Raw genomic sequence first — 72089 nt, forward strand, 5'->3', positions numbered from 1 at the left:
AAGAATGTTCTACTCTTGAATGTTCTTTTTGTTCTAAAGTAAAACATCACAACTTGACAAAAAAAGTAGGTGCCCTGAATGACGGTTCAACATACTGAACGCGTCGACAAGCACTGGGCGTCACAGCGGTAGATCACCGGAATCATAATGTAGCCAATTTATTCTTTTGATTATAAATCTTGCTGGAAATAGTCTTCATTACGCTCACAGCTTCATATTAATGAACGATTTACTTTGATTAATAAACAGGCGTAATTCAGTGAATATGCCATTCGTTCTAATGAATTAGAATTTACTTTTTCATATCCGGGAATGTTGGTACTTTTTCTGTTTCCTTAATGACAATGAAAAAGTGAATAAGCATTTCATCAGGATATACTTGATAAATTAATGGATTTTATGCCTGAAGCGATGGGAGCCTGTTCCAATTATCAGTTCTAGCAAAAGTGGAAGCAGTTGAATAAAGTGCAAAGTCTGCAAGTCTGCGCCTGCCTTAATATTGAACTATCTATTGTCAATATGTAAACGAAATATTTATTGAACAATCATTGCTTTCTCTATCTTTCGTTTATCACGCAAAGGCATTTGGAGCGAGAAATTTAATGCCCAGACCCGAAGGTACCCGAAGGTAAGTAGAAAGTTAAAGTGAGGATAAGGGACTAACCCTAAAGCAGAGCTAAACCTCTCTTAAAAGTGGGAGAGTTGATGAACTGGGAAAACAAAGCCAGGAGGAAGTTCAGAAGCCAAGGAGTGGAACGAAAGAATGATTTACGGAGCCAAATAATTAGGGCTCTCGTTGAGGCTTCTCGTTCTGCAGCCGCCATTTGAGCACTTCGAAACCAGCCGTAATTTTACTAATAGATGTACAAAGTTGACTTTGACCTGAATTAAGTTTAGAGGATCCATAATAATATTGCAGCTGATTTTTCTATTCCATTTGTATTTACCAATCTTGAAGTCAGTTACCTGGTTTCAAGAACTGCAGATTATTGTAGGACAATAAATATGCAATTTGGAATACTCTTACAGCCTCAATCTTCCGTAAAACTAAACTAAACGCACACTAGCAGTCCACACTGCTGATAATTTAAAGTAATGTGTACCTCTCCCATTTTGCATGAGTATCATACTGCTGATACTCGTATGTAGGACTTCAACAATTTAATTACATTTCACAAGACAACAAAAATGGCCCAAATTCATTGCTTGAAAATATTTTAAAAATCTTTTAAAAGAATATTTGAACAAATAGCATACATGCTAAACAATTTCCACTAAATTCATTTAAAGACAATCTACCTAAGGAAAATAATGGTCAAAGAAAGATATGGGGGAGATTATCCATCAGAGCCTCAGCTTTTCATTAGACATTTTACGGGCAACTTAATTCCCATTCAGATAATCCTCTCTCAACTTCCTTTTATTTATAAAAGGTTGCCTTTTGTTTCATCTTCACTTCCATAAAATGTTGGTGGTAGGTATCTGCACCGTCCTTTAGGAAGAAATTGAAGGCTGGCCCCTCTAAGGAAATATCTTAAAGATGCATTGTGGTGGCCGGGCCAAGAGTCGCATGGAAATGACTGTCTAATTCATGACTTTCTTTTCATTTTCATTTCCATTTCTGTCTTCTGTGTTTTATGCCGATAGCATTTTCTTTCACTGACTTTACGTACGTAGACGTCACTGGTAGTTTGTTTTCATTCTGGTTTTAAACAGAAAATTTTTCTCAGTTTAATTTTACGTAAATGCTATGTAACTTTTATGTAAATTTAAATGTTGTAGTCCAATTTTACGAATGCATAATTATTGTTTTCCGTTTTAGTATGGTTAATTAAGGATAATTTACAAACAAAAACACATACACAAGCACGCACGCACATGCATATGTAAATACAGAGAGAGAGAGAGAGAGAGAGAGAAGGTGCGCCACGGTTCTACAATTTCAACCAATTCAAGAAAGAAATAAGAATAAATCCTTCAGCCGAATTGGGAGAGGGAGGCATTTAGTAGCTGGAACGAGAAACTACATTCTGGAACCACTGACAAGAAGGGGAACATAAGAGTGCTCCTGCTTTCTTTTTTTTTTTTCTTTTTTGCATGCACAGAACAGCCCGGATTCAGAAAAGTGCCTTTAACGAAGGAAGAGAAATGCAGAGATTTTTAAGATGTAAATTCGCCACAAAAGACTTACTCTTTCCCCTGGGATTTCATTCGGACAGCGATTATTTTAGACTGAAACTTCAGTTCTTGGTCATTATGAAACCGGGTATCTACAAACGGTTGCACGCTATAAACCAGACTTGCACGGATATTCACGTATATCTTTCACACAGTATGATATGTATACATTAATGTGTATATTTATTGTCTATTTAGATTTTTCATTGTAAACATTTCAATGTTTCAGCAAGTCTTTGAGAATGAAGCTGCAGGGCACACACCCATTTTTCTTGACTCCAGCAGGAGCTGGTAACTATTGAAAGCTAGGTGGACTGGTGGGTGGTAGATCGGGATCGAAACACAGTCTTAGCATACACAAGCCGAGATCTGTACCACTCAGCCACAGCACTCACCCTACCACATGTGTGTGTGTGTGTGTGTGTGTTTGTGTGTGTTGTCCCTCATTACGTTTAGGTTGAGATTTCATCTTTTAACCAGAACTTAATTCTCGTAGAGGGGAGGTAAAAATAAACAAAGATATACAGAATTTTTTTTTGCGAAGCTTGGGCTTAAAACTAAAGTCTAATCATCGTCAGGTATATTTAGAAGACATTATTAAAATGTTAATGTTGAAGATTTATAAACATGGTTAATAATAATGTGCCTTATCTGTGGGATTTCACATATTTTTATCTGTCATCTGCGCTTTAAATCCTTTCGCAACTTTGGAATACGTGGAAAGCCATTTATTATCCCAACTAAAAGGATTAATTTTATATCTAGAGACAAATCTGAGGGAAAATGAAAAATGTTGAACATAAAATTATAAAGACCTCACACCTTAATGATTACTGGATAAAGGGGAAAGACCTGTACAGAAATTTCACATATGTATTTATATATGTATACATATATATATATATATATATATATATATATATATATATATATATATATATATCGAATTTTCTCAATTACAAGCGTGACTTTTTCACATTCAAAAATATTAACCCACAAGTATCATTTTCTACCGAATGGTACCTTGGAAAAACTTACAATTAGGATATATATATATATATAAGTGTGTGTGTATATATATATATATATATATATTATATATATATATATATGTTGTGTGTGCACTTATTTATATATGTATATATGTATGTACAAGGATTAAAATGGAAAACTACCCCTTCATCACAGTGCAATAGCTACTGCCAAATTTCCAACACACGCTTTGAAGATCCACTATTGTAATTTCTGTTGAAGCTTAACGCCTAAGGGTCAACACAACAAGCAAACAAAACGACGAAATGAAATATCCAGTTCATTATGCAAACACTGATGTGTTCGAAAAGTCCAGGCGTGTACATCTGAACCAATTAACTTTATTACATTTTACTAGCACACAATCAAACTTATCGATTTAAAATAATTTGTGAACAGCCGTACTGAGATTTTCTTAGTGGGGTCGACGTACTATTATGTGTACTGAGCTAATGTTTGGTTCATGACTTCTAGGGTATGACGACTAGGACAAGTAGTATATCATCTTTTCATGTAATTATTTTATTACGATAAAGAGGGTCTCCTTAGCAGGAACCTCTGCGTTTTTAAATGTGAAGATCCCCTGTTATCTCGCCATTTAAACAGCGTTAACTGTAGGATTTGTATATACGTACATCAAATTATAGGAAACGATGTATTAAAAATAATCAAGCACGTTTAAAACCCGCAAAATGTAATTTCTTAATACAAACAGCATTTGTTATCTGGCTAGATAAGTCATCAATGAAAATACAGCTAAAATATTAAAAGAACATCAATAGAAACAACAACTAAATCCAGCTTAGTACTCCTGAGAAGTCTACTGCTACAAATATCTAGGCTTTCTTGACAGAATTGAAAGCACGGAAGCATCGAGGTTTTGAAACACTCTCTACTCTGTCATCGCCATGGACTTGGAATTCTTACTAAGGCTGGGTTCTCTGGTTATGTGAGGACCTTGCCACTTTGAACTATAATCAGTTTCCGGGCAAGCAATGGAAACTGGTTTTCCACAGCTGAAAAAATTAAAGCAAATGGTTTTTGTTAGCTAAGTGATGTTATAGTATGTTCTTTATAAACTGCTTGAGAGAATCTTGCATCATAAATATGAGGTGAAAAAGAAATGGAGATGAAATTCAGAGAAGAGGGGAACGGGTATTCTAAGGCTTCAGGACAATGTCCTTGACCACAAAGCGCATGTGGCAGCGGCTGAGGACGCCAGTGGCTTGGAATCGTTGGTGAAAGCCACTATTCACTAGACCTGACACCCTCTGACATCTACCTGCTTCCTGAACTTGAATCAAACATGCTTGGGTCATCATGTTGGAATCAATAGAGAAGTCAGCCTCACTGGAAGTGAGTATTCGGAGGTGCAGGAGAAAAGAATGAGAGAAGTGTCCTCATGCAACGCTTCCAAGGAGAGGCTCAACATTGCTTGAATGACTCTTACATCTTCATTTTCAAGCAACAAAAGCTCAGTGATAATGATGATGATGATGATGATAATAATAATAATAAATTTTTACTGACATCTTTTGTAAAGGATCACATTGCACTTTACAAAAGTTAGAAAAATAAGGTCATTTTTCATTAAAAGTTAAACGTGATTTCAGGACTCAGTCCGTCAGGAATCTGGAGCATAAATAGAAGCGGAGCTGAGCGAACGACCAGTAAGCTCAGTTCAACGGAACAGATCTGTTTATGTCAGTATAACAGAAATAATGTTTACGATGGCTTGTGCATTATAATTCTGTCTATTTTCGCTCATCCACCGAAAGCGAACCAATTCTCAGCCCAACAGAACGACGGACCATACAGTACCTTTCAATGATAAAGACAAACACTGATATTTAAGTCTGGCCGACACAAAACTCAAAACTTTTCTCTAATTTTCATGTTACAGGATCTCCCCTTTTTTCCCTAAAGCACTGCAGCGTATATTTCAGATTGCACGATCTGTTAATTAACTGCCTTGCTAATTAAGGCTGATTGTTTGAGAGGAAAAAGTATCGCTCAAAACACAATAAATTGTAAATTGAGTTAGAGGAACAAACCTGAGTTTTAGCGCTGCCATCATAAAGTATTTTTTCTCTGCAATTGAGAAATATTTCCGCTTCTGCATCGTCTTTCATCCTGCTGGGTGCTCTTTCCATTTACTTTATAATTTAGAGCTCACAAATATAAATATAATTACCCTTATTATCATTTCGCAAGTAATGGTTAATCGAATGAACAAAAATAAAAAGATAGAAAGTCGCTCATTTCTGATTCCCTCCTTTTTGAAAGGGCTCTCTCATGATTCAACAAAGGAGACAGGAAGCGGTCGAATATATATTTCAGAACGATCCGTGAACACAAAAACAAGAGATTCAATTTACACAGTATTGAAAAAGTGTGTTTTCATGTGTATGTGCGAGGTTCCAGTGCCATTTACAAATAAATGGAAAAGCTAGATTCTATTCCCAATATAGAGAGGAATTGTCCATTACAGAAAAAACAACGAGTCCATCCGCCTGGGCTGCTCCACACGCGAGAAATGCTCACTTCGAAATTGATTGTTCGAAGTGTGGGCAACTCTAGTTATGCTAAAATTTCAAGTCCTTTCATAAATACGACTCCTCTCATCTTCCCCCCCCCCCCCCACCCACCCACCCACCCTTCCTTAGACATCAAGTTCATTCCTTTTGCTGTACCTCCGTTCATATACTCTTTTTTCCATTTTAGTTTTCACCCTCTCCTAACAGTAGACTTTTAAAACTTCTTTTCATACTTTCCCTTTCAGCGCTGAATGACCTCATAGGTCTCACCGGTTAGCTTAAATTTTATATTCCATTTCATTCCCTGATATCTACCTTTGAAACATTAGGTCATCTTCCATTTACTTGTCTTACATTTTTCTTTTTCTACATTTGATATACCTTTGATCAATGTCTGTTTTTCTTATCTTTTCCAATTTACGGCACCTTATCTCTCTCTAGCTGTGATACACAGGACTCCTCGCCTCCTTCCCTTCCTCTTTGACGAGTAAGAATCCGTTTCTTTTCTTCGCCTTTGGTACACAACCTTTCTCTTATCTCTACTTTTGTTACACAGGATTCCTACTCTTATCTCACCTTCTGATACATAGGATTCCCCCTCCTCTCCATCTGTGACACTCAGGCAAAATTCCCCCTCTTCCCTCCTCCGCCTTTGGTACATAACTCTTCTTATCTCCTCCTCTGATACATAAGAACCCCATCTTATCTCTGGTAGTCGTTTTAACCCTCCACATTCCCAAAAGGAAAAAACATAAATAAGAAGGAGAAGAAGACGACGAGAAGGCTACATCACAATGGCGTCATGTAGGCCTAACACGTCTCTTGGAGTCCTGCCTAACATGAAGAGACTGGAGATATTGCATCTCCCGATAGGGCGGAAGGAGAGAGACAGTTGATGTTCTCCGGTTATGTCAGTGTCACCAGCACCTAAGGAGGCGTTCCTCATCTTTAATATGGTTACTTCAATCTCCCAGAAGAGCCAGACGATTTTATGGAACTGACAATTTCACCGAGGAAGTGGGCTGTGCGAGAATAAGTAGATTCCGGGCTTCGGTGATAAAAGAGGCTCCGTTGTTCTTTCGGCTGAATGGGGCTGAGATGTCCGTTAGTCAGCCCTCACTTACATTCAAGTCTACCTCTTCTGAGCTGGAGTTGGTAAGTCATGATCTGAATGACCGCGGATACCTGTTTTGGAGAATGACCCACATGCATGACGATGTAAGAACACGCATCATGCAAATAAAATGAAAATCATCAGTTCCTGGAAAAATAAACCCCGATAACGAAAAGAATCTTTTCATTAACTGTCTTCTCCTGTCCATTGCCTTCCCAGAGAACATAAAGTGTCCTTTATAAACCGTGAAAAAAAAAAAAAAAAAAAAAAACTTTCAGCTATGCAGAACCTCTCTGTCATCCTTCCTTGTTAGGTACGTGGTGAGCTTGTTGGGTTCTGCCGCCGCGTGGCAGCGATATTAAAAGTTTTATATCAACGTCAGAGACGCCTTGCCACTGCGAAGCTAATATCGCCGGCGTTACACGCGTTATCCCATATAGCCCTCCTACTAAACTGTCGTGGTGCGGAAGGTATTTGGCCTTGTTACCGAGGTGATGAAGTCTTGCGACGCGCAGGAAAGCGACACTCCGGATTAGCTTCTGGACAAAGACACTGTATTGATCGAGTGCTTTTGCTTGCGTTGGTGGTCATCTTCTCTCTTATGGATGTCTGAGAGAGAGAGAGAGAGAGAGAGAGAGAGAGAGAGAGAGACTCTCTTGCTCCATCTAGAGGGTTGGCGGCTTTTTCTCTTGCCATCTGAATTCATGAGTGGATTGCGCTTCATTTTTTTTCTTGAAACAGACACAGACAATATACTTTAATTCCTTTTCTCTCTGCAAAGACCGATCTATTGATTTCTATGATGATGGACCATGATCTTTTTTTGTTTATTTTCACTCACTCTCGCCTTTCTTGTTAAATTTTTTTCTTCGTTTTTTTATTTCAATTTTTATCATCCCGCTTCTATTGTTTTCTTTTCTAGAGTATACAATAACAGTGAATTTATTTCGACGAACTCAGAAACATATTTGATGGAATGAGAAGAGAGAGAGAGAGAGAGAGAGAGAGAGAGAGAGAGAGAGAGAGAGGGGGGGGGGGGGGGGGGAGGGGGGGGGGGGTGGGGATGGGGTTGTTGGGCATCCATGTAGCACAACATTATTCGCAGACCTCAAGTTTTAATTCGAGTCCCAACAGGGAGACTTCGGGGTCGATTGGAGGAGAACCCGGCAGCGCCGTACTTTTCGTTCCTGATACATGACCTCGCTCTCCACAAGAATGGCCCAGTTGACACATGGCTAATTTATATGCAAAACCAAGTTCGGATGCTCAGGGCTATGCAAAGTAAGGTTTATTTGCATACAAAATACTTAACATAATGCACGCATAAGCTCGGTTACATTACTCAGGCTTATACGGTCGTGTAGATACATTCTATGCAAATACTGCTTTTGTCGGACGCGGGCAAGAGAGAGCTGCATACACAACTCAAACACAAAGGCACAAACAACCTCACCCCCCGTACGTATGTATGTAGTATATATGCAGGCAATTAAAAAATTTTCATATATATAGTATATATGTAAATAATGTACATTAAATACATTATATACAAATATATATCTATATATACATACATATATATATGTATATATATATCATATATTTATATATGCAAATATGTATATACATATATATATATATATATATATATTTATATATATATATATATATATATATATATATATGTATGTATATATAGTATATATATATATATATATATATATATATATAGAGAGAGAGAGAGAGAGAGAGAGAGAGAGAGAGAGAGAGAGAGAGAGAGGAATCAGCTAACCAACCTATGTTTCTCTTTAATATGAAAAACAGGCGTGTAAACATAAAGCCGTAGCAGATAAGCTTCAGTATAAACAGCGCTCTCAAATATACCCATGCCATTCAATTTGCATACGTGTGCAGATGACTCGGAGCGCTCGCAGTCACAAGCATACTTGTAAAACCTCCCCTGGAATTCAAATACTGTCTACTTTAGTGGCCCCGAAGCTCATATATTCCGCGAAAATGGCGGGCTTAGTTTCCCGGATATCGTTGACTCCGATGCTTTTTGTTGCGACCCCCGAGTGACACGCGAATTCTTGGTATAATTGTTTTCCTTTTTTATTCTATAGCTTATCTCATACTGAATATGAGTACGCTTATGAAAGGACACCTAAATCAAAATGGATACCATATCGGCCTAGAAAATGGATGTATAATTTTCTTCTTTAAAATATTTTCAACCTGGGATCTGGAACACTGACCTGTGATTCCCCTACAATGAGGATGTTTACCAATCACAATGGTCACGGGAGCTCCAGTCTCACTTGGAATTCACAGTGTGGTGGGTCCGAGTTCAAGTCCAGCTCACAGCCCGATAGATTTCACTAACAACCCCATAAAACTAGCTGGGTAGAGATATCTGCAAATGTTCGGTCTCTGGGACACTCTTGTGTAATAGCCTGTCCCTTGCCTGTGCCACATATGAGCGATCTCTAAACTTCTGAATGACTGAAATAATCTCCATAACTACCGTTTATAAACGTAACGTTATTGCTGTAACTGCAGGAATTTGACTTGTCAAAATGCGCAATTTGAAAGGTGAGCTTAACATTAAATGATGTGGTCAATTACTCGTATTTTGTGAATAAAATGCCATAAGAAGTCGTGTTTTCATAAAGGAGAATGCCCTTGGAGTAATTTTAGAGGAAGTGCTTACCGGATAAACGACTACTGTCAGCTTATTCACTAAATTCAGGTTTGCTACGGCATCATTAGTTCCACAAAAATGCAGTTTAAAGATTTAGTTTTAAAAAGAATACCTGAATTCATACCATAATATTTGACATTTTCGTATGAGGTAGCTAGCTCCGTGTAACATACATATATGGCTGTGGGCTAAAAAAACAATCCATTCAAATCAGCCTGTTAACTAGTCTTTCTGTGCTTGAGAAAACATTCAAGAGTTGGGAACATGCAACTTCAGTGTATTTTTCTGTCCCACTTGATAACATGCATATACAAAATTAAATTCAAAACAGCTAGAGCGAGCTCTTCTCCTGAACTTTTTTTTTTACCTTGACTTTCCACTGCAAAGGTCTTGCACTTGCAAGACCTTGACGAATAAGTTCAGGTGAAGATTGAACACCAAAGGCCTCTCAGAACTCGGAATTTTTAACATATTGAAATAGTCTCTCCGAAAAACGTTCAAAAAAGAAAGAAGGAAAGTTCAATTTTCAGAAAGATAAATTTTTTTTAGCCGAAGGCATCCAACTGTAGATATCAATCATCCTAAGAGTGGATTCACTGAGCAAAATGTTTTTATGAAGCCTTAGAAATTTGTTTAGAAAGCTGTTTTACTCTTAAAAACAGACACTAGAAATGATTCTGTATGCCACAAGGAATACAATAAACGCAAACACACACACACACACATACACACACACACACACACACACACACACATATATATATATATATATATATATATAGAATAATACATACATACATACGTACATACATACATACGCATACTACTTACACCGACAATTTCATTTCTCATGTGAAATATACAAAATTTGCATTTAAAACGAGATTGAAAGATAAATCATATAAATTGTTATTACAAATCACTCGGCGTAAGGCAATAGCAGTTATTTCTTAACTCAAAATCACTCTCATATCCTCTCTTACACCAAAAACATGGAGCCCTCCTGTCTGTTCACAGATATATTCACCAAAATTTGATGTGTAAAACGTACATGTAAAATAGCACTGGGGATTCTTGGGGAAGGTGGCATGGATGGAGGAATGAGAAGACGTAATCTTTTTAAAAACAGATTTCTAAACTGCTATCTGTTAAGCTTCTGATACCATAAAAGAGGGAAGTAAATGAATAAGCTCACAGAGGAGTCTTTCATCCGGCTGGCTTTCTCTCCGAAATGATTCCGCGTTACCAGAAACAAATGTACCTTAATAGCCACAATGCCCCTCTTATCTCTAGGCCTCCCTTGCACTTTCTGGCTTCGCGTGTCATCAAAGGTCCTGATTTCGGGTGCGCATCAAATGAAGAAGCTTCCACGCTCCGTTGTAGGATTCGAACCAATGCACGTGAGGTTCAGGCATAGCCGCTCTCACAAGCCATGCTACGAAGAGGGATATGAGTCTAGTTTCGTTCATGCACATATTCATTCATCTGTTAAATGCAGAATACATTTTACTAGAACTGAAACAGACCATGCCCACCACTGTACCATAACGTCTATGTGGTTTTTGCCTTTTTGGCCGAGATACACACACATGAACATTTATCTTTAACAGCCGCTATATACGCACATACATACATATTTATGTATATGAAAAACTTGTATATACAATATATGTACGTATATGTGTGTGTATGTTGGTGTGTGTAAGTGTGATGATAAGGAAAGAAGGTTAAATCAATGATGCTTTAAAAACGGAACAGACCAACGTTGGGTTTAGTCGGGACGTGAATGGGATACCATCAGAGCCCGTCGGAACCGTCGAAACATCAGCATTTGTGTCCATCCAAAGTATACACTACTATTCCTTCTGAGGCAACACATGAAATGAAGAAATGGAATGAAATGGGGAAAAGGAATTGACAGTTATTTTACTGTAATGCATTGCAGTGATGGACTTGCATCAAAACAATTTTGAATTTAATTTCTCATCTGAAGGTTCAAGTCACTGTAAAATGATTATTGTAAAATGATTATTTTGCAGAGATACCAAATCTCAAACAATTTTGTAAAGTGGAAGTAAAGTAAAAAACAAACGTTTCGCAAAGCAAAGGCTTTGCTAAATATAGCAAGCTACTGCTCAAACAAAAGAAGAATCAGTTAACCAACAAGAAATTCTTTAATAATCTCTAGCACGCCACCCAAAACGATGAAAAAGTTTATGAAGATAAAACAGGTATAGATATTGATGAACAAATAAGACAGATAGACACAGACAAACAGACCGAAACAGAGAAATTCGCGGCATATTTCGGTAAATGTCATAACTTCTACTATCGAGAAGAGAGAAGCGAAAGATCTCTCTTGTATATAATGCATATATATCATGTTCATGAATATGAGTATAAACCTCAAACCCCCACGCACGCATAAATACATACATATACATACACACACAAACACACACACCAATTCGGCGAGAGCTTTTGTATCGAGGCCTCCCATCAAAGCGGACCATAAATAGGACCGGCCGTCTGGGAGGCATAATGGAGCCGACTAATGTCCTTTGGGAAGCAATACGTCCGGTAAGCACAAAACAGCCACTGGAATACAAACCATAAATACGAGAAGAAGAGTTGCCTTTTCGGAATTACTGAGATTTTTAAGGGACTACGGAGAGCGTCTGGGAAATTTTACAAGAAATTCTGATATATATCGCTGGCTCCCGAGCGGTGTGTGAGTGCGTGCGTGCGTGCGCTGGAAAGTGAGAGAGATATGACTGAAGGCTCTTTTGTTGAACTGTTCCCTAGTGTAAATTGATGGGTGGGATTTTATATCATCATCTTACATAAAGGAGGCTACAATGGCCTTTTTATTTTCTGCCCCGCTTTCGTTTGCGCGCGCGCGCGCACGTGCTGGGCTCGGGAAGGAGGGGGGGAAGGAAGATGTTGTCCTCACTTAAGAATAATTATTTTGGAGATTAATGTTGGCCTCGCTTTCTTCAGTGAAATGAAGGAGACAACAACTCGGAGAGAGAAGAAATTGAAGCCATGATTCCAGAGCCGTGCGGAGGCATTTTGTATTCTCGTTCCCCTTCTATCCGCTACGGCTGGGCTCTCCTTATAAACTGCTCTGGTAATGCAGCAAAAAAGGAACCCATCTTTAATGATCCGGAAAACATTCCTCTTTCATTTTCTTGATGTCATCTTGAGAAATCATAATTCGGGGAAAACTTGCGTTTTTGGGGGGAAGGTAAATTTCAACCTCACTTCACCACTGTAGCTCGAGAAAATCAATTTAAACTTTCCTCTGAAACGGCCTCCTAAAAGGATTAAGTTTACAGCAGGGGAGGAAAAAATAATCTTATGGGAAAACATACATTGTCCTCTTTCCCGGGAGATAAAAACAAAATCCACTTTTTAAGGAGCGTCTATGATGATGCCTTCTCGAGCCATTTTTCTAAACTATATTTTCTCTCTCTCTCTCTCTCTCTCTCTCTCTCTCTCTCTCTCTATTGGTGCATCGCCAAGATTCTCCTTGGGTGGGGTGAATATCTGCTGGGAAGGGACAAGTAGAAGGCTCCATTTGGAGGTTCCTCCTCTCCTTCACCCGAGCTCTTTTCGAAGCCCCGATGCTCAGGCGTGCGTGACGGATCAGATATGGAAATGAACAGAGTACTACTCAATGACCACAATTAAACTAGTTTTCAATTAACCTAATCATACTGCATCCTTAGTCATTCCAGTTATAATAAATGACAACAATCTGAATTAACCCAATTCTCTAATGATTTTACCATAATATCCTCAGCTCTCAATCCCTTCAATCGTAACCGACTCATTCCTGAGTTATTATAATCGAAATTACCACGTATCTCAATGATCTGATTATGAAACCAACGTGGTTAACAAATACCTTCGTAAGCAGTTTATTATAAAACTATGAATATGGATTAGGTATTGATTTATTTTTCAACCAAGAGAAAAAAAAACAACTACCGTCCCACTCACTGTAAAAGTCATGGAGAGAGAGAGAGAGAGAGAGAGAGAGAGAGAGAGAGAGAGAGAGAGAGAGAGAGAGAGAGAGAGAGAGAGAGAGAGAGTTGAAAAGTATCCAAGATCCACCCCGCCTATATCATTTACATCAGCGTCTCTCCTACATCACTATTTTCTCATCCGATATTCATACCAACTTTCCGTTAGGAGGAAATAATCGCGGATTAACAAAAAAAGGAATCATAAATTTCCAGAAAGTTTCTATGAAGCCTCTTATTTATTATATCTGCATAAAACTCTCTTCGATGATGACACTACTGGTTCTCTTTGCAAAGCTTAGTTTTTGCTAAGTGTAATCTTCGTCTTCATAAGTTTTTACAAGAAAACCGTTGCAATTCAAAATGGATTTTACTGCTACTACTACTATAGTAGATTCACATTAACCGTGCATTTGATGTTAGGCCAGTCCCGGCTGGAAACTCTCAGTCTCTCTTGAGAGTCCACATAGGAAGGACGTATGTTCCACCTCTACTGAAAGACGTATACCTCGGGAGAGGTGGAACATAGATACTACCCATGTGAACTCTCGAGAGAGACTGAGAGTTCCCAGCCCCGTGATTGGCTTATCAACAATCAATCAGAAGCGTCGTAAGGGACTGGCCTAGACATCAAATGCACGGTTGATGTGAATCTACTATAGTAAAAATGATGATGAAATTATGTCACGCAGCAAATAACGAAATCCCTAAATAATTTTCATGCATGATTATATCAACATTCATACAGAGCTTTCGAGAGCCAGCTTAACTGGCACTATCAATATCCTGATACTGGAAGCGGCGCATGCTCTCTGTAGCTCCTTGTATAGATGCCAACTTTGTACTCTATTTCGCTGTTCAGTACTAAATAATAATTATGAAACAAACAAGAATGATAAATTTCCACCTGACAAAAACAAACTCAGGATTCCTGAGCGACAGGGAAAGGCGTTACCAAATGATCGGCAAGACAGAAATCTGTTTTTATTCAATAGCAACTGATTTATATTGCATGCGCATTGCTTTCCAATAATGATAATAATAATAATAATAATTAAAAAATCCTCATAGTAGCACGAGTATTCAAATGGAGAAACAAATCCACAGTTATGAAAATTTTAAATCTAAATTTAGATATATGTACATTTACATAAATGTGGATTTGATTCTCTAATAATAATTATGATAATCACTATCACCATTCGAAGACGACCATAAGTACCTTGACAGGAGGAGGACGCAAATCGTCATCATTGCTACGACTGCTGCAATTTCCGCCTCTGAATCAGGAGGAGCACGAAGGCAATCATTCCGCTGCAACAGCCGCCCGTAAGACCATTCCATCACGGATACTACAAGACAACTGCATTAACACATCCCATTAAGTCCGATGGCTGTAAGAACTGCACCAGCCAAGCCCTGAACTCTTATCATACATTTTGAATGAATGATAATCATGGGTCTGGAACATTACTGGGTAAATATGAACAGATTCAATTAAGCCCTGCCATTAGGGCAACGCGCATGCAATGAAAGGTCTGGAAGATGTGCCCGTTTGGCAACTTCGAACTCTTCTTCTGCTTGGAAGATGTAAGTGAGTTCTATTTCATCTACTGGAAAGTAGGAGAGTTCACCCTGTCAAAGAGGTTTAAGGTCGATGAATTCTTCTAACTCGACCGTCAAGAAAGTGTAAAAGGAGAACCTCATCTATTTCACATTCTGTAATAGGAAGAGGTGAGCGATTTCCAACCATACTTCTGAAATTCGTAAAATATATATATATATATATATATATATATATATATATATATATTATATATATATATAATATATATATATATATAGGAAAATTCATTTTAAAGCCCTTGGTTTGTTACCTTCGCAGTACCATTCATTTTTAAAGCCCTCAAGTAAATGACCTACTTAATAACATTCATTAGCCTACAGGATTGTAAATCTTGTCCCATCAGTGTACATCAAAAAGAATAAAAAACTCTACTAAAATAGGTGGGCCGACAAAACCCCCACACGACAAAACCCCCACATGACGAAAACGAAAGCACCCACATATCTTTCAGAAGAAACTTATCGAAATGACTATACTCTGTTTTTTTTTTCATCTGTCCATCCGCCTGTGGTGTTTTTGTATGGTAACACTGCGTCCCGGCCTTTAGATAGTTACATTCAGCTAACATTCAACGATTATAATAATAGCCTGTTTCGAATATTAACAGTGTAATTCGCATACAGTAAATTATTAAAACACTTTTCAGTTGCAAATGTACACCCAGATATCCTTTTATTTACCTAAAACTTACACATAGCGTAACTATCTAAAGCCCGGGACGCAGTGTTACCATACAAAAACACCACAGGCGGATGGACAGATGAAAAAAAAACAGAGTATAGTTTTATATATATTAAGGAATTTTATCGAAGAAAACTTATTGAATCTTAAATCTTTTTTTATTAAAAACAAAAGTTAGCAAAGTTTATAGTTTTAAAATCCTTTATGAAAGAATAAGATTATAAAGTAAAAATTCATTGATTTTCATTTTAATTAAAAGCAATAGTTATCAAAATTTACAGATTTTTTAAATCCTTCGATCAAAAAAAATTTGATTATAAAACTGTTGTAAGAAATTCTTCATCGATTTCCCGGGATTTGCCGGAAAGAAAACCATACACACAGCTTATTAATAAATCACCGAGTGGGGCCTTTGTAGCAAGTATAATTATTCGATTATTGGCTTCAGCACCATTATCATGAAGAAGAAAAAAGGCACAGAATTTTCTCTTCAAGTCCCTGATCCTTTGGGCGTCCTTCTTGGCGTTTTCTTTGAACATATCTTTTAACTGTGCTTTCATTTCCCATGGCAAGTCTTCCTTCTTGAGTCATACTCTCCACTGATCCTTCATCTCGCTCATGATTATGTTCAATACTTGAAATGACGTCCGATATTTCTAATTTTTTTTTTATTTTTCCTTTACATCCAAACACTGATCTTCAAGAGCATTCTCATCTCTTCGTAGTAGCACTGGTGGATTTTTTAGTATACACAGAATCTTTATAGCTCAGTTTCTCTCCACCTTTATTATTACGGATGACTTCCATGATGGGCAAACAAATAAAAAAGTTTATCTACCTCAAACTAAAGCTACGTTTTAAGAGAAGGATCTTCTTGTAATCATTGTAAATAACTACCAAAAGAGAATTATCAATACGAATATTTATAGATAGTTTGCTAGCAAGCAGTTACTAATAAAATAACATCGTTTCCGTGTAACAACTGTAAATAACTATCAAATAACGATAGGTAATTTGTTAGTGGGGGTTTTGTCGTGTGGGGTTATATATATATATATATATATATATATATATATATATATATATATATATATATATATAGATGTGCGTATCTGTGTAAATTCTACCTGATATATATATATATATATATATATATATATATATATAGATGTGTGTGTGTGTAAATTCTACCTGATGTACTTCCTGGAATGTGTAAATAGGTATTCGGTGATTTCTACATATTATTATTTCTGAAAGATGTAGTTCTTGAATGACATAAATATAAGCGGAGGATAAATTTGACAATTTCAAATCAATGTGGCGCCGACATCGCGTGAATTCTACCTATTCTAATTCCGGGATGATATAAGTGACGGTTACACTCCAAAAGGCATTTTACGAGCATCCCCCTTTTTTAAGTGAAGTTTTTTTTTTTATGTACACTGATGGACAAGATTTACAATCCTGTACGCTAATGAATGTTATTAAGTAGGTCATTTACTTGGGGGCTTTAAAATGAATGGTACTGCGAAGGTAATAAACCAAGGGCTTTGAAATGAATTTTACTATGCAGGTCATAAACTTTGGGATTAGAAATGAACGTTATTATGTAGGACAATAAACACGGGTCTTATGAATTAGTGTTACGATGTAGATAATAAAGTCTGGGCTCTCAAATGAACGTTACTATGCAATTTAAACAAGGTAACATATATACGAATTGTACGTATGCACAAGTCCACAAAAAATCCCACCCCCACGACCTCTAAATACAACAAACAAACCACACACACAACACACACACAATATATATATATATAATATATACTATATATATTATATATATATATATACATACACACACACACACACACACACACACACACACACACACATATATATATATATATATATAATATATATATATATATATATATATATATATATATATATAAACGCTACGCTGCCGAGCCCTGGCCAGAAAGGTTGATTTTACACACACACACATATGTGCATATATTAATATATATATATACATATATATATATATATATATATATATATGTATATATATATATATTATTATATATATATATATATATATATATATATATATATTCATGTAAAATCATCCTTTCTGGCCAGGACTCGGAAGCGTAGCGACTGAAGCTGAATGACATTCTTTTGTTATTAAACCGGCGGAATCAAAGCCGCTCCACAAACTCCAAATAATGTTCCCCAACAACAATGGAAATATTCTCAACAATATACATATACCCTTATTTTCTCTATGCCACACTCCTCCCGTTGAATTTTTTTCAAGTCCATGCATGCATATTTTCCCTATTTTTCTTCCCTAACTAGAATGGAAAAGGGAAATTTTCTATTTTTGATCCCAAAACTAATCTGTTCTTACCACCCCAACGCATTTTAGATTAAAACTAACTCTCTTAATTCAGCCTTCATCCTGACTCTCTTTACTCTTTACACATAATTTCCATTAATTTTCCTGGAACTTAAGTCTTCTGATTGTTCGCTAGTCAAATGAGAAAACAAGTAGAAAATGTGCCAAAGTTTCTTCGGCTCAATCGAGTTTTCTGTATCTCGTATAATGCTGTATGAGCCGCGGCCAATGAAACTTTCAGCCAAGGTCCGGTGGTGGCCTGTCCTATAGCGTTGCCAGAGGCATGATTATTGCGAACTTTAACCTTATATGAAATAAAAACTACTAATGTTAGAGGGCTGCAATTTGGTTAAATCTGATGAATGGAGGGTGGATGATCAACGTAGCAATTTGCAGTTCTCTAGCCTCAGTATTTTTAAAGATCAGAGGGTGGACAGAAAAAGTGCGAACGGACAGTTAAAGCCATCTCATAGTTTTGTTTTACAGAATACTAAAACTGAGACAGATTAATAGTTTTTCTTTGTATTTTATCACATGAAACTCAGTTTTACTACTCCCTCATCGGATCACAAGCATAAAAAATAAATGACCAAACATACAAGTACATCAGCTGTTTCTCAAATACCATGTTCAAATTACTTTCCGAAGGATGTTTTTATTTCTAATAGATATATCTCGGTATACTGTCGACGCCGCCACTACCTTTTAGTGTGATTTTCCATATTATTATTATTATTATTATTATTATTATTATTATTATTATTATTCACTGATCCCACTGTACTTATGTTTTGTCATTCATGTAGCTGATGTGTGTATGTTTTCACTGTGTTATATTCATATTATTTCTATTTTTTGCGAACATATCGAAGCGACTTTCAGCGCTGATTTATTTCTATGTTTCTCGTACTATTTACCAAGCGATCTCTGAGATTCCATCCGTATTCGTAAGATCATCTCAACCTTCGTGTGCAGTATATAGTATAACACAGGTAAGACCGTTTATGCGGGTACTCGTATTACTCATAAGCGATCAGCTTTATTTAGGCATTTAGTTAAGCTACTGGAATGACAGGTATTGCGAGTGCAGGAAAGGAAGCATTAGAATGGTGCTGGGGATGCAGTTGATATGACTGACTGATTATGTAGCCACTAAAACTGGCATCACAACACCTAGGTTAATGACGCCGTAGTAAATTAAAAATGGAAACTAAAAAATTAGTAAATAGAGAACTTTAAAAGTAGTTTCATAAGACAATTACTTATATATATATATATATATATATATACTATATATATATATATATATATATATATATATATATATATTAGCTGAAGCACTAGGAAAGTTAAAAAATTAATAGACAGAGTGCCAAGTACTTTCGTGTATTTAACACAACACACACACACACACACACACACATATACATATCTATATTATTATATATACTTATATATATATATATAGATATATTTATATAATAGTATATATATATATAATATATAATAATCTATATATTAACTGAAGCACTAGGAAAGTTAAAAATGAAAAGACAGAGTGCCCAGTACTTTCGTGTATTTAACACATCTTCGGGCACAAGATGTGTTAAACACACATAAGAACTTGGCACTCTGTCTTTTCATTTTTCTTCCTAGTGGCTTCAGCTAATACACAAAATCACGTGCTTACTTTTGTGATTTCTTAGTATGTATATATAATGAATAATCATATCTGTTCACATATGCTATCCATACATACATTCATAGTATATTGCATAGGTGTACAATTTAAAATCTATTGAGGAGGACCACCTCCCTCACAAAGATCCACATATTACAATCCTCACCGAGATGCGGTTGATTCACCCGAGTGTTCAGTAACTTATTCGTAAAGCTTGTGGATGAATCACGAAGAGTTTTGTACGGTAACACTCATGAGGAATAAAAGGAAAAGCTATACAATTTTTCCAAAATGCTTCCCATATAATGCTAGCAAATAATGACAGGAATTCGGTAAAAGGAAAGTAATAAAAATGCTAAAAAGCTAAAAAGGCTTATGTGAGAAAAGTAAAAAGAACCGAGGATTAAAGTTAAATAGGAAGAGTCAGTGAAGCCTTAATCGTCATTACTAAGGCTGCCTAAGGAATCGTTGTTATAGTACAATAGACGGGCCAAAGAACATGATCAAATTTTGTATCTTCCTTTGTTGTTTAACCTAAACCTTCAAACACTAAGAGAATTTATACGCCCACTGTTCTCATAATCGAATGAAGTTCCGTTTATAATTGTTATTTTCCTGTAATCCTTCATTACCTTTAGCCTGCAACAAATTCCCAATTACATCCGCTAATTATTATTATTATTATTCAACGTGAACAAATATTCATTCGGAACAAGACTGAAAGGCCATTAACTTACGAAATAAAGTATATAAGAAATAGAAAGCAGAGCTAATTATACATACGTACATACATACATACATACATATATATATGTGCGTGTATATATATACACACACACATCTATATATACACACACACACACATATATATATATATATATATATATATATATATATATATATATATATATAATATATATATATATATATATATATAATATATATGTAAATTATCGTGCGTCCACCACCTACAAAAAAGGAATAAAAAAGCAAAGTTCCCAGTGAACATAATGAAGGAAGGGAGGTTCATCAACTGGCGTGTCTCCCCATATAATATAAATAGGATTCCTTCATCCCCACAGAGCAGTGAATCCTCCGTTTTAAAAACACAATAACGACCCCGCGCCCCTCCCCTCCCTCCCACCCCGCTCCCCACCGATTCCCCTTCACTAACGATACATTCCCTTCAACGGTTAAATCCAGTATTCATTAGTAGCCCCAGCGCGTCGTTACGGACTCCAGTTCGGAGATGAACATAAAATGAGGATTATTAAAAGCCATTCCTACTCGCCGAATGATGACGGGATGCCGGGCGGTCGGGCGGCGAGCTGAGGCAGCAGCTGTTATCGAGGATTTCAAGTGAAAAATGGAAAGGTATGAATGCTTGTCACGGTTTTCATATTAACATATGACTACTACTACCGCCACCATTAACACTTATAATAACAAAATCCACAATCGCTACGTTGAGCTAGATGAAATACTGTGAAACTTAACTCTGCGTTTCATTGTACCTGGCATACGGAGTGAATTACAAAAGTATGAATAACAATCAGAATAAAACTACAGGCTTCATACACGTCAAACAATATCGTAAGAATATGGACGAGGACTCGCCTCATACCAAATTTTACATTTCTATAATAAGATTTTATTTTCTAGAGCCGCCTTACATCTACCCAAACTGAGCAATAAATCGAAATTGGCTCCCAGCAATCACTTCTATTAAACCTTTATATTGCCTCATTTTCAAACTGAAATTCCAGCGAAGCATCGTGATATCGATATACAGTACTCTGAAAGAGAACGTAATACTATTTTCGTAACCACCTCTAGGCGCAATGTTTATAAACATTAAAGAAAGACTTATCTATAATCCTAAAGTTTATTTACTTCGCAGTAAGATTTATTCGTAGGTCCCATATCTACTGAAAATAATTTAAATTCCTAAGCCCAAATGACTATTATATACCTTCTTAAGAGCAGGCAAGGCTTAGCCCACAGTTTTTAGAAATAATATTAACATCAATTTCTGACGCTAAAGGTGGCAGTGTTCATAGTAACATTCATCATTAAGCCAAAAAGGTGATATTGATCAGAGTATCATTCATTTTTTAGTCCAAAATTCAGCATGTTCGCAGGAAAATTAATTTTTAAGACCAAAGTTTATGATAATGGTAACCTTCATTTGTAAGGCTAAATAAAGATTATCACTTTTACAGACATATTAACTTATAAGTCAAAAGTTTTCTTAATTCCATACTAGTATTCATTTCTAAGTCCAATGATCACGATCTAGTAACTAGTAACATGCATTTAAAAGCTGCAGGTTTTTACCTACAAAGTATTATCTGTTTCTTTAACAAAGGTTGACTGCCTACAGAGTAAAATTCACTCCAAAAACTCCCACGGGATATTACTCCATGTTTCTTTAGCATCTAAACCCATAGTTTATTATATGCATAACAGCAATCATTTCAAAGCTCAAATTTTATTGCTAAAAAAATAACAGTCATTTCTATGACAAAGGTAACCGCTTAAATTCTCTCATTCACTTTATGGCCCGAATTTATTACAACATGCATAACAAAATTCAGTTCTATGAGGAAAACTACATAATCGCATTCATTTATATGCCTAATCAAAAGCCTGTAGTTTATTACCTACATAGTTCCATGTATTTCTAAGCCCCCGAGTTAATAACAGCATAACATTAATTTTTAAGCCAATGTTCATTACATGAAGTAACACATACTTAAAAAACCAGTATTTTTTTATTGCCATCATGACATTCATTTCAAAGTCTGATGTTTATGATCTACAAGGTTACGTTTATTCAAGAGCCCCAAAATGTATAAACTTCATAGTACCATTCATTTCGAAACACGGAATCATAATTTGTACTGCAACACTCACCGAAGCAAAGCGTTTTATGCAAACATTGAAATATCACACGGTATTGAGAGAATGATGTTATCTTTACGACACGCGTGAAGCCCACTGGGGTTAGTGCATAATGTAAGAGCGCTCTTTTGAGAAGTACTGTGCATATTTACCCGTCCCCGTTCTTTTGCAAGGAGAACATGATCCTTTTTCGAGGCTTTTTCACATACTATTTATATTTTTGTATCCGATTCATTGCTATGTATTACTACCCGGTAGAGGTACTACTATATCGAGGCAATCTGTATGTGATGTGTGTGCATATACATACATACAAACATACATATAGTTATATATATATACGTACACACACATATATATACATATATATACTATATACATATGTATGTGTCGGTATGTGCCTTTTTTGTGTGAGTGCGCGCGCGCGTGCATGAATGTCTGGAAGTCTTTTCCTCTTTTACTGAAGATGCTAATGCAGATGTTGGCTCCAGCGCTTTTCCAGTCTTCAAGCACAATGAACAATATATTCATTCATTTCAAGTAGAAAACTATTTCAGCCATCAAACTACGGATTTCTTCAGGGCTACTCTAGATTCACAATGGAACTGATTCTAATATGTACAGAATACAGAAAATCATTACTAAAGCACAAGAATTAAAAATGAAAAAGCAGATACTTAGAACCTTAACAAAAACTTTGTACTTCGTAAAAATGATTAACACATTTCTCAGGCAAGGACGCCTCTCCATGAACACCCCACTTCCAAAGAGACCCCCAAAAAGTCCTCAACCACCCTACATCCAACACAACTTACACTAAAAGGCTTCCAAGTTTCCTCCGAAAGTAAGTCCCATAGTCTATGGATCCCCCAAGGACGACAATGTTCCCCGTCAAGATATATTCAGCCCAAAGAACGAGAAAAGTACGTTACACGCACTCTAGTGATTTGGAGCAACATGTATGCCATATATACATACATACATACCTACATACATAACATTACCATACTTATATAATATATAGGAATATATATTGCAGCTATATACATATATTCATACTACATACATCATACTACATACATACATCATACTATATATAATATAATATATATATGATTATATACATATCATAAGCCACGAAAGATCTTGCAGCTAGCTACCCCAGTGTATCACTTTCCTTTGTGGCTTATACCTTTATTAATGTATCTATCACGTTCCAAACTTTCGTGATTCAGTTATACATACTACTTATATACATATACTATATATATTTAATATATATATAATGTATGTATGTTATATATTATATAATATACATATATATATATTATTATAATATACATTATATATATATTATATATTAGATATATATAGAAATTATATATATATATACATACACACACAAACATATATATATATATATATATATATATATATAATATATATATATGTAGACATAGGGTTTTGATTAATGATATATTGTTCGTGCATTCTCTGTAACCTGTGGAATGTGGAGGACAGGGCAGAGTAACGACCTGAGGGTAGCTGATGAATGAGTTTCTAGGGGATGGCGTGAGATAAAAATGCTTAGTTCGTCGAGTCAATGTACGACAGTTTATGAACTCTTCCCAAAGTGCCTTTGTGAAACTAGATGCAGCTAGAACCGTGAGGCGCTAGCGAACTGTGTGTTCGTATGTGCGTGCGCCTCTTTCGTTAAAAGCGTTCATACCCCAAACCTATGGGAGGGATTTGACAGAGGGCTTCGAGTCATAGGCAAAGATGCCGTGGCATTCGCCGGGGGAGTTTTTTGACATAGTGTTTAGTGTCCGGTTGGGAATGGGTAAGTGTTACCTTTACTTTAGCCAAAGGGGTGGCTTGTTTGATATCTTGTAAGATGTTCCATTTTATTAACTTTGTCTTTAAACTTGTGTGTGTACTTACCAGAATGTGTTCTGTATCTTTGACAGATGGTTCTGGATTTCTGTGGGACAGAGTTCCCAGGGAAAGGTGTGACCTTTTGGGTGACTTGACAATGAGTAGTTTTAAGTTAGTCTGTGAGACTGGATTACTTAGTTATCGACTTAGTTATTGTAAATAAACGTTATGTTATGATGCAACTCTCTCATTTTCATTACCTGTTAGAATAGAGAGAGAGAGAGAGAGAGAGAGAGAGAGAGAGAGAGAGAGAGAGAGAGAGAGATGTGAGGTGATTGCCGGGAGAGAGAGAGAGAGAGAGCCTGTGTATGAAATGGGTGTGGAGGTCTGCCTTCCGTTTCGTGTCCACGCTTACCGTATGAAATACATGGAGGTTTTCCCATGTAATAGTGGTGGCAGACGGTTAAAGAGGGGATATAAAAAGTTTTCTTGCTTTTCTATGCCTAGGAACGCCAATGTAGAGATGGTTGGCCAGTTAGGAAATAAAAGGGGTAGAGAAAATGTCCGTCCGTGGGATGGGGGGATGAGGAAAGATTTTCTATTAGGGTCATCAAATTTGCTCGTACCGAGATGGGTGGGAGTCGTGAGACAAGCAACTCAGTCTAGTTTGTAAGTGAGTGTTGCTAGTGGTCATCTCACCGGTCGCGTTTGTATTGTGCCGACGAGATTTACGCGTTTTTACGAAGAATTTCGAGTTCCTTTTGCTCCCATTATGGAGTGGTGAGTGTTAAACTATTGTTTATCAAAAAGGAGTGGGTTTTTGTTTAAATATTTCAGGGTTATGGGATTGGTTCAAGAGGTCAATAATTTTTCTTGTCTTTGCTCCATAGTGACGTGTTTTCTTTATTTGCACGTGTTTATAATAGACGTATGCATTCGTCTTTGTTTAAAACATAGGAGTGTATTTTTCTATGCATGGGAACTGTGCTTATATAAGCAGATTTGGCTTAGAGACACAGAGCGGCCACAATTTTAAGGGCTCAGCATATTTCTGCAGAGAGGCGCCTTGCATTGCGATGGTGTACGGGCATCCCTTGGGAGGGTAGTTGCATGGGTACCACTAGCCTCACTCGTGAGATAGTGCAGGGGAGGGTATTGCGAGATGGGTACTTGTGTATGCCTCGGAGTGTTCTGCCGCTTGACTGAGGGGTTGTTCTCAGGGGGGGAGGAATTTTTTTGTCTCAGTGTGGGTGAACTTCCCCTTTTCCTTTTTTTTTCTTAGTGTTGGGGATGGATTTGGCCTTGACATTGGATGCTAAGATATCAGCTGATTGATTAGTTGATGAAGTGAAATGCCCGTAGAGTCTTTTTTTTAGAAAAGAGATTTTTTTTTTCTCTCCCTTGGATGAAGAGAAAAGGAAATAAAAAGAGATTTTTCTTTTCCGAAAATGAGGGGAAAAGTAGTTAACATGCACGGGATGTGTTATATGTTTCTTTGTGCCTTGAAAGACACAAATATAAGGGGGATACACAGATTATTTTTTTTATCGTGTTGGAGAAATTACTTTGAAATGCCGATGATTGGTGTTGTATCTGTGTTGTGTGGCAATGGTGTTATGTCATGGTGTTGCATGCTGGAGAAATTGTATGTCATAAGATTCAGCATTACTGTTGTATGCTATTTTATTGCTTTGGAGAGTTATTATTATTATTATTATTAATAATTATTATACTTGAGATGTGTCACGGGAGGTTTGCTTAAGTATAATTATCATTACGGGAGAATTGTTTTACGAGAGATTTGAGATATTTCATGGGAGATTATTCAATAATTATTACAGATAATTATTCAGGGATAATTATTACAATGAATTAATGGGAGAAGTCTTGTGTTAATTATTTGTTCAGTTTTTGTAACTTTGGAGAATATTTCAGTGATTCACGGGGATGAGTTTTGCTGAATCTTGATGAATCTGGCTGAATCATGGTGAATTGTGTGAGTTTTGCTGAATTTTGTGCTGAATTTTTGGAGAATGGACAAGCATTAACATTGGTGATGTTTTTTGTACTGATACTGATGATTTTGATGATAGCAATTTTTTTTGGTGATTTTGTGATAATGATATTTCTGATACTGATTTTTTTTTATATACTAATACGTGGGTATTTTAATGCTGTCAAGGGAGGTGAAATCTTTTGTGATTATGGGAGGAACTAACAACACATTTAGTTTTTTTTTTCTTTTTTTTTGATGAGTTCAGCAGATAATTGCTTGACATCTAGTGAGTTACGGGAGATAGTTAATGGTGCCGTTGATTTTTCTTTTCTCCTTTTTTGGAAGTTAGCCATCGCTGACACAAGTTTTTTTTTACCATGGGTGAATTTGAATTTGTTTTTTCTCTCCAGTTAGTGTGAATATTATCTCAGTTCATGACTTAGAGTCATTTAAGAGAACGTGTTCGTGTTTTAGCTATTTGATGCTATAGAGTAATATATGGGAGAATTTTTTGCACGTTTTGAATGCATACATAATGGCACTACATTTTTTCTCTGGATATTTGTGTTCCAGAAATTGTGAGTTTTCTTGCACAATACATTAGTTGTATTTGTGACAACTTTGTGAGAGATAGGAACTTGGTTAAGTTTTCTAGTGACTTATGTCGTAGTGCATATGGGGAAGTCTTTGCTTAGACACTGTGAATTTGGAATTCTGTTATAATGACTTGTGGCACAGTGGTGGTTTTTTCTAGAACTTTCTAGACAGTTTTATTTGCCGAGTTTTTGCCCTTTTTTAGCAGTTATGCTAAATGGAGTGAGTTTTTATAGTTTTTGACTATAACATTGAGTTATTCTCTGGAGAATTGGAGTTATAATTGAGATATAATTGAGATATATTATTTTGGGGAGATAATTGGAGGTATATATTATTTTGGAGTTATATTTTGAGATATAATATATGGGAGATATATATTTTTGGCCATTTTTGATATTTGCCAATGTGGTATGAGCTATGTTTAGTTCAATTATTTTGCAGCCATCTTTGTTGCAAATGGAAACACATATTTGGAGATTATGGGGCAATATTTGTGAGTATGTGAGTTAGATGCCTTGAGTGCACATTTTTTGGAGATATATTTTTTGGAGCCTTGTTTTGTTCCACATGGAGTTAATTCTTGGAGAAATATAATTTGGGAAAGGTCATGTTGAGAGAATAAGTCTTCGAGACAAATTTTTGAACACATTAGTCATATCCTGGAGTTAATTCTGTGAAATGTAACAGTTAGACCTTTTTTTCTTGAGAATCATGAGTTTCCAAACTTATGTGTCTTACTAGACAATTTTTGTGCTGTTGTTTGAGCATGCGTCCGCAGGTGATTTTTCTGCTGACAGGCGATGTGATGAGCCGTGTGCTGAGCGTGTGCTGATTCTTTTCTTCTGATGGTGACAGATCAGAATTTTTGCAATATCTGGAAATGTGGCTATAGCATTTCACGAAAGCGCATGTATGAGAGTTTGCTTTCTGGCAAATTCCGTGGTTTTACATGGAGCATTTCTTGGGAAAACGCGGGAGTTATGCATATTATACATGTATTATGTATTTTGTGATTGGGGAAATCTGCTTGTGATTATTCTTTTTTTTTTTATTATTTTTCTTCCTTTTCCTATGAGAGATATGATTTGGGGATTGAGTTTAAATAACATTTCTTTTTTGGACGGGAGATTTGATTTTACCGGGAGGTGTAATTTTTCGAGGGTTGCTATTTACGTAAAAGGGAGTTTGACATTAAGTCTCATTGTGATTAATTATTGAGCAGTAAAGGGGTTTTTGCTGTTAAAAGTTGGAGATTTTTACTGATTTTGTGGGTTGTCAGAACTAGAGAACATTTTTGGGTCTGGGTGTTACGTGATTCTTTTCTTTTTTTCTTTCTTTTTTTTTTCTTGTGAGCACATTCGAGTTCGAAATGTGAGTGCAGAATTCCGTGGAGTTGCTGTGATTTCTGAGTTGTGTGTGTGCTGATGTGCGAGTTTGGAGAATTGAATTGGAGAACTTGATGTTTCTTTTTCTTAGAGAGTTGTGATAATGACTTATCATTTTAGTAGTCATATTTAAGGGAGTTAATTGGGAGACGTTCAGTTAGTATTTCTGACCTTTTTGAGATCGTTGTTTGATAGAAGTAGTATGTTTGGGTTAATTTTCTTAGATTGACCAAAGACCTGACTGACATACTAACGCCCAAAAGTTCCCGACGCCAGCAAGACGTCCACCAGCCGTGAAGAGAGGTTGCTGCCATGTTGTCCATCGTGATTACAAGTATTTCCATGATGGGTGATCGAGAGAATTCTACAGCGTGTTTTTTGGGGATCTACAAGAAGCCGTGAGAGTCTTCTACGATGAGGGAGGCATTCCGTCTTCCTACAGTTGCTACAGCCTGCTATAGCCTGTTGCTGTCTGTGCAGCTACTTGCAGACAAGCGAAGAGGGATATTCAAGAATCCTTATGCAGAAAATATGAGAGAAAATGCGTCTTGTGTTATTGGGAGATTAAAGCGTGATAAGACTTTATTTTATAATGCCAGAGACGTGCGGTTTTTCTTATTTTATTTTAAGCCGGCCAATGTTTTATATCGTATAAGCAATTTTGCTAGGCGGGAGCTAGCATATAGGTGCGAGGCCGAGCAATCTGTAAGACATAGGGTTTTGATTAATGATATATTGTTCGTGCATTCTCTGTAACCTGTGGAATGTGGAGGACAGGGCAGAGTAACGACCTGAGGGTAGCTGATGAATGAGTTTCTAGGGGATGGCGTGAGATAAAAATGCTTAGTTCGTCGAGTCAATGTACGACAGTTTATGAACTCTTCCCAAAGTGCCTTTGTGAAACTAGATGCAGCTAGAACCGTGAGGCGCTAGCGAACTGTGTGTTCGTATGTGCGTGTGCGCCTCTTTCTGTTAAAAGCGTTCATACCCAAACCTATGGGAGGGATTTTGACAGAGGGCTTCGAGTCATAGGCAAAGATGCCGTGGCATTCGCCGGGGGAGTTTTTTGACATAGTGTTTAGTGTCCGGTTGGGAATGGGTAAGTGTTACCTTTACTTTAGCCAAAGGGGTGGCTTGTTTGATATCTTGTAAGATGTTCCATTTTATTAACTTTGTCTTTAAACTTGTGTGTGTACTTACCAGAATGTGTTCTGTATCTTTGACAGATGGTTCTGGATTTCTGTGGGACAGAGTTCCCAGGGAAAGGTGTGACCTTTTGGGTGACTTGACAATGAGTAGTTTTAAGTTAGTCTGTGAGACTGGATTACTTAGTTATCGACTTAGTTATTGTAAATAAACGTTATGTTATGATGCAACTCTCTCATTTTCATTACCTGTTAGAATAGAGAGAGAGAGAGAGAGAGAGAGAGAGAGAGAGAGAGAGAGAGAGAGAGATGTGAGGTGATTGCCGGGAGAGAGAGAGAGAGAGCCTGTGTATGAAATGGGTGTGGAGGTCTGCCTTCCGTTTCGTGTCCACGCTTACCGTATGAAATACATGGAGGTTTCCCCATGTATATATATATATATATATATATATATATATGTGTGTGTGTGTGTGTGTATACGTGTGTGAATATTTGTCATGTACACCGAGACATTTGTCATATCCACGAACATTAGATTGCAAATGTAATTTAATATCGAATTCACTGAACCTCAATATAAACCCCAAAGAGGAATCTATAAGTGAAAAGCTATCGGTGACCGAGCGGCCTCGAACCATCGAATGGTTGGGGAACGAAGCTATTCCCAATCCTATGAGGTTATTCGGCGCTGGAAAGGAAATTGAGAGTAGTAAGGTTGGAAGGTGTAACAGGAGGAAAACCTCGCAGCTGCACTATGAAATAACTGTTAGGAGAGAGTGGATAGCAAGACGGAAGAAAGATAATATGAATGGAGGTGCAGAAAAGTACACTTAGTGACGGATAGCTTATCACTAGTAACTTCCCCGTCGGTGTTTGTTCCAAGGCTGAATGAATTTTATATTAAACAATATTTCTATCTAAATGATTGTGGATATGTATATGTATGTATGAATGTATATACACAAAAATATATACATACGTATGTCTATCTATCTATCGATCTATCTATATATTATATTATATATAAGATATATATATATATATATATATATATATGTATATATATATATAATATATATATATATATATATATTATATATATCAAGTCTCAAAATTATGGCGATTTTCCTTAGGACGGGGAAATTGAGGATGAGGTTGCTGGGCTCACGCATAGCCTCATAGATGTTCAGTTTGTGCCAACGGGGTCTGTCTTTTCTTGGCGGTCACTCATCCAAGTGTTGATTAAATATACATATATATATATATATATATATATATATATATATATATATATATATATATTATATATATTCATATATATATGTATATATATATATATATATATATATATATATCGTATATATATATATATATGCACAAACAAATTAGCGTGTATATAATTATAAATATCAAGTCATATTTCATGACCCATAAATGAAGAAAATATATAAAGCACACGAAAAAGGAGTAAAATGTCAAAGGTAAAGAAATACTGCAACAAAAAGCGAAGAACAAAGAATACCAATTCATCATCATTTTCTGCACAGGGCGTTCCCTAAGGACTCCACCTTCAGTTCCCCCTTATAGAGACAACGGAAAAAGGCCCAGGGCTCGTCTTATATAAGTTACGTTGACGAATCACATATAAAAAAAAATAGAGAAAATATAAAAAAAAATTGATAAACTAGGTTGTCAGAAGAGGTGAAATATGAAAAGTTAAAAATACGAAAAAGTCTGGGAGAAAAACTGCGATGTAAAAGTGATTCAGAATCTTTAGAATAGTTCTCATTTCTTCACATGACTATAAATTTCTTGATGATCCGCTTACTACTAGTGGAACTCGAAATGGAACCGACAAATAGAACCGGAGGGATGCAGTGGTATGGGTTCACTTGAATGAAGAGCTTTTGGGTCTCGTAACAAGATAAAGGGATGGAGGTCTTTAGCAAACGTTGAAGAGGAGGAAATAAAAAAGGTGCTCAAAGTGCCGCGTAGCAGAAGCTGAACATAGATATGCGCTTCTCATTTACATAGGTGACATTTTCATCTTGTTAGTACCGCGTCAGAATTCCTTCCTGACTCAAACCCTCCTTATTTATCCGGGCTTGAGACTGGAACTTTTTTTCACTGAGATTTAACATATTGGGGAACCTAAACCTAGACCCACGATCTAACAACATAGCCTTCTTTTCAGGAAGCCTTCAGTGCAACTGAACAACCTTGAAGTAACTCGAGAGATATATGTCACTATTTTCAGAGAGAGAGAGAGAGAGAGAGAGAGAGAGAGAGAGAGAGAGAGCTTTGAAAATGAATGCACATAGGGTTTCAAAAATTCAGAGGGTCATTTCAGTTCTAAATATGAAGCACCTGCACTCAGTCAACGATCCATACCCTACCCCTCTGACCTAACGCTCTAAGTTCTGCAATCTAAGAACTCCAAAGGCTTATCAGCACCAGAGCCAGAAGACTGGATGTAGCACAAACACTAAAATTGATTAATAATTCGGGACACTCACCAACAGAGTAGTATAAAACTACGCGAACCATCGTACCTATGAACTGATATTTTAAACAAAAAAAACAGGGGGGTTTTTGGGGTAAGAAAAAACATGGCCCTCCCCCCCCTCCTCAGAAAAAAAAATTATCATTCAATGCTATAAACATGAAAATAAACTCATTAACTATGTGTCCATGTTACAGATTTCTTTAATCGTTATAATTATGAATATGCAACGCCATCAGTGTAAAGTTATTGAAAAATGGGTCTCTAAAACTTGTTATTGACTTTCACAAACTTCTGTTTTTTCTTACCCCAGATGGGTTTTGAAGATTTGTGAAACATGGGTTGTAGTCCCCATAGAGTTGTAGTGGCGGTCAAATGGTCCCAGATCACTAGCTCTATTGCTTATTGTCATAAAGGCTGTTTTTTTTTTACCCCACCAAATTTCCAAATAGTGGGGTAAGAAAAAACAGATCATGATGTTTTTTGTTACCCCATGTGGTGTTTTTTGTTAACCCATTCATGTTTTTTGTTACCCCATGTGGTGTTTTTTGTTACCCCATTCATGTTTTTTGTTACCCCATGTGGTGTTTTTTGTTACCCCATGTTATTTTTTGTTACCCCATGTGGTGTTTTTTCTCACCCCATGTTCTTCTTATTACAACCAAACAAGTACTACTAGTAGTTAGCTTGTTTCCTCTGAAGTGTTGCCTGTGTGCGTAAGCTACCACTGCTTGAACAAGTTTGAATTTGTCTTAACAGGTTGCTATATTGTAAGGTCTAATGGTAAGGAAACTCCCAAGTGTGAGGTTCAGTATTAAGGTAACTGCCACAGAGTTAGTTGGTGCAGCCTGAGCTCTTGAAAAATGCCTCGTGACTACAAAAAGAAAATCAAACCCTGGAATGAAGAAACTGTGAGGAGAGCATTAGAAGAAATACAGCATGGAGCTTCAGTGCGCTCAACTGCTTTGAAGTACTGTATGTCAATTTCTATGCTCCGAAACAGAGCATTAACTATCGGAGAACACACTGATAAAAGGGTAAGCAACTGTTCAACTTGTATCATCCCCAACTAAATGATGTGCTTCTCTACTTTTTTGGCTGGAGCAAATCAAAGAATACATAGAATAAATTGTATGATCAAGCCCATCTATCATTCACATTTCAATGAACCAAACTGAAAAGAATTCCTCTCAAATTGAAAGTAGTATTATTTTGCACTCTCTTTTCAGGGCTGGAAGACAGCCCTCTCACCTGAGATAGAGGACAAGCTGAAGAATGCACTTCTGGAGATGGAGGAGATGGGTTTTGGACCAACCATGACAGAATTTATGGGTATTGTCCACGATTATGTAGTCGCCAATGAGATTCCAACCCCTTTCGTGGGTGGTCGTCCTGGTTACGAATGGGCTGCTTCATTTCTCAGTAGACATAATCTTCGTCTAAAAAAGGGTGGAACAATGCAGTTAGCTCGAAAAAATGTAACTGCTGACCCATTTGTGATCTATGGATATTACGACTTGCTTCAGAGAGCACAAGAACGTCTTGGTATAAGTAATAGACCAGAGTGTATTTGGAATCTTGATGAGACAGGGTTTCCTCATGACCCATCAAAATGTAAGACCATAGGTACAGTGGGGAAGAAAACCATTCATGTTGTCTGTGGAGCAAATCGGGAAAATACCACTGTTCTTGCTGTGTGTTGTGCAGATGGCACTACTCTTCCTCCTGTAGTGGTATCTAGAGGAAAGCACATGCAAAGTACCTGGAAAGGCACACAAGACATTCCTGGAACACAATATGCTGTTTCCGAAAATGGTTGGATGACAACACCAATCTTCGAGGACATTTTCAAGTATTTCGTAGACAAAACAAAAGACAGGCGTCCTTTACTGTTAATTCTCGATGGCCATATTAGTCATACCTCAATAGCAACTGTTGAACTGGCGAAGAAAGAAAACATATCTATACTAAAACTTCCTGCTCACTGTACTGATGTTCTTCAACCACTTGATGTTACCTGTTTTGCCCCATTGAAGAATTACTATCAATATGCTTTGAATGATCATGTCAATAAAACAGGAGCTCGAGAACCACTGAGAAAATGTGGTTTTGTAAATATGCTATGCTCAGTTTGGGAGAAAGGACTCTCCCCACAGAATGTAAAGAAAGGATTCGAGAGTACAGGGATTTATCCCTGCAACAGGGATAAATATAAAAAAAATAGGCTGAATCCCCTAAAACTTAAAACTTATGAAAAATGGCTAACAATGGGATCACCAAAGGATGACAATGGAGAACCACTTTTGGACTCCTTGCATGAGGATACAGCAGAGCAAACAGAAAACCCATTAGACCCCTTGCATGAGGATCGCTCAGAGCAAAATGAAAACCAGTCACTGCCACTTTCAACTTCTGTTTCTAGAGATTTTACAGAATCCTTAGACACACTCATACCTGCTCCAGTTTGTCCGTCAACTACCCCCACCACAAGACCAACTACTCCTGCTACAAGAGCTTCAACACCTCAATCAGAAGCATCAACATCAAACATTAGTACAATTTATAAGAATGATCCATTCCTTTCGAAATACTCGGACTCTGAGCTGAACAGAATTCTGCATTCTTTACCATTTGATGTTCTTTATAAGGAAATTCAACGAAGAGCCCCTCCTAATATGCGCTACAGTGTGATTCTACAAGAATCCAATGAGGAAACAACATTAGGGACTGTTATGCAGGCAAGATGGAAGACACCAAATACATCCAAGCCCACACGTCGTCGCATAAATATGAAAGCCCAAATCATAACAGGAGAAGAAATCACAAAACAGTTAGAAAAAAAAAGCAAATCCAAGTCTAAGAGAAAGTGCAAAATCTCCTCAGACAGTGACTCAGAAGAGGATGACGACCAACAACCAATGATGGAACTAGAGGACACAGATGATACAGATGCTATGGACAACGAATCTTCAGTTGAAGAGCACATCCCTGCAGATGAAAATGTTCCTGAAGAAGAATTATTGCAAATGCCAGTGTTAGATGACAGTGCTGTAGGAAAATTTTATGCAGTTTTTTATTCTACTCCTACAAAATCTTACTTACTGGGGTAAAGATTACAAACCCGACTTTTGAATATGATGAAAATGAAAATGAAAGTGTTTCATCTGTAGAAGTGGACTTTTTAAGAAGAAAAAGCATTTCATCTGACCCAGAAAAACTCACATGGATGCAACCAGTATCTAAAGATATTCAGATTGTTTCTTCTGAATTTGTATTTTTTGGTCCTGCAAATGCAGATATAATTAAAGGGGGTTACTTCAAATTTCCCGATAAGCTAGCATTGAGTGCTTTTCGGAAATATTCTTTAAGCTTTAATGGTGAATAATGAGATTGGTGTAAAAACATTAAATGAAATACCATACATTTCTCATAATGAATTAATGAACTATATGTTAAGTTATATGAAATAGAAGACATTTTATTTTATTTTACCTTCAGCCACAAGAGGACCTCTAAATTGTCTTAAAATACCGAAAATGAAGGTAGTTTTTTTTTGCCCCAACTATGTTTTTTCTTACCCCCTTTTTCGGGTAAGAAAAAATACCCTAAAAAAATCACAAAAAATTTATTTTTACAGGAAATTAAATGTAACTGCATGGTAATGTTTCCACATGCTCATCACAAGATTTCCACCTTTATTTTTTCTAATCAATAAACATGCAAGCGAGTAACTTATTTTTTTTGCAATTTTGTTTTTTTTTCCCCAACTGACTATAACTTTGTGAAAAACAAAGACAGTACCGTAAAGACACACCAAAACCTGTACACGATCATTCTGTTGTATGAGCTTAGAAACTTTTTACGACGCAAGAGCAACTTCCAATCACACGAACGTTGGCCTTATCAATGCTATTAACACCAATTCCTTAGCGATTCTGCGCTATGAAATGAATATCCTTTCTTTCAGCGCAACATTAAAAAAAGGAGGAAAATTTATCTCAGATGTGAACTAGATCAATTCCCCCCCCCCCCCCCCCCCCTCCTTTTCTTTCTTAAAAAGAACCCAAAAGAGTTCTGGAGGGAAATCAGCTTGCAAAGAAAAGCAAGTTATAGGAAAAGGCGATGAATAAATAAACATGAAGAAATGTAAAATATAACCGATAAACCTGAATTCAGGAGACATCAACAGAAAGCAAGAATGGATTTGTCCTTGCTTAAATATTTGGAGGCCAGGAGATTCCACAACTGCACTAGGCGAGCTATTCCACATTTTAGTTATACCAAGATTAAACTCTTAGAAAACTGAGTAGTAATAAACCTGATGCTAGAAAACGACATAATATTGGCAGCAGAAACCTGCCTCGTGTTGAGAGCATAATAAGCAGCTGGGTCAGGTAAGGGTAGGAAGAGCGCAGAGGATGTTTGTCGGTGTAGTACGTTTTATGCAACACACTTAATGAATTCACTTCACGTCTACGCCACAAGTCAACGTTACGAGTTGGAGAAATAAACTTGACTGATGACATAACTCTATCCAAGGGTTTGAGATGAGGCTCAGCACCGGAACACCACACTGGAGGTCACTACTCCAAACGAGGAAGAAGAAGAAGAGGCTTGAAACAGGTATAGCTTCATCCCGAAACTGTCTGAAACATTTCCTTAAGATACCAACTTTTTGAGAAACAGGGAAAGCAATATTACGTATATGCCTCTTATCAAAACTCACACCTAAAAACTGTAAACCAGGACGCAAGGGCAAAAGTGTTCTAGACCGACTATTATACTTTCGAATTCTTGAGGAGTTAAGCTTCATGCCCGAAGCCTGTCCCACACGTGCCAGATGCTTGCAGGGAGTTACTTATACCTGGGAAAATAAATGACACAATCTTTGGCAGACACTGATTGCCGTTTCTACGTCTCATATCTATTTTATTTCTGCCGTAACGTTTTACCAGTTGTCCTCTTCTTTCACTGCTAAAATAACAGGTTCTAAACACACGTTCTTTATTGAGCAATCCAGTCTTCTTGGCCTGATCTCACGAAGAACACTAGTATTTTCTGAATATTGTAGGTTCTGATACTTTTTGACTGAAAGCAAACTGATACGAACTACTCGATACTCAATTTGTTATCTTGAGTTGAATTTTACCTTTGAATGTGAAATTTCCAAATCTTTTTGTTTATTACTGCTATCATAAATACACCTGGGCGTAGCTGTAAATACAGATTTATTTTGAGTGTTAATAATTCATTAGGGTTTAGAAATTATACGTTTCTCTGATATGACTTTGGTGAAACTTGATCTCTACTAATCAACGTAACTTTATTTGGATTCGCTATCATTACTGAACATTTTAATTCAGACTGATTTCATCAACAGTATGAGGATTTTTCACAAGAAGAGGGTACTGAATAAGCTGTTTAACATCACCATCACACACTGCGAGAACTTTGATTAGACATCCGTCTCTTAGTATTAGATGTAGCTTAAAATAAAAAGAAAGAAAAAAAAAGTTGAAATGTTGAAAGGAAAATCAATCTTACGTAATCAAATTTCTATATAAGAGCTTTTGGAATTGTTGATAATCAGAATGATTTAAAAAGGGCTTCTACACATCGCCCGATGGGTGCATGTTGATACATCTTCTCGATCAATTAACATATATAAAGAAAAGTATATAATAACTGCAAGAGGTGCTTATATTGTGAAAACATTCCCAAAAGCTTCCGTTCTGGAAAACAAAAGAAAGGGCGATGAAAACCGGTTCATGGATAAATAAATCGGCTGAAACATCGCTGTAAGGTCTCACCCAGGCGCACCCGGATGTCGTCATCATCCCTAGCACGTTATTACCAGGAAGGGGGTGGGAGGGGGGGGGGGGGAAGGGAGCGGGTGGGAGGGAAGGGGAGGAAGCCTTTCCATAATCCCCGCTCTTGTGTTCCATTTAATTTTTGGTCTCCCTTTTAGTTTATTACTAAACCGCTGCGATCATCACCACTCCAACTGCCACCGCTGCTTCCAGAATTCCCGCTCGGTGGAGAGAGAAAAGAAATACTTCAGCAAAATACATCTCGCAGGAAAAAAGCTTTTCCCTTCAAGAACATCTTCAAGCACATCTTTAAGGCCATTCCTTGGATACCTGGAATATTCTAATGTCATCAGTTTCATAAGTTTCGAGTATCCAAGGAATGTGTACTTATTTTTTTAAACCTTTTCTCGAAAATGCTCTGGAACGTCGGGACTAGATGTGTTTCTTCATCCCCTGTAAATACTTCCAGAATGCCAGTGAGCTTTCTTCCTGGTTTCAAAGTGCTTCTGAGATACCTGTAATTCTCTCTCTCTCTCTCTCTCTCTCTCTCTCTCTCTCTCTCTCATTCCCTGCTTGCTTGCTAGGCTGGCGGAACGGAGGCAATTTCTGGCGGACAAACAGGCGGGCAGAGTGATACATTTCCCAAACACAAACCTTCAAGTTTCCAGAGCTTAGAGGTGCGGCACGAATTATGAAAATATATATTTTTCCTTTGCCCGGTCTTTGAAATAAACGGAAAATTTTGAACTATTAACAGAACAGAAATATGTGAGCTCAGAGTGACGCATTTTAGAAATGCGAAAACTTCATTGCTTGGAATTTTTGCTCAAGCTGTGAAAAATATTTTTCCTTAATATTTGGAATGAACAGAAAATTCTGAACAATTAGAGACCAAAACAATGTGAGTTCTGAGTAATACACTTTCAACATACAAAATTTTAAATGCTTCGAAAATTCAGAGCTTTTTCTCGAACTAAAAATATTATTTCTTCGTCTCCCACATAAACGGAAAATTGTGAACGATTGAGGAAAAAGAAATATGTAAAAAAAATGCCCTTAATTTGCAACCTCTTTGCGCAAACTGTGGAAAAATCTGCCAATGTAATCGGCAAATTGTTGTAATGATTAAAGCTTAACAAATCTCAAATACATCTCTCACTTCACTGCTTTACTTAATATTAAAGATTTCTTTACTTCAATAAAAATATTAAATCTGAATGCATAAAACGGCGTCAGCAAAGGACGTAACAACACTGGTAAACTAATACTAATATATGCGAAATAGACGAACTTTACAATAAAACAAAGCCAAATAAAGTCAGTGAGAAATGTGTAAATGACATGTTTGCAAGGGTTAAACATTAAGAAAATGAAAACGAGTGCAGTGCATATCATCCCGAGAGCTTCATTGCAACCTGAAACCCACCACCACGCTAAAGATAAGCATTTCAAGTCTAGCAAAAAGTGCTTCTCAAAGCATCACCCAATGAACAATATGTGTTTAGAACTTGAACCACAAGCATGCTTTTCATAGGTTACTATCCTTACTGTCGACTAAAATCGGCCATTCGCAATATTGCGACCTCCTTGCACAATAAAAAAAAAGTATCAGAAGCAATGTGAGAACTTGGACGGAACTGCGGTTTACGTCTGTGTTATCTGTCAGTTTGGTGATATATTTTTATGTCATTTGTCTTTTTTTTATTCATATTCTAAGCTGAGGAAGCCTGGTTTGTAACTTAGCTGCATAATAAAAATAATATAATAATAATAACAACTGGATGGAAGGCTATCAATTTCCTTTTAGCATGTCCTGTTTGCAATCACACTGAAGGTTAAAATTAAGCACTTCCATTCCATAATAAGTCTTTTTAAGTGAATGCAGATAAAAATATAACACTGTCCTTACCACCACTGCATGCAAGCTACTGAACTAACAAGACTGGGTTAGGATTGAGAGAGGGATGAGGAGGATGAGGAAGAAGGCTAAGAAGTGGTAGGGAAATGGAGTCGAAGGAAGGAAGATATAGATTTCGGAAGACCCAATCGTTGTGATATCTTCAGGCTATTCCACACCAGCGAGGTTCCTGGCACCTGTTAACATATTTCCGCTACACTTTGCGCCAGCTGGACAAGAGTGTTAGGACATAGGATGGCATATAGAATTTAAGCCAAAGGCCAAGCACTGGGACCTACGAGGTCATTCAGCGCTGAAACGGAAATTGACAGTAATAAGTTCGAAAGGTGTAACAGGAGGAAAACCTCACAGTTGCTATATGCATCAGTTGTTAGGAGATGGTGAACAGTAAGATGGAAGAAAGAGAATATGAACGGAGGTAGAGTAAAAGGAATGAAATGGGTTGCAGCTAGAAGCCGAAGGGACGCTGCAAAGATCCTTAAGCAATGCCTACAGTGCACCGCATGAGGTGCACTGACGGCAATAACCCCCTACAAGAAACAAGAGTGCTAACCAAACTGGGGATGCTTCTGCTTGAAGGTGGTGTCGTACGAGCACGACTTTACGTTCCACAAAATTCTGGCCACAAGATACAACGTTTAGAAGCAACAAGACACTACAAAATGATAGGAAACTGTTTGTTGTGAAACTGCCTTCCGGCGTAAATAACCTCGTCGTTGCGTGAATGATTTCTCTTTGCAGGGTAGACTGCCACACTGAGAATAATTTATGTCGGTTTGCGGGACGGCGTTTTTTTTTTTCATCTACTGCCAAACTTTGGATTTCTTTTCCTGCCTTTTCCCTTCCATCTTTCAAGAGGCCGGTCTCCCGCTTCCAGGGAGGTACGTTCCCTACTTATTCCCTTTCCTTTTCATCTTTGATACTGACTGTCTCTCCTATAAGCTAATACTGATAAAGGTTTTACCTATGTTTAGATTATCCAATCAATTAATGAACTTAAGGAATAGGGTAAGATGGAAACTGAAGAGGGGTTATGATGATTGTATCTTACACCTGCCCACACTTCTAAAAATATTTTTTCAACAGTATCAACACTGGATTTAAATTAAAGAACTAAATCTAGACACATTCTTTAACATGAAGACAAGAAATAGAAACTACTTTTATAGACACTGAAAAGGAAATCAATTATGTATACACTATCCAGTAATGAAATCCACATTTGGCATCCCAGTGATATATTTTCCAAAAGCGATATCGATGATCTAGCAACGGAAAAGTTTCCCAGTGAGGTCACGGTGAAAAAAGTGGGGGTAGGGTTGAAGGTGGGGGTTCGCTTTTGGTTTTCGGTAAAGAAGTTAATTGAGGTGACTTTGCCCGTCCGTCGGCACATTTCTGTCCGTACTTTTTCTGTCCGCCTTCAGATCTTAAAAACTACTGAGGCTAGAGGTCTGGAAATTGGTATGTTGATCATCCACCCTCCAATCCTTACACAGGCAAATTACAGCCCTCTAGCATAAGCAGTTTTTATCTTTTTAAAGTTTAGATACAGTGATATATGATCGACTTGACCATCCGACTCTCAAGGGTAAAGTTCATATAATATATATATATATATATATATATATATATATATATATATATATATATATATATATATACACACACAGCAAGCTGATCAACTATTATCTGTAATTTTTAACATTCATTTTTCACACCTTCTCACCATCCCACGCCCTTTCCTATCAGGGCTGAACTTGGACTTAAAGGGCATCGAGAGTGTCACCATTCATCTCAGCGACCTCGAAAACTATGGATTAGTCACTGATATCTGTCGTTTTCGGTTATTTTTTACAAGTCAGCCCCTTCTAACTTCTACCCCTTTTGGTACCACTGAAGTCTTACCGCTACGGTAATTTTTTCCAGATAGTTAGCAATTTGTATACCAAAAGAAGGTATGATAAATTCATAGTTTATTTAATTACTATGTCTACAGGCGGATGCAGCCCCATTTCAGGGAATCCCTTCCCACCCCACCCCAACATCTTTGGGTGTCCTTTGGTGCTACAGATTTCTTACCCCCACAGTATTCTTTTCGAGATAGTGAGTCATATGTATACCAAGTTTAGCTGAAATTGCTCAAAGTGTTTCAGAGTTATGCTGGAACATACACATACACACCCATACATACATACATACATCCATTTATATATACTACATATATATATATATATATATATATATATATATATATATATATATATATATGTATGTATGTATGTATGTATAAATACCCACAGATATACATATATATAAAATATATGCACACATATACATACACATAAAACTTTAAGTAAACATACAGTACACAACATGAGTTTCAGCGAAGGAAAGCAATCTGACAACTACAGCTTTCATACCAGAAATACTTGTTAACAGGAAAAACATCTATTCTCGTAAAAAAAAAAAAAAGAAAAAAAAAGAAAAAAAAGGAAAAGAGGTAGCCGCAAAAATCCGCGAAAATCAGGGGCGAGAATATTTTCATGCCAAACGACAAATATTCCCAACAGGAGACGTATTACCTGAAAAGGCGGCTTCTGTATTATCAACTTCAAGTGATGCCTACTTCCATGTAACAATTCACGATGAAAAGTTAAACAACACATCAAAGGGTTAGTGTAGTATCCCACGGTTCGTTGGCTATTTCACAGTCTGATTACAGCGTAAAAGTATTTTTCTCTCTCTTTTTTTTTAATTCTTTTCCTCTAAGTAAGGTTTGGGGCCGGGTGGGATAGGGGGAAGAAGGAGAAATGAAGCACATTTCACTCACCGACCAGACAAACGACATGTTTAATCAGTGTTACGAAAAACAGGCACAAACAACCAACGAACAACGACACTTCATTTTTTGCCTATTCAAAATGGGTAAAAATAATTGTCGATGAACTCGAGTGTTCCATAAACTGCTTTCTTCATCAACACATGATTATTCAAATATCTACAAGTAGTTTATCTACACACATACTCAAGTACTATATACATACATACACACATATTATAAATATATATATATATATATATATATATATATATATATATATATATATTTAACATATTTACTATAAGTCTTGTGGTTTAGTTAGTAGAATGCAAGTTTCGAATGACCTGTTCATTATGTACCCCATTACGTACTCCAAGAACAGCACGTTTTCAACTTCTGCAAATTATGATTAAAACGTGAGACGTTAACCTACAATGGCAAGCAATTATTATTTTCATAACGAGGATATCTATTAATTTTGTACCTTTGAAGATATTTAGATATTTGATACCAAGATTTCCTCTTCTAGAAGATTTCTCTTGGTATTTAATAAGACGACCTTTGTTTGTCCCTTAGAATGCACGACAAAGGCAATGACCAAGTTTGCTCTTGACTTTGGAAGAGAAAGCTGTCCTTCCGTCCCTCTCGTGACCTGGGACACATCGGTCGTCGTCTTCGAGTGACTGAACAGAACTTGAGGTCTCGCTCTCAGTCGATTCCAAGGTTCGAATCACCTCTAACTCCGAAGCGAGGCTCAAAGCACAGACTTGCAAACAACGTCACGGCGGTGAGCCTAGTCCCTTTAAACAAATGAACAGTCGTCTTTATGCTTCGTGATTGCGTGTTGACACTATGGGTCTGTCTACTTTAACAGTTAGTCATTTTTAGACGTTAATTTATTTTTCATTTGAGTAAATGAACGAATCACTTTGTGGTGCATGGCTCCACTATTTTCTTTTTTGAGGGGGACCATTGTTAACGTACCAATTACTATGTCGTGATAAATGATATTCAAAACTGATTCTCCTATTTCTCTAAAATCTTTTGATGGGCAGCCGAAGAAAAAGAGAGTTCTCATCAACTGAATTTCAGTTGTGACCCACAAACCTTTGATCTTTTTTTAATATTTTGACTCCGGCCGAAATAAATATGAGGTAGCGGAAAATAAAAATGGATACGAATGACTTTTGTCATCTATATATTGATATTCTAGTAGTATCAACAATACTTCTCTCTGTGCTGACATGTATTACAATACAGGACTTTTAAATTTTATGAATTTTTTTTTTTATATATCGAACCAAGAGAGCAAGAACAGAGATATGTAAATAATTTATTCTAAAAATGTAGCGGAAATGTGCCTTCGTTGAGCACGTATGAGCATTTCAATGTTAAAATATAAAATTTTGTATTTCTTGACAATGGGTATTCTTAATTAAAATACCGTACGGGTTGGATGTTATAGTGTGTGTGTGTGTGTATGTGTGCGTAATTATTCGCTTAAATTAGGAGAAAGAATGATAGAGAATGGTAAAAGAGAACCAAAAGGGGATTTGAATGCCTTCGGAGGAAACCCCACATACTCCAAGATGGATTGGAAATATCAAATAATTATACTTCATGTGACCATCGCTTAGTGTGCATGTTTTTCCAATCTCTGTTTGTCTCTCTCTTCCTTTCCCATTTTAAATAAGTAATTACACACACATACACACACACACACACACACACACACACATATATATATTATAATATTTTATATATATATATATATATATCTATATATATATATATATATATACTATATATATACACCATATATATGTATAATGTAGACCAGGAGAAATATTCTGCACTTTGGAATGAGCACACTAATTGTCTCGCTACACCCATAATAATAGTTTGACCGGGAATCCTTCAAGAGTCCTGGCAACACAGCTCAAAATCTGAGTAGGTCTCGGTCACCCCCATCCCCTCCACCAAAAAAAGTAAATTAAAAGCATAGTTTACATTTCTGTCAAGCGCAAAAATATTATGAGAGGTCTTCATATCAGACAAATCAAATGTGATATACATTATTTAAGAAGATTTTATGCTTGTAGTACATTTAAACACCCAAGTACATGTGATATGGCAGGGACACTCGTAACCGTTCCCTTAGCCAAAACGGAAAGAAGGTCTGGAAAGCCAGCAGTACGTGTATGAGATATTTATACATCAAAAAGACTTCAAAAAGCGTTGCAGCTCTGAATGGAGCCAAATGTGTATGTAGGATTAAAAACCAGAAATCGAACAGATATCTTCACAGAGCGACTGCAGCAAAGGCAGAGCATGGCGTATCAAAAAAGGTTTGTCAGATATGACCACTGAAGCAAGCTGAAGGCAAGCTTTGGGAGAGATGATGAAAACAAAAGCAGGACGTAATGCGGAGAGAGAGAGAGAGAGAGAGAGAGAGAGAGAGAGAGAGAGAGAGAGAGAGAGAGAGTCCTGGCAAGCACAATACGCCCTGGATAATACAAAGCAATCTCTGATCTCGTTCTTGTGAAATCGTAAAGCACGTCTCTGATGACATTAAAATCGTCCCCTTCCGAAGCCCTCGCCCAAATTTCCTTTACTGCGATTGGGCCGAGTTCTCCCGAGGTCATTCCACGCGAATTTTCGCGTCGGACGATATAATTATAATTCACGATACGTCGACATTTGAAATTCACTCGTCATTTTCTTCCTCTTTCGTCAGGAGTGAACTGATTTTTAATATTCCTTCTCGCGCTTAAATCCTCTTAACGGAGATTGCTTCCGAGGCTCTCCTTTTTCCCCCACCCGTAAATCCCACATTCCTCTGTGGATTTCTGCGGTGTGTCAAATACCCTTCCCCTTTCAGACACAGACACACGTGTGATATATATATATATATATATATATATATATATATATATATATATATATATATATATATATATATGTGTGTGTGTGTGTGTGTGTGTGTGTGTGTGTGTGTGTGTATTTGGGCTAGCGCAGCGGCGTGGGGCAACGATCTGACATGCGGTCTACACAAATTAGGCTCTCTTTATCTAACAGTGACCATGATTTACTTTATAATCTTGCCATTCAGGAGCAATAGGCAATGAAATGATCATCATACTGAAATATAAAAACAATTTCTTCAACTTGAGCTAAGACTGTACTGATAGACAAGACATTCGACACTCATAGCTCAAAATGTAGAGATTTTTTGTGTGTCATATGTACATCATATAAATACGCAGAAATCCACGAAAAATTACTCTTTTACGTTGATATGGAAAATCTGTTTTGCGATTAAATCATTCATCGTTGAGGTGGGCATTTTCAGAATGATACTAAATGTGAACCGAGGCAGAAGGAATAAGAGACCAAAACATAGGAGTATAAAGGAAAATGCTCCCTGGTTTATGCTGGAGATTAAAAAATACATATAAGGAATTTTGAAGAAACGGTGAGATTGGTGACCTTCGGAGTAGAGGCCAAACCACACGCTCAGAATATTATCAATTACTCCGGTTATCATATTAAGTGAGGAGACAGTATTCCATGAATAACTTAGTGACTGACATGTGTGTTCCAAGCCCCAAATTATGCTGTGTAATTCATGACAGCTGCAGCATTCCGTTACATATCCCACGGTTTTCATTTATCGCAAGATAACACCGACTACAAATTCTTCCTCTGAATAGTGAAGCTTCTGGGATATTCGTTATTGGCTTTACATGATTTACAATGTTCCGTTTTGACTCCACTGTTTAACGCGAGTTTTTATTCGCTTAATTTTGCAGCCCCCAATTTGTTGAATTGGTGATAGAAATAGTAAATCTTGTCCTTTTTGCCGCTGTAAGTCTGTGAGCGGACAGATAAGGTCTTTCCACTTTGAGGTTTCCATTTCACAGACGCAACATTTCACGGTACCGACAAACGCTGGCTGGCATTCATGATTCACACAATAGCCATTACTCTTACCTTCGCTGTCATGATGCCGTGCAACCTCACTTCGTGAGAGCTTAACCTGATAGGATTCGGGCACAAATACAGTTTGTTTCTGCATACCTTTCCCGCGAACGGTCTTCCTTTTGTTCTTCTATCTTCCTTTGACCGGCTATTACCTCATTACAGCTGTACTCGGAAAGCAGTTTAAAAGCATGAAATTCCGTTTGATATACGGATGAATATTGAATGACATCAAAAGTTTTACGCTATACGTTTCATTAAATACAACTGGTATTAGGTACTTGAAATGTTCCGTTATTTTTCGGGTTTGAAATGCGAAACGCTGTGCCTAATAGAATGCCTCGATTTACTATGGCCAATCCTCATGGAAAATAATGAATAGTTTTTCTTTACTTTTACGATTAATTTTGGTTCCCATTTTTGCTGTTTCAATTAAGGAAAGTGTCGCACATTCAATCTCCCGTGGATACCAAGTACTTACAAGTTTATTTTCTCTCTCTCTCTTTTTCTCTTTCTCTCCCCTAGTATGAGTCTGTTGACCTTTCTCTGGGCAGCAAATCACACACAACTGGCAGATATTTTTGCCCCGTAGCGTAGCTTGAAAAGTTGACGCTTGGAGCCGGTTCCAACCCGACGGCAGACTGCTGACACAAGCTGCCACGGGGAATTTTATGACTGCTCCTTTAAGCCCTCGACGGGAAAATTAAATTGGAATTTTGTCAAATCCTAAAATGTATTACGAATCCACTCGCATCAATTTACTGTGACCTACTTGATGCAATCGTGCTGACCGCTTGACATTTCCGGCGAAGTACAGGTGGAATTACAAGGAGGTCAGAAATAGCGCGATGCAAATACAACATTTTTATAATATCCCATACCGGTACATTACCTTCCCCGCTGGGACATCAGGCTTATCTATAATGGAAATTATTCATAAGCCGGGATTTATTTATTAACGTCAAATTGCTGCAAGTGATTCCGGAACTCATGTGACGAGAAGCAAGAGAGCTTATCGAAAATGTCAGGTATTATCCTTTGAAATCAGTGAAATCTCATATGAGGTCAACTGTTTAGCTCAAACAATAAACAAAAGACGAAATGCTACCAACTGTACTTTCATAAAAACGATTATATTATTCCTTTAGCGGATGAGCAGGTTATGACATCTCTTTCTCTCTCTCACCCGTGTATGTATGTATGTATGTGTATATGTTTATACAACGATACTCTTTAGCATATTCTCCATCGTTCCTGACATAACTGTTTATACATACACGACGGCGCCTTCATTAGTTACAGCAATCACGTTGGTACGAATTCCATTCATTTATAAATATTTTTTCGGTGACTTCTTTTAATACAGCATTAATTTCATGAACAAGCGTCTAAGTTGTTGAATGTTCAATTTTTTATTTGCATTTCCGTACTAAATGTCACTTTGAATTAAATTTGGTTTGCATTTATATATAACTCTTGATTATTCTTTAACTCAAATATTTTCCGAGTGGTTTGAACAAACTGTGAATGTATTGTTCTGCCCATACCCAGAAATGTTGCAACTGACCCAAAACGGAGCATTCTTTTCTCAAAACCAATTTTTATAAACGTTTAACGTTTGGAAAACAATTTTAATCTTTTGCATAATCTTTTCATGAGATGGAACACAGTTACACCAATTACGTATACACCCTGAAGGTACATTAACTTAAGCTAACAATCTAAAGCTTATTTACTTTCGAGTGTTACTTTAGTTGTGTTTTTTTTTTTAAATGCTAAACCACTATTACACTGCTGACTGAGATTCAGATAGGTAATTACACACATTTTCTCCTGTTTAACGGAGAATTTCTTCGTGTATTTATCCAAGTGCCCTTTCACCATGAAAGGCATCAGACTTTGTCCGGTTTCAAGTAACTTTCAGATTTTGGACTCAGGTGCGCAGGTCATTTCCTTATTTGCTATCATAGCAGTAACGAGTAAATACCTACATTTGGAATCAAGCACAATGAATTCCTTTATTCCAGAATCACGTACTAAGTTACTACGTTATTCCAGAATCATGTGCCAAGTAATTCCCTTATGAAGGTTGACTTATTTCAGATTCAAGTAATAAGTAACTGCCTTATTCCAGAATCAGTTACCAAATAATTTCCTTACTTGAATCGAATATCAAGCGAAGTGCTTCTCTCAGTTCAGGTACTATGAGATGTCCATCCCTGCAAGTGAAGTGCCAAGTCATTTCCTACCTCATAATCAAGTACCAAGTTAATTCCCCATTACGAACTCAAGTATCATGAAATTTAATCGTATTCGATCCAACAATTATCATCCTTTTAATATCTCGGACTCACACGATTCTAAAAATCTCGGATGCATCCGTGAATTCTGGATGTCAGCTGTCTGTTTGTATGGTGTTTTTACGTTGCATGGAACCAGTGGTTATTAAGCAAAGGGACAACGGCTTTACGTGACTTCCGAACCACGTCGAGAGTGAACTTTTATCACCAGATGTCAGCTGTCAGGAGACTATCTTGTATCATCAAAATATTTAATGAAAATTGACTGCTTTGTTCAAAGCATTTTCCCTGTTTGTAGATATTTCGTACTTATGCTAAGAACCCAAGTAAACCATAACAAGTCTGAATGTGCAGAAGACACGTAAGAGGAAATGAAAGTTTATGAGGAAATGAAAGTTTAAGAGGAAATGAATGTTTTACCCAACCGCTGCTTCTGAACTGTCAGTCGTGACACGTTCTTGAACCAAGCTATTAACTCGTAAACGATGCATCATAAGTCAGACAATTTTTCTCAATAGGAGAATCATATAATCCCACTTCCCCTTCCTTCCCATCCCTTCGCTCCCTCCCTCCCTCCTCCTGACCCTCCCGGTCAATAGGACTTGACGTATATCATCTCTCTCTCTCTCTCTCTCTCTCTCTCTCTCTCTCTCTCCTGTTGAAAAGGCACAGATTAATGGACAAGAAATTCATTAATATCGCTCTTCCAGATCCTGCAGCAAAAGACTGTTATGTCCCCCCCCAGTTATTGCCTATCCTAGCCCGCTTCCCCCCAGGGGGCATATTGCCTCAGAGAGATGAAAATATCAAAAAATACCATCCATTTCGAGACCACGCATTCATGCATCTTCATAAACTATGAAATAAAAGACGATGAGATGATTACCGTTCCTGATTATCACCTGGTCATTTTCTTATCACAGAAATGAAAGACATCGTTTTTATCAACTATAACGTCCCCACTTCCCTCGCCCAATCCAATCCCTACGACCGCACGAGGAAAAAAACATGAGGGGAGAGAGATGATGTTAAAAAAAAAGAAGACTGAAATAACTTCATTATGCAATTTATTCGTTGTCAGTTCAATTTAGTTACTGTCATATGAAAGTCTCATCGATGACGAAAGTTTTCGTTCGGAAATCGTATTTGCTTCCCATTTTCTCGGTCGGGTGTTTAACACGATCTAAAGGCCTTTTCTTTATACAGGGTAGACGGGCCTCAAATGACGGAGGCCTTTCACACTTATCTGTATACAGTTTTATTGATCAATATCTTGATAACATTTTTGACTGCACGGTAGTGTTTGGCTTCAAGTACCCTTTTCCTCTCTTGTTTTGACTTGGGAGTTCTTGAATGCAAAAACATGTTTATATCAACAACATTTGCGCTCAACATGCTTATATCAGCAACAATTGCATTTCAACATTCTTATATCAACAACATTTGCATTGAACAAGCTTATATCAACAACATTCGCATTCATAACTACCTACCTACTTATAACATTCTCTGATTGAGTAACCACAAAAAGCATTGGATTGCTGGCATTCAGCAAGTCTTTACCGACGAGGCTGCTGTTAACTGATTCGCTGTTCCACTCTCGATACAATCTAACGCAGTCTTCTAACAACCAGGTACTTACTACACAGCTTACGCTCGCATGGACACGACGAGATTTCAATAAAATGACATAAAGATTTCCAACCCCCTTCGGAATCGAACTTGGCTCTAACCACTGGACAACGAGTGCTGACCCTTGACGGAAGTGCTCGATGGATTGTACAAAAGCGGGCAATCTCGGTAACATCTGGCTGATACCTAAAACATCCAAGTTAGAAGGGAAGTGAATTATGAATGAATCGTGGAATGCAGACTGTAAAGCCAAGCACGGTGCGCTCTCTTCACCATAGGGGATTCCATGATCTTAATAACAAACTTACCAAAACAAGGAAAAGAATATCACGACATCGAGACACTTAAAGACGTAACGGGGACGAGGAGCGACCGGCGAAACCCTTCCGTTGATGTGTCATCATTAAACCCTTGAAGGACGAGTTCTGTGTCTCGTTCATTTCTTGCAAGATGGGAGAGAAGGCGGAGGGAGGTGAGAGACAGAAAAAAGGGAAGATGAGAAATAGCAGGGAGTTTACTGAGAAACCAGACAGAAAGAGGAGGATGAGAAGCAGACATTGAAAACCGTTTTACTTTCGAGAGAACTGATGAGATCTCGTCAAGGGAACCTCGAGAAGATATTAGTATCGGACGTAAATGGATAAGGCAGCCACAAGTAAATGAGATGACGATAAGGAAGAGGGAAACGCGATAAAAACGGAATGGGAGCAGAAAAGGAAGCGGTAAAGATATCAAATTGAAATCAGGGAAAAATCAATTCAAGAATTATTTGCAAAACAGAATCCCACTGTATTACGAGTTTTTTCATTTGGAACTGAGGAACATGCAAAAAAAAAAAAAATAAAAAAAAAAAAAAAGGAGGAATTCATACTCGTTTTCATATAGAGATAAATACTTCCATTCTTTGTCAGTAAAAATGCACTGAAGCCCTATTTCCAACAAATAATCTTAACGCGCAGGCGCAAAAAACTGAATATTTTTCCTCGGTTTATTAACATGTCAACGTAATAATGGTTTGCACTTTTATACTGTGCTTTCAACCAGAAATGAAAATGGGTCATCAATCAATGTCCTTGATATTCACAGCGGCCAATGAGGATTCCCGTCTTATTTTTAATACCCACATTTATACAGATAATTGAATTCTGAACTACTGTTTCAAATTACACATATAATATATTCCCCCAAAAAAGCCACTGATGAATTTTTGGAGTCGTTTGCGTATGTATACATACACATAAATACATTCATACATATGTGCGTATGTATACTTCCTAATACTGTGTCTCTATAGTAAAAGCCACGTGAAGCAGAATCAAAATCAATTCTTGCTTCCTTTGAAGGCTTCGTGAATGAGGTCACTCTCACTCTGATCTCAGCCCCAAAAAAGGCATAGGCTTGAATCCTAATCAGGGAAGGTAAACTGTATGTTATTCACTTTGCTGCTGCAAGTTATTCTTACATTCTAGTGAACTCTTACTTATGACTTAGTATTTAAATGGACATATATACAAATTATTTCCTATATTTATATTATATATATTCATGTAAACATATAATTTCTATATAAATATATATATATATATATATATATATATGCACATATATATAATTATATATATTTATGTAAGTATATTTAATTGTATAAATACATATACATACATATACATAAACACACACACACACACACACACACACACACACACACACATATATATATATATATATATATATATATATATATATATATATATATATATATATATATATATAGACATGGTCGGCAATAATGTAACCTTCCTTCATTTTGATTGCATAACTAAGCTTTGGACTTGGGGCAATCAGGGGATGTGGACAGAACCAGGATGTGGGAAGGGTGTAGAAATCTCAAACTGGAGAATTTGTCCTTTGGCAGATGTGATAGGGAAGCTGAAAGTGGATATATATATACCAAAATGTAGGATATTTTCAATTTTATTCGAAAGAATGTCGGAGACCATCTGACGTTTTATCCCGATGATTTAGTGCTAATGAGTAAATTTACATATCTCTCAGGACCGCCATAAGTATTATTTATATGACCAAACCTTTTTACTCTCACGGACTTACAGTGAAAAGATTTTGGAACTATGAAACTCTTTTTCGAAGCATCTTATCCTCATTGTGAAAATACTACGATCGAGCGTCTGATATCACCTTCCTTTAGAATAATTTCTGTGACAAAATGTAAACAAGACTCATTTGATAAATAACACCGAGTGCAGAAAATGAAATATACTTTACTGAAGGAAAATGGCAGTGCTTGATCGTTCTGCGCGTTTGCAAGCAAATCGATAGAATGAAGGCAGTGCAGCGTAATCCGGTTAGCAGCAATTCAGATGAGGGCGAACGAGGTTAAACATATTGAAAGAGGACGCGATACACCAACACTGTCAACACGAAGCGACCGGGGTCCCTCCGCTGACTTCGACGGACTGCAGTGACCCTACTTCGCTTAGGTCCGAAGGAATTGAGAGACTGATAAATACATTGAAGTGGCGACTCAAGGAAAGGAAAGGTGGAAAGAAGAGAGGATACGAACGGAAACGTGGAGGTGAGAGAAGGAAGAGTAGGGAAAGGTGTGGGGAGTAGAGGCGGTTTTATGAATCAATCCATACCGAAGATGGGATAGTATTTCGAAAGCTTGGAGATAAACGGAGAAAAACAGTCACCAAACAGAGTACACGAGAGACGTGGCGGTGTGGCGGGTGTTACACGCCACCTGAGAGGAGGCGGGATTTCATCTTAGCACAACGAATGTGTCCGTGCGAGTGTTCGTAGAAACAGACATCGGCAACGACTGGAGGCGGATAGATGCATGTTGTACAAGCAGAGAAGAAGCAAAGACACTGGTCAGATTAATTTCCTGCTTAATTCAATCCTGTAAGGGAGGGTGGGGGGTGGGGAGTGGAGGATAAGAGGCACCTCCAACATGGGAGCTGTACTCTGAAGAAAGAGGGCCAAAGGCAACGTCAAGTTGGGCGTCTTGAAAGAAAGGAACGGGACATTTCATTTTCTTAAGATCGAACTCTTTCAACTACGTGATCTCCCCAACAACGCAGAAATAACTTGAACTACAGGGATTTTTCGGCAAGGACACAGTGCTGATGACACGGCCGAAATGCATTTTCTTTTACCTGCGACTAATGATTCCTTACTTGGGGGATCTAAGCAACTCCGTCCAACGTAAGCGATCTTATGGTTCCTCTTACTAAAGTCGCTTCTCCACTGAATGACAATTTCATTTTATCATGCCTTCTGCGCACCTTTTCTGGTTTGCATGATTATAACATACGTCAACAATTATGAAGCCTCGCTGGGTTTCGCAGACGCAATAGGCTCCCGATCAATTCGTGATATGGTAGGCGTACACGGTCCCCGAGCAGGCAGGCTAACTTACCTATCAGGTATTATTTAGAATTAAGAACCAGAGAAAAACCTCGCAGAGAACATCGAATAGGTAAGAAATCTCCTTTAACCCGTTGGATAAACTGTCATTGTGGAATCAATGATTACCGAGTTTCCAAGTGACTCTCCCTTTGAAAGTTATTTTTATTATATAAAAAAACAGAAGTTACCTTCGAGTTTAGCATTCTCTTGGAAAATATTTCTAGATTCTTCTTTGTGAGAAACCAAATGATAAATAAAGTTTAAAAATTTTATTTAGAAAGGTCTCTAGAGTATGCAAGAAATGTTTTTGGTGTAAATTTACACAGCCTATCACACGTAAATCGAACCACTGGATGAACGCGAGACAAAAGATGAATTCTCGTGCGTCGTGTTTCGCTACTGACCTACTGACCTTTTGTTGCTATTTTCACTTCCACTCCAGCCAAAATAGAAATGAAATTGTGGAAAACATGACGACACGTTTGCATCATCAACATACTGGAGTATTTCAGATTTCCATCATTATTTCTTTCCATGCTGACATGTCCTCAAATGTTAGAATTTTTGTTCAAAAATATAAGAGCACTGCTATTAAAGAGAGAAACAAAAACAACGAAACGTACAATAAGCTACAGTAATAATTCCATTACGTACACCAGAAATCATTAGATGTAAGATGTAATGATTTCCTCTATATATTGTGGATGAACTGGAAACACTCCATGTCAATTAGCATTTCAATTCAGCTGTTAAAATGTCGTGCCACAATTTTGCCCGACACGGAACAGAAGTTGCTGAATAGAGACAGCAGCTGGTTTACTTCCACCGCTGCAGAGTAACGCTCCTGACTCTCTCCTCTCGTGTCATTCCACCTGAATTTTTCCGGTCAGGTCATTCCATCTGAAATTTTTCCTCTAAGGTCATTCCACTTGTGTTTTTCCGCTCGAAATTTTACATCTTGGGTCATTCCTACTAAACTTTTAACTTAGAGTTCATTCCATCTGAATTACTTCTCTCAGATCATTCCACCAGAATTTTCCCTCAGAGGTCATTCCACCTGAAGTTTTCGTCTTAATTCATTCCACCTTAAGTTTTCCACTCAGTTCATTCCACCTGAAGTTTTCCTCTCATGTCCTTCTACCTTAATTTTTCCCCTTTGGTTATTCCATCTAAATTTCTTCCTTTTGGGTCCTTCCACCTTATTTGGTCCTTCTCGAGACAATTCCAATTGAATTTTCCCTCTCAGGTCATTAAGCACGAGTTTTTCCCTCTGAGGTCATTCCACCTGAATTTTTCCTTTGGGGTCATTCCAGCTGAATGTTTCCCTCCCGGGTCATTCCACCTCATTTTTCCCATCGGCCAAAATCACTTTTCATCCGTCGACCTTTCAAATTCGCCTTTGATTCCGATTTTTCTCTCCGCGCGAAAATGAATTGGTTTTTAATATTCCTCCTCGCGACTAAATCCTCTTAACGGAGATTACATTTGGGTCTCGCGTTTTCCCCCACCAATAAATCCCACATTCCTCTGTGGATTTCTGCAGTGTAAAAAATGCCCCCAAACCAACATATGTCTCTTCCCCCAAAATTCCATTTGTTTTTTTCTATTTAGTTGGAGTTGGTTTCAATCGGCTCGGGAGCCTCATGCGATCGTATTTCCGCATATCATATAATAGCGGTGGGATAACTGTCATATTTTCGTTGTATGGAAATAATCAATTACGTTGTCAGTATCAAAAATACTGAAATTAAAACCGTGCACTCCCATGATAATCAAAACTCGCCGATATGTTCATAAATTTGAGGAAATTAATATTCCTTTTTTTTTTTTCTTTTTTTTTTTTTAAATTTTAGTCGATGAGCTTGACAAACAAAAATGGTTACATTTGCACCTGATAATACTTTCAAAACTGTGAAATTTGATTCAGCGAACCATGTCTGAACTCTTTAAATTTTTGCAAGGGATTTTTCCTGTTTACGAAATTTGCATAAGGAAACGCACTCAAAACTTTGGAATGGACCGAGAGGATGCTGCATCACCCTCTAGTAATGCCTACATTGCACCGCGTGAGATGGACTGACAGCACTAGCCACCAAAGTAGGTTAGTCAGTTAAGCCGAGTAGAGAGCTCTGATGTACGTAGTCAGTTTGCAGATGATATATGAAGAAGTTTTATAAAATTGCCAAGTCGAATAATTCATAATACGATTATAATCCCCACACACTGATCATTTCAAAGGTTTAGAAATCTTATCTAACACCTTTTACTCTAGAGTTCATTTACGATGGGAGAAATAATTAGTTTCAATTTAACAGAATGAGCATGAGATGGAATTTACATAGATATTCATAATGGTATTACTCATGGTGTAAGGATGACAAATATATGTCGGGTTTACGGAGACCATTGCATGTTGTACTTGATTTGATCACCTGGATGACAACGTAGAAAATATGAATGAGAAAATGTAGTGAAAAATTCCGCTAAAATTTTGTCAGATGTGCTTGACGATCAATATGAACATCAGTGCAATGTTTTGAAATGGCAGAAATACACGATTCAGCGATGGACGGGCTAGGAATTGATGTCACGGAAGAGATAAACTGAATAAATATAAAAATAAAGCGAATTCATGAATTGCGATTTCAGGTAAGTGCACCAAACGTAAGGACACGCACTTATCAAATTCGTTATTTGAGCTGTTTATTAATGTTTGCTGATAAGGTTCTTTGAATCATAGCTGCAAGACATAGTGTAGGGAAACCTGTCACGCCCAAGAAAGGCTTACTTCGTGAAGTCCGCACTGATTATCTGACAAGATTGGCAACGGATATTATTTAAGGCATTAATTGCTGCTGCGTTCTATAAATATTCAGATTTTTATCTCTAATCAACGCAAGGAATGCTTATCATGTTCTTCTTCCTGTTCAACTGCTATAACTTTGCAAAGCGATTCCAGTTTGGTAGAAAATAATGAGAAAAAGCAAATAAAGAGAGACTTTCGACCAGAGAAGCGGCTGGCGATAGACGTCACCCCGAGTGATGGGCAAATCGGGAGATGAAAGTGAGGAGAAGGAGGAGGAGGAGGAGGTGGATGGAGCGGGCCTCTCGATTTCCATTTCCATTTCAGCTTCTACATTTCACGAGACCTACGACCGTCGCCCCTGGCTCTCGTGATTCAGCCAACAGCCATCACTCTTGCCTTTGCTGCTACGGCGCTTTGCCTTAATTAGTCAATTTCTGAGGCTCTGGACTGACGATCTGTATTGTATGCAACAATGAGGGGGTTTGTCACAGACCAAAACAAAAATTAGTCTTTTGTTTGTTTAAAAAGGATAATTTACCGTAAAGGCTTCAACACAAAAAATAGCATTCAGCGTGTGTGTATATATATATATATATATATATATATATATATATATATATATATATATATATATATATATATATAATATATATATATATATTTAGTTTAAAAAAAAATCCCTGTCTTTGTTTATAACGAGAGACGAAAAGATTTTCGTCGAGCCAACAGAAATATTTATATATCTCTTCATTGTTGTTTATGGCAATTTAATCTTTATGCAAGTATTTTTGTTCTGAGTATCTGATTACGTCAAAACAGACATAGTTTTATTTTCTCTTCACCCAATCTACCTTGATGTTTAGAAGGAGCGATTGCTTGTTGTAAAGCTTATGATCCAACAGATTTTAATAAGAACTGAACAATGGTTCGTCCTTTCATGTGAACCGAAAATTATGAGAAAGATTAACAGGTTTAGCACATCTACTCATATCTTCACATCTACTAACGTTCCAATATATATTATATATATTATATATATATATATATATATATATATATATATATATAAGCATAACGTTAGTAGACATGAAGATTTGACAATAAATGACAAATAAAATTGTAGTTGAATAAATATGCATAACCTATTATTCTTACTCAGAATTTTCAGTTCAAATGAAAGGACGAACCATTGTTCAAGTTCTTATCACATCTGTCTGATATTAACCTTTATGCATAACACTGTTTAACAATAGCTTTTCACCTGAAGACTGTAAAACAAGCAATCTCTCTTTGACAGTTTCGACGTCATCTTAATGAAGATTAAATTTCCATAAGCAACAATGAAAAGAGTTATAAATATTTCCGTTGGGTTGATAAATTCTTATCGTTATATACAAAGGCTCCGGATTTAGAAGGGAATTGTTGTTCTATGTTTTTTTAGTCACAAAAATATTTTCATCTCTCTCTCTCTCTCTCAGGAGCGAATAACAGATTAATAAGTTTTAATCGATATTAAAACTTTGCAAGTTAGAGCGACTCAGGCCACTGACGGTTGTGCTGAGACTGTTAACGAGAACACTCGACCTATTTCCATTCGACTGTCTGTTGACAGGGCAATGAAAAGGCCAGTCCATGTTTGCAATAATTTTCGACCGTGAGAAACTGAACGGGAAATATAACAGGATCTTAGTTTGCATTCTGTCATTACCTAAAAAGCTTCATGATACCCGTTTTGTCAAATCTCAATCTTCCAATTTACATTTGAAAAGGAAATTATATGAAATCAGCACGTGTAAGGTCTGCCTTACCTTTCTTTACCTGGTGGCAAGCCGACATTTTTGCACAACTCATTGAAGATAAATGTATTCTGATATCTACACATCCACACGAAGCACAACCTGCTGTCGTTATTTGCAAAAACATCATTATATTTAACGAGGCTTTCTAAAATTTAATTTAGGGGTCATCTACAATATTATCTAGCTCCACTAAAAGATATGCATTGAAACCACGATGACGCGTAGAAAGTGTACTTCATTTGTCATTTTACGTATTATCATTGAATAAAAGGAATGAGTTCCCATCATGGAATGAATTATCGCAAAAAATATACTTTTTGTAAAAATGCTTAATATGCCTTCTTACGTCACAATTTTTCTTTATAAAACGTTTTTTAACTGCGTATATATGTAATCAGGACCGCCTCTCTCTCTCTCTCTCCTCTCTCTCTCTCTCTCTCTCCCTTTGCACCATTTTCCCGGCATCATTCAAATATTTAATATTTTCTAAAGACTGAGTACTTAACAACGAAACGTTGTGTCCATCAGGTAAATCCTGGGCACTGGAGCAGCGCTTTAAAAGCCTTGTAGTAAAATGTAGTCCTTTGTCAATCTCGTTTTGCAGGATTTGCTTTTTACACAGGGCATACAATGGCCACAGGTCCAAAACGCTGTTAAAATTGAACCTTCATCTAATTACTCTATTCTTTTGTGAAGCAGCTCCCTTTGGTTGTCGTCTGCTGTGATTTCAAAATGCTTTTTCTTCTGTTTATTACAATTTATGTCTTATATGGTTCATGACACGTGACGTGTCAGCAGTTTTTAAATTCATGTGATCGGATTCTGATAAAGATGAACGAGTTTGGCTCAAGTATTCTTTGTCATTCTACTCATCGATATTTATTAATTCTTTATATGTATTTCGAAGATTTTTACATCCCACACACATGGATACTAATGAAGTGCATCAGGCGCTGTGAAACGAACAGACTCAGACAATTTTCTTTTTGTTTCCCTCCGCTCGACGTTGACCCACTGAACCATAATGGCATCGAATCTTCGGGATAACTCCGACAGAAGCTGGAAGTTCTTCCACACTGCCGCTGCTCTTAACTGGCTGTTGAGACAAGTTTCTAGCCCACGTCATTAACTCATAATCGAAATTCCCTAACTTCTCAAAGTTGCGATCATGACTTGTGTCCTTCGAGTCCTAAGCCTTCGAGGAAGACTCATTTAATCACTCTGCCACATAAACAGTCGCCCCCTCCTCCCTCCAGCCCCCCTTACATGATGTCGTCATCTCTCCCTTCATGAGATGACACTCTGATTAATGACCAACTATTCATTAATTTCCCTCTTCCAGGACATGCTGCAATGACCCACACTGTCACGGGCGTTTATTGCTTTACGTCTTCCGTTTCCCCCGAAGGAGCGCGTTGCTGGGATGGAGCATAAAACATAACAGAGATAACGATTCCAGTAACCATGAGAGACGTTTCTCCATTACAACCGAAATAAAGACACTGAACAATTAGGATCATTCTTTACTGCCATTTTTCCAAGAGTAAATTAAATAGACTGCTACTAAAGCCATGACTACAGACACAGACAAAAAAGTATACATACAGAGAGACACACACACATACAAACACAAACGTACATACATATACTATACTGCTTCATTTATAACATATACATGTATATATACAAATGCAGTAAACATACACATTTAGCCAGGATACACTAGCAAATTTTAAGAGGAAAGGTTTTTCGTAGAGGCAATGATGTAATGAGAAAAGACAGCAGCAGTATGTGTAATACTCTTGAACCATCTCAGAACTCGTAGCAAAGTGCTCCTCAAACAAGATATTTTTAAAAAGTAGCAGTGTAACCATTTACATTTTAATGACAGTCAGTATTTGATATTTCGTTTAGGAAATTTAATAATATGGTATGCGTTCAGAACTCAAATTTTCAATACTCATCACACTATACAGATGAACTAATTATTAAATCGTGAACAGGAGAGGCAATTTCTTTCTTCCACTAAATGTGGAGGAAGTCGTGAAATTTTTGAAGAAACCAGCCCCCTCCTAACCGATAAGTATATAAGGTGGGTAATTCTTTATAAGTTTTCCTTTTTTACCTTCATTATTTGTCCTTTAATCTCCAAGACCATAAGGGCAGGAGTCCGCTCTCCTCATCTGATATGCATCGCCCGTCTTCGAGTCACAAATGAGTGGTACCTGTTGAAATTAACATCTCCGGATACGAATCGTCTGATTATTCCGGATGAGGGTCAAAGCACAGACTTGCAAATAAGGTCGCGGGTGGGGGCTGGGTCCACTTAAACCAATAGATGATCTAGTTGCGTGATGTCTCTCTCGTGGCAACAGTTATATCTTTGAATATAATTTTGTAATTTTTTTTTTGGGGGGGGAGGTAAATGATGAGTGTTTCATATCGCCTTGTTCTTTTTTTCTTTGGCCGGAAGACTGGATTTAAATTCCTCCTCCTTCCTGTTTTGTAATCGGCTGAAGAAACGAGAGAAAATATAACTGGGGGCCAACAACGAAATTCTATTTACGGTTTACACTTTTATAACCTTTTAGGGCTGAGAAATGTTCCCATAGGCAAACGGAAGCTCTGAAAGGAAAGCGAAACAAAAGATTCTCGTCTGTTGAATTTTAATGGTGACCTCCTGACCTTCCTCCACCAACGCCGAACAAACACGAATCGGGGAAATAAAAGGATTCTTCATATCACTGCTTTATAATCGCTTTACCTTTATTATTTATGAGGTTTCATATTCTTCAATTCTAAGATAAAAAACATTTATTATGAAGACAAAACGCGTTACATGAAAGGTAGTCAATCTTCTTGAAGAGATGTTTCAAAAGCCATTCAACTGAAGTCATAATTTGGTTATATTACCATTTGCGTTTCTCTGTAACGCATATTGAAATATAACCAATGCATTACTTCGTCTAAACCTAAATGCTTGATATGACAAAGGGAACTATTATTTTTTACTTCTTTGTTTTGAAAGCTGTAATTACAGATATTTCGTGCATGTATAAAGACTTCGATGTTACCGAACTGGACTTTCTACTATGGAATGTGAAAAAAATATGCGAAATACATATCTTATAAAAAAAAGCGTTCCTCTCCTTTGCTCGTCGATTACCCAGACAACCACGACGCCAGATAACAACTCCACCCCCCGACCTCTCCTCTGCGTCCTTCAACAAGCTGTTCCTTGTCTGTCCCCAGCGATCATATTCCAAAACTTCCATTAAATTCTCCCAAAACTGTTTTTTTCATACACAGGTCTATGATTGACAAGGGCATTTAGTGGCAAATATTCTGTTATTTATTTGCTTTTACCCGGCATACTCTACATGTGTAAACTATAAAATTCATTATATGAAACAAAGCAGTTATTATAGACGTGAAATATAATAGGTGAACAATGTGAAATATATAGAAAATGAATAATAGGCATGCCTTTTCAATTTACTTAATAATTCTCTTGGATAAGACATTTTTAAAACCGTTAAAATTACCTCAATAAAAAGTAGATTTTTGTTTAAATACATGAGAAGATCCTCCATTCCTGTCTCAGGAGTATTAATTAACTCTTCTCCTCTAAGTTTGATATATTGTTTTTCACATTCTGTGATGTTTCGTCTTTTTTTCTGGTACTGTCTCAACCATTGCTCCATTGAACTTAGGAAGGCCCCAACATGCATCTGCTTGGTTCAATGACTTTCTTTCACCTTCTGAAGATCGTGGAATATTCCGTTTTCTCTATAATCGTATACCTCTCCCTTTTTCCTCTTCCTGCCTACAGTATAAGAGACTTTTTTTTCACTACAAATATACATGAAGTACAATGTAATGCATAGAATCAAATGTTCAACAGATGAATAATAATGATCCCGTGAGGACATGAAAAAAAGAAGACTCAAAGAGGACATTGTAAATAAGACAATCATCATTATGAATCAGACGAGAGAATGAAGAGAGAGAAGAGTCTCTGATTTAATTAGCAGTTTAAGCCCGAGATCTTATGAAACAATCTGCACTTTTCGTCTCATGAAATCGCAGAAAAATCCTCAGCTGACGTAGTTAACGATTCCGCTCCACCTCAAAAAAGGCCCCCACCCCTTCGGCCACCCAACAACCCCGCCTCAAATGATGCTTCCATTAGTATGATTGGATGCAATCACCCTCAGGTGATTCTTCAACAAACATTTTTGCGTCTGGCGAAATAATCCCTCGGAATTTGCTTTGATTTTCTTCTTCTTCTTCTTCTTCTTCCGCTCAAAATGAATCGCTTTTTAATATTCCTCCTCGCGAATAAATCCTCTTACCGGAGATTGCATTTGAGTCTCCTTTTCCCCCACCAATAAATCCCACATTCCGCTAAGGATTTTTTTTAATATAAAAAAAAACGGACGCCTTTCCCTCTCCCTATCAAAGGACACTTGGACAAAAAAGACTATTGGGCGTAGGATGATAAACGAGGGGCAATACGTACTATTAATTTCTTTTTATTATTTATCAGGGGTTGACGAGAACAGCATCTCCATAACAACCACCCCCCCAACCCCCCCATGTTTGTTTTGTAATAGCAATAAACTGTCAGTATTACCAGGGTTATAATTTCGACGCAATTAGTTCTGCATTTCACTGTAACTCCAACATCAAACAATTTCTTTTATTATGATTGTACTATAGATCAAAGGAATTCCTCAAACCTGTACGCTGTCATTGGATACACTGAGCATCGGTACCTTCATTTGTGAATTTTGCCGAATTTCTGGTTTTCCAGAGGCTGAAAATATTGGAGCAATTTTGAAATAATCAAACTTATGGAGAAGTTGTGATGAAAATTGCTGTTTTCAATCATATATATATATATATATATATATATATATATATATATATATATATATATATATATATATATAATATATATATACACGCGCGCACACACACATATATATGTATACATATATATATATATATATATATATATATATATATATATATATAATATATAATGTGTGTGTGTGTGTGTGCATTTGCGCGTGCACGCGCTTGTAGATCAAACGAGTAATATTTACTCTCTGCAGCACTGTTAATAATCTTAATGAAAATTGAGGTCTTCCAAGAAAGTTTTCAAACAGTTTTATCAAATATTGTTTGAGCAAGCGTTCATTTCGGTTTTAGAACAGAAACTGGTCTCGACCAAAGTCTAGAGAGAGAAGTAGTATGTAGATCTTGGTATCGACAGGTAAGAGGGAAATGAGTTCTCCTCTTTGGTGGCAGAATGTTGTGGCGCCGGAATTCGGATACATCGAAAGCCGGGTCAAGAATATCCGTTCCTAATCATAAATACCATAACAGGATGAGAACTGCTTCCGCTCACACCTAGCCGGACCAATTTCTGTACTAAAACGGAAATGAATCCTTGTGCACTTTATTGGTAAAATGAAACTTTGGTTAGAGAGCATAATTATGCTCTTTAACCAAATTTTCATCAGGGATTTTATGTTGTATTTAATAAGTAGTTTTGTCCGCTGATTTCAAAAATATAATCGGTTTCCTTCTATCAGGCACATTTTTTCTAATTAGATAATAGAGGGGTATAACTCTGATCAGCAGCATCGCTACACGTAAACATCTTATACAGGTAAATTTTGATTGGTATTTTATAACCAGTTGTGTACATTATGCAATTTTATGTTTTTCTTTACGATTTTAGATGGATGAGTCAAGCATTTTTCACAAACTATTTCATCGACCATCTTTTGTACCTTCAAAAACTTTACTTTCTGTTTCAGGTGTCCCATCATCATCATTATCATCAGACTCGATTCAGGATGTTAAGGCATTGCAAGAACAGTCCTGATATATTTTGTTATGCCTGTGGTTCATTTACTACCAAAGCTCAGCAGCAACGTACCGTCACAACTGAAATCAAGAAGATCTACCAGTTATACTTTGGATGTTCTCTTGGGGATCAAGATAAGAGTTGGGCACCGCATATCATCTGCTCAGTTTGTTCAAATGGAGTAAGGGATTGGCTTAACAAAAGGAAGAGAGCAATGCCGTTTGCGGTTAACAAAAGGAAGAGAGCAATGCCGTTTGCGGTACCTATGATATGGAGAGAACCAAGGATGATTTCACTGATTCTTATTTCTGCAGGGTCAATGTATGTGGGTTTACTGTAAAGACTAAGCATAAGATTGTGTATCCTAACTTGGAATCAGCAAGAAGACCAGTACCACACAACGATGGTGACCTTCCTATTCCACTGCCACCAAAGAATGGCCTTCAAATGTCTGACGAAGATGTTTTTCTTGAGGAAAATACTGCTGATAGCGAAGAAACCGAGGTGGATGCAGATTTCGTGATTTAAAATGGAGACGAACCACAGAAATTTTCTCAAAGAGAGTTGAATGATTTGGTTAGAGACTTGTCATTGTCGAAGGATAAAGCTGAACTATTGGCATCTCGTCAACAAGAAAAATGTCTGCTTAAGAAAGACGATTGTGTTACTCATTTCAGAAAGCGAAATAGGAATCTGACTTCTTACTTCTCTGTTGATGGACCACTTTCTTTAAGTAGTAACACTGAGGAGTTATTTCGCTGTTTATTTCAAGAACATATTCCATTAGAATGGCGATTATTCACTGATTCATCTAAGAGAAGTCTCAAGGCAGTACTACTACACAAAGGCAATAAGAAACCATCCATTCAGTACACATGAAGGAGTGTTACGAGAACACGGCGGTACTCCTCAATGCCGTAAAGTACACAAACTACAGGTGGAAAATCTGTGGAGACTTGAAGGTGAATGGAATGTTCATGGGAATGCAATCAGGATTCACGAAATATTGTTGCTTTTTATGCCTATGGGACAGTCGTGCAACTGCCAAGCACTATGTGCAATCAGAGTGGCCCTGCTAAAATCATATGAACCAGGAGTTTCTAACGTCCAGAGTAAGCCACTTGTAAGTCCAGAATATGTTCTCCATCGCCCTCTTCACATAAAGCTTGGCCTCATGAAACAATACGTGAAGAAACTTGCAAGAAAAAGCTCAGAAGGTTTTGAATATGTGAAGGCTAAGTTTCCAAAAATCACTGAGGCAAAACTGAAAGAAGGCGTATTCGTAGGTCCGCAGAAAAAAGAACTCCTGAAGGACAACAACTTTCTCACAACACTGGATGAGACTGAGCTTAAAGCCTGGGAATCTTTCAAATGGCTCTATCAAAATTTTCTAGGCAACAAGAGATCTCTAGAGTTTAGAAATGGAGTGAAATGTATTCTAGACTCCTATGCTGCAATGGGCTGTCGGATGTCACTGAAGTCCATTTCCTTGATTCACACCTGGAATTGTTTTTGCAGAGAACCTTGGAGCAGTGTCTGATGAGCAATGGGAACGATTTCATCAAGATATTGCATCAATGGAACAACGATATCAAGGATTTTGGAATGCAAGGATGTTAGCTGACTACTGCTGGATGATATACAGAGATGAACCTGACAAAACACACCAAAGAAAGTCCAAAGCTCAGAGATTTTAAGTTGTATTTCATTAGAGTACATTCTAACTTTATTTTGTACATAGTTTTGATTTTGTACAATAAAAAGCCATGTAAGTGTCATATCTTGTATTCAGTATACTTCATACGTGTATGCTTTACATACCATGTACGTTAAAACAACAAGTAACAGTAACATTAAAATGTGACCTCAGAGAAAAACGGACTTCAGATACGTAATCAGCATCAAAAACTTACACAGGAAAGTCAGTTTGCAACTTTGATGATTAAAAAAAAGTTTCATTTTGTTGACCAGTGTAATCATTCTAACATTCATATTAATGAAATGCAAGGAATTTACGATTGAATATATATATATATATATATATATATATATATATATATATATATATAATTTTACACATGCACGTATATGTATGTGTGTGTGTTCGTGTGTATACGTATGCGTGTGCATTATGCTAAGGTCACACATTCACGTATCAACGCACGCACTGGCCACGCATGAGCGGAAATTGGTAGTTGGCAACAGCTCACGTCAGTAAACCGTAAATGTAACGTAAAACACACGTAAAATCGTAAACGTACGGCGACGTGTCGTCCGGGTGCTAAGCTCCGCCCACTAGGGCGCCGTAGCCCACTCCAGTTTTGAAATGTTCAAAACAAGTCGTGGGGGGTGGTCACGCCAAATGTCACCTGACGTAGCTCCAGGCATTGCACGTGGGACCCACGGTGACTGCTGCGGGGTACGCGCTAGGGTCACCTGCATTGTTCGCCGTCGTTGTTTTCTTCCGCCGCGAAGCACGTGGGCCTCCTAATTGCGCTGCAGCCTACGGCGAAACCGATTCACACATTTACAACCCTGTACGACAAGGCAACGCTGTAGCGTGGTATAAAAGGTCAGGTCGGCGCCCTCGGGTCATCTGTTGGAAAATCAACTTGAAAATATGCCACAGGATTATCCCAAGACCTGACGGTCTCAGTTATTTCTTTCATTGACAATGGCGGATTTTGGAATAATCCTTTAGCACTGAGGCTCCTAATACGATTTCCACTTTCTCCTGACTTTTGACCGCTATCATCAATCAAACAATGAATTGGAATCTGTCAGAGGGATACAGGGTAATCCCAGGCTCTATTCCCAAGGTAGTATTCCAGCGTTCCGGTACACAAATCTCAACCAGAAATCAACAACCGGGTCCATTTTGCGTCAACAGGATTCCGGCATCTACGCCTATACGTCGTCTGTCACACCTGCTCCAGTAAGAAATTAATTTATGATTAGCAACGCAGGAACAGTAGAGGAGTTGGGGCCTGGTGTTATTGGTAAGGTTTCCTTTAGGCCATGAATAATCCCGGGTTGGACGAGTACTTATATGGACCCATGCAGTGCGAACCATTTGTGTGGGAGCAGGACTAATGGCTTCATAGCCCAGGGGCTTGTTTCTCTGTCTCAGGTGGCTGATCACGATTCAGAATATGGAGACAAGGTTTCAATAAAAGGCGAGTGGGAATGGATTACGAATATAAAATACTGGGGAAATTTCTGACGAAGACAATTGTTAGGATGTCTAGTAGTCCTTTTTTGAATAACCTTTACTGCTTAGGCCAAAAGTAACAAAAGACTTCACTTGTAGACAGCAAACGTATAGTATAATCTGCTAGAATAACTTTCACACACACACACACACACACACACACACGAACACTTTCCCGGTAACACGGTATTCTCAGATTATGGAAGTGTCGAAGATATTTATTTCTTCTGAATAGCAGTCTTACAATAATGGTGTAACAAATAATGTAAATATCTAAGAGGAATTCCTATATACATCTAAAAAAATATATCTTGAATAGGTAGAATTCCTATTTATTTTTAAGAATGTTTGATAAGTTATTAGATGTTATTCTATATCGCTTAAATATAAATCGCCCATAGTCAACAGTTTATAAGTCTAAGTGTATGTCTGAATGGTAAAATCGAAGCAAGACAATTCTAGTGCTAATCTTATATAAGAGCTCCCAAAGCGTTCATAAATCATAATTCCTAAAACCTACGTATTGTATTCCTTGTCGACTGGTTACTTGGTTATTGCTATAAATATCATTCAGAAATTGGGGGTTAATATATAATCAGTGATGTGCTCATTTACAACCATTATTCTAATTGCGTCTACTGAAATGATTTTTTTGTTGTACAATTAGAAAGTATATATCTTGGTAATCTCTCTCTCTCTCTCTCTCTCTCTCTCTCTCTCTCTCTCTCTCTCTCTCTCTCTCTCTCAATGATAATAAATTTTCGATTTTTGTGTGCATATAATTTTCAACTGTAATATTCACTGTGTGTAGATGTCTTTCGCGGATTCAAACAGAATAAAAATAAAAAAAAAATTAAAAACTGTAGTAATGTGCTCATACCCCTGGCAACAGCACAGCCCCACAACGGTGGGCGTGGTCTTGACGTGAAGTTGATCGGCGTAAGTTCCAGGTAGACGTCCGACCTTGCTTTCTTTGCGCGTACATTTGCGGCGCAATTTACGTCGCTGGCTTTACGTCCGGTAGCCCGTGTCCTGGTTTACCAGCTGTTCAAGGTCATTTCACCGCGATGATGCCCAAGATCCACATACGTGGGCATACGCCGTCGTGATACGTGAATGTGTGACCCCAGCATTATCCCCTGTGAAAAGGGTAGCAATAAAAGGGTGTTATATCTCCGTATTTAAACCTTCATCAATGGGATAAGGTTCTTAGCTTTATGCCCTTCCTAACGGATGTTCAAAGGGCTTATATATCTATATATATATATATATATATATATATATATATATATATATATATATATATATACATATATCGTGTATTACAGTTCTCATGACGTATTCTGCAATGCGAAGAAAAGTCTGTTACAGTCTTCATCAAAATCGGAATTATCAGCAACTTAAGATGGGAACAGCAAAGGGCATGCTTCAGTCGGGCAGCTGATTAGTGACATAAATCCTCCCAAACTCATTCCCAAGTCAAAAATGAAAGTTTTCTGTATTCGGAACTACAACGGTTCCCGTGACCTCCCAACGACAGGTAGCATCCATGGTTAAGCCAAGTGCCATTACTCCTACCTTGGCCCTCATGAGTCTCCGTCTCCATTTCTTTTCCTTAAGGTTTTATTCAATAGTTTACGCAATACATTGCGAAATTATCATTATATGGTGTGTGTAGTATATATATGCAAATGCACTGAACTCAAAGGAAACGGTGACGCATGACTAAATGCCAAGCTCAAAAAGGAATGAAAGAAACGGTTCGAACTCCTAATCATTTCTCCCTCCTGGTACTTTGAGTGCATATTAGCAAATGTATATAAATATATGTGTGTGTGTATGTATGTATCTATATGTATCTATATATATATATATATATATATAGATATAGATATATATATATATATATATATATATATATATATATATATATATATATATATATATATATATATATACTATATATATATATATATATATATATATATATATTTATATATATATATATATATATATATATATATATATATATATATATATATATATATATAGATATATATATATATATATATATATATATATCTATATATATATATATATATATATATTATATATATAAAATCATACGTGTCTTTTTTCTTCACTATAAATGATCCAAGTGTCCTGCCTTACAAAATATGACGCCCAAACACAATAGTGCATCTGTCAACTGAGGCACTGAAACAGCAATCTCAGTTGAAAGATTAGCTGCGTAATGGAACGACGTTAATACTATCTGGAGTCACCTCCTCATAAGGGAAGCTTGAATTTTATATATATATATATATATATATATATATATATATAGTATATATATGTATGTATATATATATATATATATATATATATATATATATATATGTATATATATATATCTATATATATATATATATATATATATATATATATATATACATATATGATTTATATATTTTACTACTTGCGTTAATTGTAAACTGATCTGTAATTTTCGTTTTTTTTTTTTAAGCTGAATGATTGTATAAGTTCTCTTTTTTTCTCCTTTCTATAGTTTTCATGGTAACATCAAATCCTCTTGTAGTGAGTGGATTTCAGCTTCAGCAGATTCCATTGTATTCTTTATGCCTATAGTACGGTTTATAAGAAAAAAAGATTAATCAAATTGTGAGTCTAAATCTAAGCATGATACCTTCTAGTTATTTTAGGAGAGCAAAAATCAGATCGGAACTGAGATATCTAGGGCTGCACCTCTGCGATCCAAATGTCTATCATAATTGAAGGTTTACAAGATCAGAATCATAATGTTATTTTTAACGAGGCTGCCTTTCGATGAATTTGAAATTTCTAAATGAAAGGAGTCTTTGCTGACAAACAAATATAGGACAGAACATCCATTTTAATTCTGATACTGAGGAAGAGTCATTTATTACAGATTAATCAGACGTGAATAGGAACAATTCAATTTAACGGGACGTCCTCCTATCTTTATTTCCTGGCACTCAAGTATAAAATGCAAGAGGCCTTTATTTCCCCCATGATGCAATTAACGTTTATTGTTCTCTAAGTCAGTGAACCAATCGCTTTCTCTCTCTTTTTGGGCAAAATATGAGACAGGGTGTTTCTTCCTGCTTCGTGGCTTTGAAGGCTGTGGAGTGATACAAGTTACGAAAAGAATATTTTCACAAAACGGATCAGATATAGCCCACAAATTCATGAGTCAAATCGTGCATATTTTGTAAAAGAACTCAAGAAAGGATTTTCCCGGCTAGTTAAAGAGCTCATCATAGGAAGTGAATTAAAATGCTCAAACCACTATAAGCATTGTGTCACCTGAGGAAGTGGATTTCCGCTTTTTAAATTCAAGTTTATCGCGAGTCAGATAATTCATCGATCTAGTGATAGTGAAACACATAATCAAGGTATCTTTTGCTAAACCAGGAAGTACTTAACTCTTGATCTTTCCTGATGAATTAACAAGGATTCTAATTGTCTATGTTGCTTCTTCCTTTATGGTATGCCCTATTTCTGGTTATCAGATGCCCCAAATTATATTATTTCACAACTATGTATTTTCAGGGGCGGACGGGGGGGGGGGCTACATGGAAGTCTCTTGTGTGGCTTTCTGATACGAACCTAAGTGGATAATGGCATAATTTCGAGGAGGGATATTATTTTGGACTTAATTTTTTAAAACATTAATTAAACTTAAAGCTTAAATTTTGTAACATAACTTATTTTATTTCACGTGTTCCTCATAATCCTTAACCTAGGTCGATATAATGGAAGTTAATTCTTTGTAAACGATCATGCATACAAGACTTCTCAGTTTTCTGCATGAAGATTATGCCAACTATCTCTGCGAAAGTTCTTACTTTAACAATACTCTTCGTCATTTTATAAACGTTGCTTTGGTCCTCAGTCACCTATCACAACAACGACATAGGCAAACTCATACTTTCTCTGAATTCTTGATTTTATTATTGGAGAGCTTTAAAAACTGATGGCCAGAGTTTCTCTCTCATCTTGAAATAAAATAAAATAAAGTAAGATCAGATAAAATAAATTGAATAGATATTGACATCGAACGCTTGAATA

At 37.0% G+C, this 72089-nt stretch overlaps 2 long non-coding RNA genes across 2 annotated transcripts; both read left to right on the top strand.

The window, feature by feature from the left end:
* The first annotated feature begins 24637 nt into the window (after positions 1-24637).
* On the top strand, positions 24638-24999 carry LOC135197601 (uncharacterized). The gene is made up of 2 exons (XR_010310624.1): positions 24638-24727; positions 24855-24999. It is a non-coding gene; the product is annotated as an uncharacterized LOC135197601 (long non-coding RNA).
* Positions 25000-28111: 3112 nt separating this feature from the next.
* Positions 28112-30111, top strand: LOC135197602 (uncharacterized). The gene is made up of 2 exons (XR_010310625.1): positions 28112-29839; positions 29967-30111. It is a non-coding gene; the product is annotated as an uncharacterized LOC135197602 (long non-coding RNA).
* Positions 30112-72089: the final 41978 nt, after the last annotated feature.

This window comes from Macrobrachium nipponense, chromosome 21 (genome assembly GCF_015104395.2).
Source record: "Macrobrachium nipponense isolate FS-2020 chromosome 21, ASM1510439v2, whole genome shotgun sequence".
In the NCBI taxonomy this organism is placed as follows: Eukaryota; Metazoa; Arthropoda; class Malacostraca; order Decapoda; family Palaemonidae; genus Macrobrachium; species Macrobrachium nipponense.